The 66,004-nt window shown below is 46.0% G+C and overlaps 1 protein-coding gene across 5 annotated transcripts; it reads right to left on the reverse strand.

The window, feature by feature from the left end:
• Positions 1 to 15,183: 15,183 nt before the first annotated feature.
• Positions 15,184 to 39,178, reverse strand: SLC25A30 (solute carrier family 25 member 30). 5 transcript variants are annotated; one of them, XM_055336116.1, is made up of 10 exons: positions 38,991 to 39,178; positions 30,731 to 30,852; positions 28,930 to 29,077; positions 26,740 to 26,834; positions 25,007 to 25,092; positions 22,724 to 22,819; positions 21,932 to 22,056; positions 20,327 to 20,465; positions 18,865 to 18,945; positions 15,184 to 17,859 (listed from the first exon to the last, which is right to left on the reverse strand). In XM_055336116.1, the coding sequence occupies exons 2-10, from the start codon at positions 30,792 to 30,794 to the stop codon at positions 17,818 to 17,820; spliced, it is 876 nt and encodes a 291-aa protein (XP_055192091.1). In that variant the 5' UTR covers positions 30,795 to 30,852; positions 38,991 to 39,178; the 3' UTR covers positions 15,184 to 17,817. The 5 variants fall into 5 exon arrangements, with proteins under 5 accessions (XP_055192091.1, XP_055192089.1, XP_055192087.1 ...); XM_055336114.1 differs by having other exon boundaries at positions 38,949 to 39,177; XM_055336112.1 differs by lacking the exon at positions 38,991 to 39,178 and adding an exon at positions 35,977 to 36,046.
• Positions 39,179 to 66,004: the final 26,826 nt, after the last annotated feature.

The following is a 66,004-nucleotide window of genomic DNA, read 5'->3' on the forward strand; positions in this document are numbered from 1 at the left end:
TTCTCCAACTTGAGTGATGTACACAGCCTTTAAAAAAAAAATTAGACTGTGACGCCTGGGTGGCTCAACCGGTCTGCCTTCGGTTCAGGGTGTAATCCTGGGGTCGTGGGTTCAAGTCCCACTGGGCTCCTTGCAGGGAGCCTGCATCTCCCTCCGCTTGTGTCTCTGCCTCTCTCTGTGTGTCTCTCATGAATAAATAAAATCTTTAAAAATACATATATATATATACATATACACATATGTATATGTGCATAAACAAAGAGGGTGGAAGCAGAAATCACATGGCAACCCTTAGCTTTAAGGCAGTCATGGTGACGACCCAGAATATATATATATATATATATATTTGTTTAAATACATGAGATGAAAACACACATTTTACAATGTTGTTCACAGGCTCTAGTTTGAGAAACGCTGCACCATGTCCTGCTGCCCTAAAGGCATGCACAGGGGTGAAACTTCCCTGTCACCTGCTACAAGTATCTGGGACTTCACATTCTAGGGCCTCTGGTAATGGAAAAATGTCTAAGGGACAAGCAGCAGGATTGTTCCAGGTCAGGGAAGGGGTAAGAAAGCAGAAGAGATGGACATAGGGATCCAAAGACCGCCTTAAGTGGGTACTGCAGAGGTCCACATTGGGTGGTCAGCCCCACTTGGTTATCAAATTCTGAACACTGGGAAGGACCCCTGCTCATAATGCAACATTGCAAAATGAGCCAATGTTATAGTCACAAAGTACCTCGCATCTGCTTCTCACTTTAACGCTAGGAGAAAGTTGGTGGATATTATCTCCAATTAGTGAGTGAAGAACTGAACCCCTGGGAGGTTTGTGACCTACTTAAACTAACGATTGGTAGAGAGCAGACCTATCACTGGAACCAGGATGCCTGATGAGATATTCTTTCCCCTCGGGGATCCCTGGGTGGCTCAGTGGTTTGGCGCCTGCCTTTGGCCCAGGGCGCGGTCCTGGAGTCCCAGGATCGAGTCCCGTGTCAGGCTCCCGGCCTGGAGCCTGCTTCTCTGCTTCTCCCTCCTCCTGTGTCTCTGCCTCTCTCTCTCTCTCTCTAGTCTATCATGAATAAATAAATAAATCTTTAAAAAAAAAAAAAGATCTTCTTTCCCCTCAACGCTAACATTATGACAGTGAGTGACCTGAGGACATGCATGGAACCATTAGTACCTTTCTGTAATAGGACGTTGTAGCAAGGATGAGTCTCAAGCATGAGCATTACAAGTTCAAAGAAATACCTCCAAGAGGAAAAGGCGTGAAGCTTTGGTATGTTCTGTTCTACTATGAAGCAGGAGTAGTAGTTCAAGTAGTTCATAAATCATGGCATTGAAGAGGAGGAAGGCTTCTGAGATCCCTTTCCATTTGACTTGTTCACTTGCAATAAAGTTGCAAAATGGAATAATTTAAAAGAAAATATTCTTATGCACACCTCCACCTTCTTGAATTTTCAGGGCATGTGAATTTGGCATGGTTGGCACGGCTGAATTTCTTCATGCCTAATCCTCCAGCCTACTAGAACCACTTCTCTTGGGATGGCATTTATAGCTTTACCAAGTATCTGAAGATCTATTTGCTTTTTCAAGTTATTTCCTTGCTTACTCATTTTATCAATTTCTCATTTACGTCTCAGTGAACTGTTAAATCACCTTAAACTTTGACAATTTATTTAAACAGTAGCAAAGGCTTTATTTCATATTAAAAGAAGAATTGCTGCCTGGGATCAGACAACCAGTCTCTCAGCTTAGAATTCAGAATCAATATTTAGAGTCAAGTCATATTTGAAGACAGACATAATTACCTTCCAATATTTCAACTTCAAAAACCTGTGAGCTGTGACTTTGCTAGCCATAAAATTAAAACAAGTGCAATAAAATCATTATCACCCCTTTGTGAGAATAAACATTGGTAGAACATCTTTGAAAATATCTATCGGGAGTCTTTAAACTTTTTTTAACCTCTGGGCTTTTTTAAAAAATTGGTAATCAAATATTTAAAAACATCTTTATGTGCATAGATGTTCATCACAGGATACCAACAAACATTTGGAAGCAACTTAAGTCTACAACTATGGTAAACTTGTTTGATGGTCTATTAGTCATTTAAATTGTTTCAACTTTACTTATATTTTGTTTTTTATATTGTTAAATGAATATGTATTATTTATCACCATGTGTATTTATTAATTACTCCTATGTATTTTCATTATGTATGTTTGTGTGTGTGTGTGTGTTATAGTGTTAAGGATCTCAAAACCTTGGGACGCCTGGGTAGCTCAGTGGTTGAGTGTATGCCTTTGGCTCAGGGTGTGATCCCAGTTCAAGGATCGAGTCCCATATCAGGCTCCCTGTGAGGAGCCTGCTTCTCTCTCTGCCTGTGTCTCTGCCTCTCTGTGTCTCTCATGAATAAATAAATAAAATAAAATATTTTTTAAAAAGAAAAAAAAAGGATCTCGAAACCTAACCAGCTCATTCATGAACTGATCCACCTATTAAGCATTTCGTGTGTACCTACTATGTGCCAGCTGGCATGCTAGCTAGTCTGAAAAAGAACATTCCCTGCCTTCCAGGACCTTACAATTCAGTGAGAGAGACAGAGAAGTATTGGTTGTATAGATCATATATGTTATTCCAATATATCACTGGAGTAAGCATGAGATAGTACAGAAAGCATCGGAAGAAAGGCATCTCATCCATTCTTGGAAGATAAGGTTTGTTTCCTGGAGGAAAGAACACCTAAGCACTGTGCTTTGCATGCAGTAGATGCTCAATAAATGTATTTTGAATGAATTGGTATCAGAAGGGCAATGGGAAGCAGCCCCGGTGGCCCAGCGGTTTAGCGCTGCCTTCAGCCCAGGGTGTGATCCTAGAGACCCAGGATCGAGTCCCACGTCGGGCTCCCTGCATGGAGCCTGCTTCTCCCTCTGCCTGTGTCTCTGTCTCTGTCTCTGTCTCTCTCTCTCTCTCTCTCTGTCTCTCATGAATAAATAAATTCTTAAAAAAAAAAGGGCAAAGGGCAAATAAAGGAGAAAGAAACCCTTTCAAGACAAAGGAAAGATCCCGTGCTAATGCCTAGAAGGGAGAATACAGAACACTTTCAGGAAGTCAAACATTTTCCAAGATGGCTGGAATTTGGAGTTCAGTTTAGAAAAGAACAAGAGATGAAGGCCAAGAAGTGCATCGAGACAAGAGTACGAAACCCTGGGTGCCATGCTGAGGAGGAGTTTGGCCTCTGTGCTGAGGAGAAGGAGCAGGGAGGACATTGCCATGCTGGCCATGCAGAAAGGTCCTGGACAGAATGACACATACAATGACAGGAGGCCAGTCGAGGGAGGTGGGGACACAGCAGAGGCTCTTTCAGCTGTCTAGGAGGCCTGCCCGCAAGAGAGCCCATGGAGAAAGGGGATGCATGGAAGAGATATTAGGATAAAATCCACAGGACTTGAGGATTTAACTGAGTGTGAAGTAAAAGGGCCAGAGAGGAGACAGGAGGCCTGGCGGTGGAGCACGGTATGTGGAAGTTCTGGGGTGTCAAGTGCAGGCAGCTGCCGAAGGCAAGAGGAGGTGGCTCCGACTCCCGGGCCATGTCGTTCTGCCGCACTGCTACCTCTCCTTCAAGCCACACCTGGCATCACTGGGATTTCCCTACGGGCAGAGGAAGGAAAGACTCAGGCCTAGTTATAGATGGTTTTGAACAATACCTAGGTACCGGCTAGATGTGAACAGCTGCAGTGTGACAGCCCCAATCAGGAGTGTCACTGGGAAAGAAAATCCTCTGACTGCTCAGACTTCCAATGGCACCTTGGTACTGCCAGTGCTGGAGGTCTGGAACCCATGACCACAGCCAATCTTTGTCCCCAGAAGCTTCCCATCTCCGTGTCTCATGCTATATGTGAAGAAATGTCTTTCAATCTGGTTTCCAGTTTACTAATTCTCTCTTCAACCATTTGCCTTCGATTTAACTTCCAGTAATATTTTTCCCATTTTACAGATTATGTTTTTAAAGATTTATTTTTCTTTATTTGAGAGAGAGAGAGAGCTCCCATGAGCAGGGGGGAGGGGCAGCGGGAGAGGGAGAGAGGATCTCAAGCAGACTCCACACTGAGCATAGAGTCTGATGCAGGGCTTGATCCCATAACCCCAAGACTGTGACCTGAGCTGAAATCAAGAGTCAAGTGCTTAACTGCCTGAGCCACCCAGGTGCCCCAAAGATTATATTTTTAAAATACTATCATTTTTTAAAACTCCAATTACTTTTATAATCTGCCTAGTTCATTTTTATAGTTTTTCTTTCCCTGTCTGGTACACTCCTTCCATCTCATTAATTTCTATCTGCACAAGAGATACTTTTAACTTTCCCTGAAAATTAGCCTTGAAGAAGGGGAAGTACAGGGTGCCACAGGAGCATGTGATGGCAAGCTGGACTTCACCCTGGGTGCAGAGAAGCCCTTCCCTGCAAAAGTATTATAGATGAGAACTGAGGGGTGCCCGGTCACTTGGAGCTGTAGCCAAATTGCCAGACACACTCCAGGCCCTACTGTAGCTCCACGGTGTCGTCTACCACAGTCAGATACAGAACTTCTGATTTCTCCCTACACCATGCTGGGGTTTCCCGTAAGTAGTAGAAGCTGCCTCCTAGATTTCGCAGCCATTTGTTTTTCTTTTTTTTTTAAGATTATTTATTTATTTATTCATGAGAGAGAGAGAAGCACGGACACAGGCAGAGGGAGAAGCAGGCTCCCTGTGGGGAGCCCGATGCGGGACTCGATCCTGGGACCCGGGATCATGTTCTGAGCCAAAGGGAGATGCTCAACCAGAGCCACCCAGATGCCCCTCACGGCTATTTCTACCCCATTGTCTAACTCTACTAGGGCTTGGGAGTACTCTAGGATTTTTCCATTTTCTCCCATCATACTTATAAAACAAAATTTTTCGCTCTGTTCTTAGAACTTTCATGAGCCATCCTCAATCCTGCCACTTCATGATGAGCAGTTGAAGCAACATTATCAAACATTTAGTTTCTGTCAGAGGCCAGTAACAATTTGAGCTATTTCACAAAGAAAAAATAGTTATTTGCAAAAAGGGTATGGCTTTGCCCCCAAACTCCAGGGGTGTGCACTGCAATTCTGCTAGTGGGGTTTCCTGAAGTCTCTGTACAGCATCCATCTGTCCTAGACACTTCAGGCATGTCCATGTGCTAGAACACCACGTACTACGGCCTGGACTTGCCACAGACCTTCTCTTGCTCTGGGCCTCACTCCAAACTGGCAGCCTAACAAGTTCCTTCCTAAATAGGTCACAGCAGTAAACTCAAATGTGCTGTATGTTGCCTCCAAAGAAGCCCATGGTAATGGCCATAGGTCTCTTGGGGATTGAGGAAAGATGTTGAGCATATACTCAGAGCAGTGTCAAAGAGGTCCAAGTCTGTGAACCAGCTCAGATCTTGGAACTGGGTGAAAGGCCATGATTCTAAGATAGTGACCCAAATTAGATCTCTGCTTACCTGGCACCTTCCAATTACGTAAATCAAATTATGTTTTAGCAGGCTGACCATCGACGTCATGGCCCGGGGCTCCATCAAAGATCCTCAGAAGTCAAAACATTCTATTTGCCACCGCGGGCCTGCTGCCAATTGCAGTAACCATGCCTACTGTCTCTGGTATGAAACACTGTCACTTGGCCTCTGAGATCAGGAAATCCACTTAAGTGGCAGCATTGCTCACCGCCATTCTCAGCCTGCAGGGGACACCTCCTGCAAAGTTTCTGAAGGAAGCAGCTGTTCCTATCAGCACATTTCATCATACCTCATTGTGTTTTCATCATACCTCATTGAAGGGAGTATCTTCTGGGCCCTCCTTGGGGCACACAGTCATGGGAAGTATTTTTTACAATCTTGTTGTAGAGGCTCACATAGGATGCAAGAGAATGAGAAGGGCTGCAGTAGGGAAATCCCTGGGTGGTTCAGTGGTTTAGCGCCTGCCTTTGGCCCAGGGTGCGATCCTGGAGTCCTGGGATCTAGTCCCATGTCGGGCTCCCGGCATGGAGCCTGCTTCTCCCTCTGCCTGTGTCTCTGCCTCTCTCTCTCTTTCTATCATGAATAAATAAATAAAATCTTAAAAAAAAAAAAAAGAGAAGGGCTGCAGTAGATTGCATAACTATCTCTTAAACATTCCAGTTTCCTTGCCTATGATGGCCTTGTTTGGATGTTCATGCCCCGGGAAGGAAAATACATGCTTATCTTGTTGAACTCAAGAGTAGCCATGTGACTTGCTTTGGCCAATAAGATGAGAAGCAATGTGTATTGCTTCCAAGTAGGTACTTTGAGCCAGGATGTGCTTCACCACAATCTCTTTTCTCTGTGCCACAGACCAACCATATACCAAAATAAGTTCCATCACCTTGGGTCCAAGGGAAGACAATGTAGAGCAGAGCTTTAGTTGATCTTTGATGCACATGTAGTGTGTTTAAAATATAAATCTTTGGAAAAAAGAATAAATAAAATAAAATATAAATCTTTGGGGCAGCCCAGGTGGCTCAGCGGTTTGCACCACCTTCGGCCCAGGGTGTGATCCTGGAGACCCGGGATCCAGTACCACGTCGTGCTCCCTGCATGGAGCCTGCTTCTCCCTCTGCCTGTGTCCCTGCCTTTCTCTGTGTTTCTCATGAATAAATAAAATCTTTAAAAAAAAAACTTTAAAAAAATATATAAATCTTTGTTACAAGCCACTGAGATGCTGGGGTTATTAGTTACTGCAGCATCACCTAATCTATGCTGACTGATACAACTGTAAACATTTATGTAGACTTTTTCCTATGTGCTCTACCACTTTACAAATGTTAACTCTTTTAATTCTCACAAGGACTCTATGAGTCAAGTCCTATTATTATCCCAGTTTCACAGAGGAGGAGACTGAAGCACAGAGAGATTAAGTAACTCGCCCAGAAACATACTGCTAGTAAGTGGCAGCCCTAAGATTTGAATCTGAGCACCTGCACTCCATAATTCATGTTCTTCATCCACTACATCACAAAAACAGAATAAAATTTTTTGATAAATTTGACTACATAAAACAAAGTTCTACATGGTTTTAAAAAAAAACTCTATACAAAATGAAAAATCAAATGACAAATTGAGAAAAAATACAAGTCACATCATGGACAGCAAGAAAAGGACCAATGACTAAAAAGAAATGTAAATATAAATAGAGAAATACAAATCCATAAAAATATAAAATGTAAATATAAATGTATTTTGCTAAGAAGTATATCTGCTAAGAAAATCTGCTTAATTTCACATATATAGGAGCATCTATCAAAATTGCAATTAGGGATGCCTGGATGGCTCAGTTGGTTAAGCATCTGCCTTTGGCTCAGGTTGTGATCCGGGGGTTTTAGGATTGAACTCCATGTTAGGATCCCTGCTCAGCATGGAGTTTGCTTCTCTCTCTCCCTCTGCCCCTCCCCTCTGCTCATGTTCTCTTTCTCTCTCTCAAATAAATAAATAAAATCTTTTTAAAAAATCACATGGCACCTGGGTGGTGCAGTTGGTTGAGTATCCAACTCTTGATTTAGGCTCTGGTGCTGATCTCAGGGTGGTGAGATTAATCCCCATGTGGGGCTCCACACTCCACAGGGTTCTGCTTGGGATTCTCTCTTCCTCTGCCCCACTGCCCTTCTGCCCTTCTCCCCCCTTATTTTCTTTCTTTCTCTCAAATAAAATAAATCTTTGAAAAGATTTGCAATTATTTTGACCCAGGACTTCATTCTTTGGAAATATTTGCAGATATGAAAAATGATAAATATATAAAGATTATTAATATACTGTTTTTGAAGTAGCAAAAGAATTGGAAACAATCTAAATATTCATCAATAGGGAAATAGCTAAATAAATATGATACAATCTCAGAGTGGTTTACAAATTAGTCTTTAAAAAAAGGTAGTTCTTAAAATATCAATATGGAAAAAATGTTGATATATTGTTAAATGGGAGCAAGGCTCACAACATTGTATGTTATTATTAGTTTTTAGAAATAATCTATTGCTCTGAAAGGACACACACACACACACACACACACGGTAACCAGTTACCTCTGCAGAAAAAAAAAATAATGAAGGGTGGGGAGCACAGGACAAAAGGATTTTTTATTGCATTACTTTTGGTATCTTTTGAACTTTATACCATCTATGTATATTACCAAAAATGATTTATTCTTACAAAGAATATTCTTTGCACCCTCACCCACTAGATAAATATCAGTTTTGCTCAATGTTATTACTTCAATTGTTGAGAATTAAAGACAAATTAACCTTGACAAGATTACCTTGTATTTAATCTTCTTTCTTATTTTCTAGGTAAAAATATTGATTTCTACCTGTATGGTATCTAGTATTGAACTATGATATCACACTAGTTGCCCTCCACATGAGAAATAAGTAAAGATATTTCCAGATAAACAAAAGCTGAGGGAGTCATGATCACAAGATCTGCACTGTAAGAAATGCTAAAGAGAGTTCTACAAGGTGGAATTAAAGGACACTAGACAGTAACTCAAAACCATACGGAAAAATAAAGATCTCAATAAAGGTAAATAGATGAGCAATAGTCAGTGTTATTATTTAAAGAAAAAGTTTAAATTCTTAGTGTAAGAGCTAGTATTACTGTAACTTTGGCTTATAATTCCATACCATGTTTTGTAAATGATTGAAGAGACTAATGCATTTTTAAATAGCGTTAGTTTTAGACATACAACGTATAAAGTAATTTGTGACATCAACAACCAAAAGGGCTAGGGACAGAGCTGTAAAGAAGCAGAGTTTTAGTACAGTATTGAAGTTAAGCTGGTACAAATTCAAATTAAAGAGTTATAATTTTACAATTTTAAATGTAATCCCCATGGTAACCACAAAGAAAATTTCTAGATATACATAAAAGGAATTGAGAAAAGAATTTGAACATTTTACTACAGAAAGTCAAGTAAACACAAAAGGCGGCAGCAATACAGGAAATAAGGGACAAAAAAAGGCATAAAGATAAGGCATAAAGAAGACAAATAACATAATGACAGGCGTCCTTCCTTATTAACAATTACTTTAAATATAAATGGATTAAACTCTCCACTCAAAAGACAAAAATCGGAAGAATGGATAAAAAATTACAAGATCCAAATATATGCCATATATAAGAGACTCATTTGAGATCCAAAGACCAAACAAGCTGAATATAAAAGGAAGAAGATATTCCCTACAAATAGTAACCAAAAGAGAGCAAGAATGGCTACATTAAAAAACAAAATAGACTTAAGTCAAAAGAGCTTACAGGAGAGAAAGAAGAACAGTATATACTAATAAAAGGTTCAATATAGCAAGTTGATATATAACAATTATAAACATCTACACACCTAATGACAAAACATCAAAAAAATTTAAGCAAAACTGACAGAATTGAAAGGAGAGACAATTCTACAATAATAGTTGGAGACTTCAATACCCCAATCACAATAATGGATAAAACAACTAAACAGAAGATAAAAAAGGAAATAAAGGACTTAACACAATAAAATAACTAGGTCTAACAGGCATATACAGAAAACTCTACCCAACAAGAGAATATACATTCTATTTAAGTACATATAAAAGTTTCCAAGATAACCATGTGCTGTGTCACAAAATCTCAACAGATTGAAAAAATAAATGTCACACGAAGTATTTTCTCTGGCCATGGTGGGATGAAATTAGAAACCAAAAACAAGGGGTGCTTGATTGGCTCAGTCAGTGGAACATGTGGGTCTTGATCTTGTAAGTTCAAGCTTCAGGCTGGGTGTAGAGATTATTTAAAATAAAATCTTTAAAAAAGAAAAGAAAAGAAACCAATAACAAAAGGAAAACTGAGGGATCCCTGGGTGGTGCACTGGTTTGGCGCCTGCCTTTGGCCCAGGGCACGATCCTGGAGACCCGGGATCGAATCCCACGTCGGGCTCCCGGTGCATGGAGCCTGCTTCTCCCTCTGCCTGTGTCTCTGCCTCTCTCTCTCTCTCTCTCTCTCTCTCTCTCTCTCTGTGCGACTATCATAAATAAATAAAAATTTTAAAAAAAAGGAAAACTGAAAATTTTACAAAATTATAGAAATTAACACATTTTTAAGCAATCAATGGATCTAAGAAATCAGAAGGGAAGTCAGAAGTACTTAGAGACAGGGGATCCCTGGGTGGCTCAGTGGTTTAGTGCCTGTCTTTGGCCCAGGGTGCAATCCTGGAGTCCTGGGATGGAGCCTGCTTATCCCTCTGCCTGTGTCTCTGCCTGTGTCTCTGCTCTCTCTCTCTCTCTCTCTCTCTCTCTCTCTCATAAATAAATAAATCTTAAAAAAAATACTTAGAGACAAATAAGGGACCTCAGTCAGTTAAGCAATTGACTCTTGTCTTCCGCTCAGATCATGATCTCATAGTCCTGAGATCAAGCCTCATGTTGGGATCCCTGCTGAGCATGGAGTCTACTTGGGATTCTCTCTTGTAGTCTCTCTTTGCCCCTCTCCCCCGTTCACACACATGTGCACTCTCTCTCTCTAAAAGAAGAAAAAGATAGAATGAAAGAAAGAACAGACTTAGAGACAAATTAAAGTGAAAACACAACTTGCCAAAACATATGGGATGCTGTGAAAGCAGTGAAAAAGGAAAATGTCTAGTTATAAACACATTTAAAAAGAAAAATCTCAAACCAACAACCTAACTTTATAACTTAAAGAACTATAAAAAGAAGAAAGAACTCAAAAGCTAGCAGAATAAAGGAAATAATAAGGACTAGAGCAGAGATAAATGAAATTGAGACTAGAAAAACAATAGAGAAAATCAATGAAACCAAAAGTTGGGTCTTTGAAAAGATCAGCAAAATTTAGCTAGATAGACTAAGACAAAAAGAGAAGATAAAATTTCTAAAACCAGAAATGAAAGTAAGGCTATTTCTGATTCTATAGAAATAAAAAGGAGTCTAAAACTATACCATTTACACTAACAAATTCGGTAGCCTAAATGAAATGGACAAACTCCTAGCAACACAAAATATACCAAGACTAAATCACGAACAGAAAATCTAAATAGACCTATAATTATAATTATAATTATTAATTATACTAGTATTAATTATATTAGTATTAATACTAATTATACTAATTATAATTAGTAAGGAAATTGAGTCAGTAATCAAAAAAATCTCCTAACAAAGAAAAGCCTTGGATCTCATGGTTCCCCTGGTGAATTCCACCAAATATTTACCAATCCTCAAACTTTTCCAAAAAATTGAAGAAGAGGTAACACTTCTTAACTCATTCTATGAGGCCAGCATTACCCTGATACCAAAGCCAGACATTATAATGGAAAATTACAGACCAAAATCCACTATGATTATTGATAAAATCTTCAAGATACTAGCAAACTGAATTCAGCAACATATTGCCAAGTGGGACCTATTCCTGTAACACGACGATGGATCAATGTAAATACGCCACATCAACGGAGTGATGGCAAAAACATATGATCATCTCAACCCATGCAGAAAAAGCATTTAACAAAAGTCAACACCCCTCTCTGGCAAAAAATACGCAACAAACTAGGAAATAGAAGGAAACTACCTCAAAGGAATAAAAGCCATATATGAAAATTCGACAAAGAATATCATACTCACCAGTGAAAAACTGAAAGCTTTCCAAGACAAGGAATGAGGCAAACAGACCCACTTTCGTAACTTCTATCCAACATAGTACTAGAAGTTCTAGCCAGAGCAATTAGGAAACAATGAGAAATAAAAGACACCCAAATTGAAAAGGAAGATGTGAAATTATCTCCTTTTGCAGATGATATGATCTTATATGCAGAAAACCTTAAAGATTCCACATACACAGACCAAAACAAGACAAAACCTATTAGAACTAATAAGTGAATTCAGAAAAGTAGTAGCCCCACCCCAATTGTCACAGGATCTTTGGTGACCTTGAGATAACACCACGTAAGAATCCCAGAAGTCGTAAGCAAACGAACCTCAGAAGGTTGCTTCCATTTAACACAACAAGTATTCACCCCATTATCTACCATGTGCAAACACCAGGTTAAAAAAGTGCAAAGTAGGGCAAATTAAAGCAGGGATATAATTAAGGATGAAGTCCGCCAGTGGCCTTAAGCAGTTCTTGGGTGTTTGTAACTCTGGCTCTAACTGTACGACGCGGAATCCTTTTAAGTCTAGAGCAATCATAACTCACACACACACATTCAAGGGACACAGGCAATAATTTATATTCAGTTGGCTTCCCTTTCCATAAAGAATCGTGAAATGTTGGGGTGCCTGGGTGGCCTAGTCGGTTGAGCGGCTGACTCTTGGATCCGGCTCAGGTCATGATCTGGGGGTCCAGCCCCCAGTGGGGCTCAGCAGGGAGTCTGTGTAAGATTCTTTCTCTCCCCTTACCACTCCCTCAAAATCTTTCTCTCTCAACTAAAATAAATAGGGGCACCTGGGTGGTGCAGTCAGTTACGCAGATGACTCTTGGTTTTTGCTCGGGTCGTGATCTCAGGGTCATGGGAGCGAATCCTATGTCAGGCTCTGTGCTCAGCATAGGGTCTACTTAAGTTTCTCCCTCTCCCACTGCCTCTCCCTCTCCTCAAATGAATAAATAGATATTTTTAAAAGCAAAATAAAAAATATTTTAAAAAAGGAATTGTGGAGTGTTTCAGAAATATATTTGGAAGACTACAGCTAATGAAGTAAAATCTCTTAAGAACGTAGCTGTCTCTACCATACAGTCCAATGAAACAGTATAACTTGAAAGTCTGTATGGTCAGAGAATGACTAAGAATTATGTAAAATAACCCAGGAATTTAGAAGTTAAGTACACAGCCCACTTGATGCACTCTTTATAGAGGTGCCTCCCCCACTGTCAAAAAAAGAAAAAACAGGCTAAGCTGTTTTTTAATCATAGAGGTATTGTGAATAAAAAGTAGTTAAAAACTGAAATAAAGAGCAAAAATTTCCCATTATCCTTATCAGCTCAATTTTGACAGATATTTAATATACTTTTAGAAACATTATATACTTAAAATGTAAATCAAATATTATACATACTGCAACTCCCACTTCCTCCCATTTACCATACATAAGACATCTGTAACCCAACCTAGTCCTTTTTGGATTTTGGGTGAAGGTTTTGTTTTAAATTACAAAATGTAGGCTTTTGAAAAGCCAAAAACCATAATGCAGCTATGTATAAGGAAAAAACTTCTAATCCTTTCTACCCTATAATGATCAAATTTTGTGTCAACTTGGCTCGGCTATGGTGTTGTTGAATGGCAAATGCTAGCTGTCACTGTGAAGATAGTTTGTAGATGTGAACACCTTACATAATCCGTTAACTTTAAGATTACACTCCATGATATGGTGGGTCCCACCTAATCAGTTAAAGGCTTCGCGGGGCGGGGGTTTCCTAAAGAAGAAATTCTACTTCAAAACTGTAACAGAGGGATCCCTGGGGGGCGCAGCGGTTTGGCGCCTGCCTTTGGCCCAGGGCGCAATCCTGGAGACCCGGGATCGAATCCCACGTCGGGCTCCCGGTGCATGGAGACTGCTTCTGCCTCTGCCTATGTCTCTGCCTCTCCCTCTGTGTGTGTGACTATCATAAATAAATAAAAATTAAAAATAAATAAATAAATATCCTGAATTTAAAGCCAAATGTGTCTTTAACACGTGCCATGATGCACATGACAGTCTACTGTCCACAGGTATTTGAGAAACGCCAGGAGCCAGTGGTTCTCACTAACCCCCATATAAGGTCAATCACGTACGTCATTTCATCTCTCAGGTGAGAGAACAGAGAAAGCTCCCCTTTCTCCCAGCTCAATTTTTTTCAATAAACCACCATGTTTAATTCAAAATGTTTATATATATATAAACACACACACACACATATATATAAATGTATATATAAAACAATGTTGTATATGTGTGTGTATATGTATTTATGCTAATCTGTTATTTGTTTTTTGCTATTTATTTTTTAAGTAAGCTTTGTGCCCAATGTGAGACCTGAACTCATGACCCCGAGATAAAGAGTCACATGCTCCACCAACTGAGCCAGCCAGGCACCCCGAAAATTTATTTTTTGGTAGACAGCAAAGCAAGATTTATTACACAATAGCAAAGTGAGAGTACAAAGCTCCAGAGGAGGGTGTAACAGCCGCCTCAAAAATATTTTTAAGTGAAAGAATTAATGAATCTGTGTCTCATCCCCTGGTTCTTCCATGCCAACCAGAGGTGCCCCTGCCTGGTCCACAGTTAACAAAACATCATAGCTCCCATCCCTAGCCAACAGCACACGCTGTAAGGACTGAGGGAACCCGAAAGTGCGAGGCATTGGTGTCATCACCCTGGCGCTCTGCATCTCCAAGCTACCTTGCCAAGCCGGTCCATGAATCAAAGTCACTGGCCTCTAAGAGGTCACACAGGTGTCCAGGCAATGAAGACGATGCTGGGGCGCCTGGCTGGCTCAGGCCGTAGAGCATGTGACTCTTGACCTCAGAGGCTGTAAGTATGAGTCCCATGCAGGGTGTAGATATTACTTAAAAATAAAATTAGAGGGTGCCCGGGTGGCGCGATCGGTTAAGCTTCTGCCTTCAGCTCAGGTCACGATCCCAGGGTCCTGGGATCGAGCCCCACATCTGGCTCCCCACTTGGCAAGTGGGAGTCTGCTTCTCCCTCTACCCCTCCCCGCTGCTCATGCTCTCTTGCTCTTTCTCAAAATCTTTAATAAATAATTTTTTTAAACTACACTGAATTTAAAAAGGGGCACCTCAATGGCCCAGTTGGTTAAGCACCCAACTCTCAGTTTCGGTTCAGGTCATGATCTCAGATCCAGCCCCACATCGGGCTCTGTGCTGGGCGTGGAGCCTGCTTAAGATTCTCTCTCTCTCTCCTTATGCCCCTCCCCCTCCTCTCTAAATGAATGAATAAATTTAAATATATATATATATATATATATATATATATATATATATATATATATAGGATCCCAACAACTTCTCCCTGAGGAGAAATGTCTGTAGCCACTTTTACAAGCACCATGCGTGCGCCAGCCTCCTGGACTCTTTGGAGCTTATCTTTGCTTAAAGGTTTCTGTTTACCCAAAATAACCACAGATCATTTGGATTATTATGTATTAGTCCAGTTTATTAAATAATGAAACAAGGTTTATGCCACATATTCCAACAACGCTTAAATAAAGAGCTTGAAATATAAAGGCTCATGAAAAATGCATAGTCTTCATATAATATATACTATTTCTAGCTCATGAATAAATATGGAGGATAGGAGCCATTTTATTTCACAGATTAGCAATATTTGGCATCAATGATTGCAGAAATCCACAAGCAAACAAAAAACCCCATTATCTTCATTTTAGTTATAAAAGCTAAAAATCCTTTTGCCACATTTCAGCAATATCCAAGGGGGTCAGGGGACTTGTAATCACACCCCTGAAAATAAGGGGACCGAGGCTCCAAGTCCTTAAGTTCTTTCTTGGTTAGAAGCTTAACAATTCCATGAACTCCTTCAGGAAGCAGAAAAACCAGAACAGGTTACGATCCTGTTCTATATAACATGTTTCATATATCTACACTGGAGAAATACTCTCTTTTTGTCCTAAAAACAGGCTCAGGGTTTATAGTGAGGTTTGCGTTTCTTTTCATCCTGGTATGAACACGTACATAATTTGACTCAATTGTTAACAATGAACGTTGTGTGACGTCGACTCTTTAGGTGGTCTTCAAAATGAACTTGCTTCTACTGTTTCAGAAATTCTATGTACACTTAAAAAATACAGTGTTTTCTTCATTTTAAAAAAAAGTGGTTCTTAAAAAGTAATCCTTTAAACTCCAGGAACTCAAAAGTGAAAACCTTCCTGAGAACGCCCTGACCAGGTCAATGGAATGTTTTGGTGAGAAGAAAAATATCTGCCTAAAGATATGGTTCAGTACCAGGAGCGGGGCCCAGGGAGCTCAGCTCTGCACAGTCACATGGGGGGTCGGGGGTGGGGGGCGGGGGTGGGGTCTGGACTTGCATTTAAGTCTTAAACCAGTTAATACCTATCCGGCCACTCCGGCCACCCCTTCCCTTCCTTCCTTCCTCTTTTTAAGGATTTTGTCTGTTTTGGAAATACAACTCTGCCTCACAAAAGCTTTTTCAAAGTAAACATCCATAAAGAAGGCAAAGTGAAAGGGAAAGGCAGCAAAACCGCCTGATCCTCAAGAAAAACCTACCATGCCTTCTATTCTGGGTCAAAGGAAGTGGTGACCCAGGGCGGGAGAAACTGGGAACCTGCCCCCGCACACACCACGGGGGGGGGGGGGGGGTCCGCCTGGGAGCCCCGGGTCAGGGTGTATTTAACATTCTCGAACATACAACTGCAGGTCCCTTCCCTGGGGCTGTCTTCTAGAAGTTCCTAGGGATCTTGGAGTCACGTTTTATTTTTGAAAAGAACAAGATGAAGGCGAGAAAGCAGAATGATTTGTGTGTGTGTGTGTGTGTGTGTGTGTGTGTGTGGTCTTCAGAGAAAGAGAGGAAGATACGATAGGCCTCTTCGAGAAACTGGAAAACAGGTACAGTGCTAAAGGGAGAGTTTCTAAAATTTCAAGCAAGTGTTTTAGGAAGGACAGGAAGTGTTTTAGGACTTCAAGGAAGTCCGACATAGGACATATCTTCACAAACAGAACCTGAACGAAAGCAAAAAACTGAGAAACCTGGAAAGATCAACTCTTCGATTCACTCGCAACGTCCTGCCAAGGAAAACATAATGAAACTGTTCACTTATACTGTGTTCTTTGTCTCCACCAGGCCTTTGGCGAGGGGCTTTGCTCGGGATTCTTCTCCCACCATTCCGGCGGGCTGACAGCACAGCTGGGGTACAAGGCCCACCCTCCAGGCAGGTCTCAGCAGCCACCCTTGTCTTCCTTTGACCCCCAGCATCAATACGCATTATCCTCATTTTACAGACTGGGAAGTCATAGACTTGGCTAAAAATCGGAGCAAATTACTAACGTTACCTAAGACCGCCAACCCAAGCTGCCTCAAAGATCGTCCATCAACATGGACCTTGCCACGTTCAAAGCCAACACATCACACCGTCACGGGCTTAGATATGAACGCTTTGTAACAACTCCTCACGAAGGTCAGGCCATCAAAGGCTTAAAGTCACTTATTATAAGTGAAAGATCCTGCCGAAATAGGAAAGTATAAAGCAGTGCAAAATGCCAGGGATCTATTTGCTGCACTGTTTACACCCGGAGTTAAAAGGGCCAGGTCTCCACGTGTGACATTTCTCCCGCTGACGAGAAGCGACAGTCGTCAGAAGTTCAGGAACGAGAACACTGTCCTGGAGGCTCTATTCCGTGGTTCCGATGGGCTCCTCTAGAGCCGTCTGGCATCCCCAGGGGCGAGCTGAGCCACAGCAGGTGCTCCTGTCCCCTGAAGAAAACGACACCCGGTTCCCGATCTTCTTGCAAGCTTTAGTTAGCAAGAAACATGCGTTCCACGCGCTGTCTTTGACGTCAGAGGGCACTTCCACGGTACGGACTAGTGTTTGGATGTTAGTCTCTAGCATGAAACATCTGACGCAGAGCGGCCGCTGCCAACACCCGGCCATCTGGACTAGCCCCATCTTCATCTGTTGCTCACGCTTCAGCATCTGTGATGAGCCAAGCAGTGAGAAGCAGCGTGACACACGGGAAGCTTTATTGTTTCGGAAGTGAGCGTTTGCAGAGCGCCGTCTCATGCAGCCTTGACTTGTCACAAGTCCAATTTCTTCAACTGCTCGTAGGTCACGAAGAACTGCAGTGACTGGTTAAGGCTGACAAAGAAAATGCCATCTTACCTCCGACGCGTAAACACAGACTCACGGACAGCAGGTGTCACAGATACGTCTGGGCAGACCACGCGCCATGGACACATTGAACATGAGGGGTGCCATCCTCATCCACCCCAAACCATCTTCCCATCCGCCTTCCCAAGCTCTGCCTGGAACAGAACAATCACAGCGGAGACAAAGAAATCCCCTAGCATCGGCTCCAAGGGCCTCCCCGAAGAGGACGTCCACACTGCCTGGCCCTGGCGGCCGCTGTGATGGGCAGACTTTCCAGAATAGTCAACTCTGTGTGAAACAGAAAGCGAGCAAGTCCCGGGGAGCTCTCCTCACGGGTCACGGCTGGGCAGGCCTTCACCAGGACGGAGGCGCAGATAAAGAGAAACGGGGGATGGGGAAAAGCACATCCCCTTAGCATTCCGCCCCGGCACGTCTAATGAAGTGCCGCTCCCGTCCTGCCTCCCCTGTCGGCGTAGGGGCATTGGCGCTAACCAGCCAAACCACTCAGGAGCCAACTCCTGTTTATCCGCGGGGACCCTCTAAAATAAGCATTCTGGAACACTGCCGCCAAACCGGATCCTTCCCAAGGGTGGCTAGGGATGTGCAATCAAGCCGCGCCTTCCTGTAATCATAAATATTCCCAGCAACGTCTACTGCAGTCAAGTCCCGGTCAGGGACAGCATCACTAAACCAGATCCCGATAGCCCAGGACAGAGATCTTACACCCACTGAGATAGAAACTGAATCATAAAAAAAAAAAAAAAAGAAAGAAAGAAAGAAAGAAAGAAAGAAAGAAAGAAAGAAAGAAGAAAGAAAGAAAGAAAGAAAGAAACTGAATCATCATTTCCTAGAATCAGACGAACACAAAAGAATAAGAAGCCACTTCCAAATTATCATTCAAAACACGGGCTTATGCCAACAATCGTCTCGTAGCTACAGCTTTTGGCGGATGGAGAGCGACAGGAAAAGGATACGATGATGTTCCAAGGACCAAGTCTCAACCAATTTGGCCAAAACCCTTTATACAGAGCAAAAAACCCTTCATTCTTCCAGGTCTGTTATAAGAGGGAGAAAAAAAGAAGTTAGCTTCCAACTATCCAGTGATGTCAGTGCATTAATAATTAGGAGTCAGACCGAATGATTTTTTTTCTCAGAAATAAAATCCTGGGGCAGCCTGGGTGGCTCAGCAGTTTAGAGCTGCCTTCGGCCTGGGACCCGATCCTGGAGACCCGGGATCGAGTCCCACATCAGGCTCCCTGCATGGGGCCTGCTTCTCCCTCTGCCTGTGTCTCTGCCTCTCTCTCTCTCTGAATAAATAAATCTTAAAAAAACAAAAACATCTCGTGATGCTTTGCTGCTTTCCTTTAAAAAAAAAAAAGAGATTGAATCCCAACTGCAGGTGGGAAATAAACACGCTAGTCGATGGTGGTTAGGACCTAATTCAGACCACGGCCACCTCGGGTCACGAGGTGGATCCACACAAGCACCTGTGCGTCGTGAAAGCCAAATTTGAGGTCTAGGACTTGCCAGCATCGCACCAGACAGCAGGAGCACCCAAGCGGCCCCTGGTCCCCTGGCTGGTGGCAATCTAGTCAGGAACACAACAAACTCTCATCCCCTCCGGACCAGGAGGCCCCACTGCTTCAACTGAAAATTATAGGAAGATTGACGCATTCTCTGGAGAGATGTCGGAATGAGGGATATTCATTGCGGTCAGACGCAAGAGTGGGGAGGTGCATTTTGCAAGGAGACCGTTCTATTGCAATGGCAGAAATTCTGACCATTTTCTCTCCCTTTCCAGCTGAGCAGCGGTATAAAGAAAATGAACTTTCATTTCTAAACATTCATCCAGATTTTTGTCTTTGTAAGAGTTAGCCCAGCGTGGCCAGAACTGGGTACCATCTCGGGGCTTGAGAGCATCACTCGTGTTAGCTATAATAACCCTCAAAATTCAGTGACTTCTTAGGTCAAGTATCTGTATACAAATGTGTGTGTGTGTAAACACGTACGTATGTACTCACACACAACACACATGGGGGGGCAGTTTCAACTGAAACGAACCACTGGAATATTGGAGATTAAGTAAAATAAACTTGCTTATTTCTAAGTACCCCTTAATGTTAGTAGTTATACCAACAGGGCTCACTACACAGTAATCCAGGCACGGTGCCGTTTCGTAGGCGTTGTATCTCAATGATTTTTACCACAACCCTGTGACGTGGATGCGACTGTTGTCCCATTCCACTTATGAGGAAACTGGGGTAGGGAGTCTGTATCGACCGAAGTCACACAATTACAAGGGACAAATCCACAGGTTTGTCTTGCTCTGACCCCTGTGGTTTGTATCGTGACGAGAAGCTCTTCAGAGGGGAACAAGGAAGCCACTGGGCTGTGAAAGGACCTCACGACCCTGCCCAGGAGAGCGTTCACTCTCACCTGTAACAGGCAGTCCAGGGTACCTGTGTAGCCAGAGCACCTGCCATCCCGAAGGACTCTCTGGTTCATCATACGTGTTCTCACAACATCCACGGGATTTGAGGCCAGGGCCCCAGCCAGGCCACAGGTGAAGCTCGAGCTATGAAAAAAAGATACCGGGGCGGGGGGAGGGGGGGAGGGGGACAGAAAGTTCACCATCACTGAGCTGCAACCACCGCTATCAAAGGCAGGAAACAGCCTCCTCCTAAACCACACTAACGTGATGTGTAGCAAGAGGAAATGTTTCCAGGAGGAGGCCCGTCACTAAGGCACTGCGTGGACTTCTTAAACACAGCACTATTTATGGTGCCTTAGAAGTTCCCGCCTCGACGCAGAAAACCTTTGAGGGACAAGAATGTCAAAGGTTCATAGAAACACGAAAGAATGTCCTCCAACGATGATCTATTGCATCTCTTGGCTACAAGCAGGCGTCAGAGTAATTTTAGTCCCATCATAACCACACCATTCTTAGAGAGCAGAGAAAAAGACGTCCTCACGGTAATGCGCCCACAGGGTCTCAACAAGGCTACAGACCACACTTGGCATCAGGCAATTCAGGGCAGGGTTTCTCAACTCCCACACTCCTTGAACATCGTGGACAGGCAGGTCTCTGCTGTGGAGGGCTGTCCCGTGGCCGTAAGCTGTTCAGCAGCTCCCGGGCCTCTACCCAGCAGATGCCAACAGTACTCCCCCAGTTCTAACAGTCAGAACAGTCTCCAGAAATTGCCAAAAATTTGGAAGAAAGTGGATGAAACCATGATACATCCATCCTAACCTGCAGCTACTAAAAATACGTGACGTTGGTTTGAACTGACACAGAAAGATATTTGGAATATATTATTAAATTTTAAAAAGCAAGGGAGAACAGCAAATACTGCATGGTACCCCACGCGGGGATCTATATAAAAACAAAAAAACACAGAACCCATAGAAACCGAAAAGTGGTTGCCAGGGGCGAGGGCTAAGGGAAATAGGAAGAGGCTGGGAAAAAGGCATAAACTTTCAGCTATAAAATGAATAAGGTCTGAGGACCTAATATAGGACATGGTGACTACAGTTGGTAACACAGTCACATAACTGACATTTGCTAAAAAAGTTAAATGTTTTCATGCACGCACACGCACACACACGGAAAAATACGTGAAGTGATGGATATGTTAATGAACTCAGGGTCAGGTCTTTTCACGTAGTGTATGTGCATCAAATCATTATACCGTACATTCTTAAATAGCTCACAAGTTTGTCAATTATACCTCAATAAAGCTAAAAAATTAAAATAAAAAAGTAAGAGAATACTAAGCATGATCTTGCCTGTGCGCTAAGTACACAGAGTAGACTTTTATACATACTTCCATGTGCCTGAAAAACAAGCTGTTGACAACGGTCACCTGTGTAAGCAGATAAGGGCTTTTGCTTCTTCTCAGTTCACTTCTAAATTGTAATTTTTCAAATATAAGACTCTAATACTTTGATAATAAACCTTTAAATCTCTAATAAAGTCGTAGCAAACTGCTACCCTGACCTCATGCATACCTAAAATGTTATTTTTTAAATCTACAAACATACAGGAAGTGGGTATACACAGTGTCTCCCATCAGGCCCGAGAGAATCAGATGCTTCTTGGTGAGGTCGTAGACCGGTAGCTCCACACCGACAACGATGGCAGCCCTCTGCGCAGTAAGTGACACGCCCTGGGTAAAAATACGAATAACCAAGATTCAGAGAGCTCTCCATGAAACAGGCCTTGGGGAAAAAAAAAAAAAAAAAAAGCTATAGACTGACAGATCAGAAAAGACCAGAGGGTAAAGAAGTCAGACGCTCCCAAGTCTGCTCCTAATTCTGGCATTAACTATATGACCTTGGCCAGACCCTGGCCAGGCAGGACAAGCCGCCTCACAGAGGCTCTGGCTTCCTGGTACATACAGAGAGCACTACACTGGATGACCCTTAGGGCCTATTCTGTGAACTGATGGGCCACCAGAAAACCAGGAACAGCATCCCATACCAGCACCTGCCTAGTAAATCAGTCTTCACTTAGGGGAGTGGGAAACCGCACAGATCAAAAAAATCCAGCCTAACTATAACCTAGAAAACCCCTCTCCGTACGAATTTTTTAAAGTAAACAAAAATGTTCAATCTTCGTAGAATTTCTTATACATGAATTATTCAAAAGGCACTTTAAAACTATGACATATGCCTTGTATTTCCACTCTGCAGGGAATGAGATTAAGGAAGAAAGTAACTTTGAGGGCAGAGGCCACTCCTCTTCGTGTAGGTCAATCTGCCACTCAGATTAAAATGATGGAAATAGGAGAAATAAATTCAAAGAAGGAAAACGGCTCCGTTCCGTGGGCTCACCTTCCACAATCCTCTTGCTCCCTCTTGCTGGTAAATGTTAATGAAGTTGCCAATCATTCCGCCTTGAATGGTGCTGCTTTGTGCTTGCATCCGTATCTAGAGATTATTTTGAAGACAGACGTGAGAAGGAAAGCACATTTCTCCCCGAATGCAGACTTCGGAAAATCATTCAATCTGTTGTTTACTGACCATTACAAGAATTGCAGTATAAATACAACTGTAATGCTGAAATATATCCTTTGTAGGATTTATAATCATAAAGATTTAACATTCATGAGGACTGGAACTGAGGCACTTTGGAATCAACAAAATGCATCGAGGCCCGAGCTCATTAAGAGTCCAAAAAAGATGGATTTTTAAAACTGGTCTTCTGAAAAGGAAAGAGAATGGCATATTTCCTTATAAGTCACTGACCAGTTAAGAGAATGTGACGGTAGGCTGACTTCACATAACTGATAAGAGTGTCCAGCGTAGTTGGCAGTGCTGAGCATGGACGAGCATATTTCTTAAATTAGTTACTTCAAGCCACTACTATTTCCAACCAGCTGAACCAAAAGGTATGCAGGCGAGCTGAGCACAAGACGATCACATGATGCCCGTCATGCTCCATTACACTTGAACTTACAAATAAACTGGACAGCGGCCGTGGAGTTCATGGGACCGAGATTCCGACGTAGAGATAATGTTTGATGTAGCTCTCTACATTTTTTAAAATTAAAAGGGACTTCTCCCTAAAACTTGGTACCTTATTTTTTGTTTGGGGAGAAAATACATTACCTCTAGCTTCCCAAGGAAAATGTTACTGCCAAGCTAACGTGGGAAAATAAACCAAAATACAGGAACTGCCTTTCTATCAGCCCGGACATATGTTTAAGAGATTAAGAGGAGGGGATCCCTGGGTGGCTCAGCGGTTTAGCACCTGCCTTTGGCCCAGGGAGCGATCCTGGAGTCCCAGGATCGAGTCCCGCATCGGTTCCCGGCATGGAGCCTGCTTCTCCCTCCTCCTGTGTCTCTGCCTCCCTCTCTCTCTCTCTCTCTCTCTCTCCATCATAAATAAATAAAGAAAGAAACCTTAAAAAAAAAAGAGAGAGAGAGAGAGAAAGATTAAGAGTGGGGATATTTCTATTTCCCCCCCTCCCAAAAAATCCTGGCAAAAGGACCTTCACTGTGCAGAAGTGTAGTGTACTCAAAACACTGCTGCATAAAACTCTGATGTTTGTTGGGGCGCTGGGGTGGCTCAGTGGGTTAAGCGTCTACCTTAGGCTCAGGTAGCTGAGGTACCTTCTCCCTCTCCCTCTGCCTGCTGCTCCAGCTGCTTGAGCTCTCCCCTTGCCCCTCGCTCTCAAATACATAAATAAAATCTTAAAAAAAAAAAAAGAACTCTGATGTTTGCCAGACTCTCCTGTCAGAGTGAAGGCTCTGAGGGCAGGGTCCTTATCTTACTCGTTTGGGGATTCTAAGCACGCAGCACATCAACTGGCAGAGGGCAGCACAGCAAACGCTGGTCAACTAATAGGAACAAAAAAGGAGAGGGAGCGACAGAGGTGAACATCCTGAGAAGCACTGAAAAAAGTAAGTCCTGCCTGATTTCTCTTTTGTTTAATTAATTTACTTCTGGGATCCCTGGGTGGCTCAGTGGTTTAGCATCTGCCTTTGGTCCAGGGCCTGATCCTGGAGACCCGGGATCAAGTCCCACGTCGGGCTCCCTGCATGGAGCCTGCTTCTCCCTCTGCCTGTGTCTCTGCCTCTCTCTGTGTCTCTCATGAATAAATAAATAAAATCTTTAAGAAAAAAAAATTAATTTACTTCTTTGTCTTATTCCAGAAAGGATCTAAAAAAGTTCTATCGCCGGTATTGTCAACAAGGTCCGCCAATACATCATGTCAAACTGTGATCAGGAAACATTTCCATTCATATTCCCTGAAATCAAGTTAACGGAGGACATCACACGTTCAGAAACGGTCATTAGGTTTCTGAACAAATAAAACAAGGAAGATTTTCAAGGAAAAATGAAATTCAAATGTGTCCATGCCCGATTTTTTTCTTTTGCTGCTTAATCACCAAAAACCTTGTCTCTACAACGAGCTCTGCTTTGTGAGCTCCTCTGTATCCACGGGAAATCCACCCAGCGGATGTTTAGAAGCTAGAGGCTTCATGGTGCTTAAATTATAAACAAATTCACACATCCAGGGTGGGTTATATCCACAGCATTTCATTATCTGAATGTTGTTCTCAATAAGAAAATGTGGAGTGTGCCTATAAGATACGGATGGCACTGCTTACTTTCAAAACATCAGTCGGATTAGCGATGGTAGAGGATACGACTCCAGAGAGAATTCCACACACCACATTTATCAGCAGAGTCTCATCTACAAACAAACACATATTATTTGACTTTTCGTATACACAGAGCTCTTCACATCAGTAGGTGTAACTCATTGACATACCGCTTGTACATCTTCAGAGAATCGTAAAATTCCTGCTTTATGAATCAAGCAATTCTTTTAAAGATTTTATTTACTTATTTGACAGAGAGACCACAAGCAGGGGAAATAGCAGGCAGAGGGTGAAGGAGAAGCAGGAGCCCGAAGCAGGGCTTGATCCCGGGACCCAGGAATCATGCATGACCTGAGTGGAAGGCAAGAGGCTTAACCAACTGAGCTACCCAGCTGCCCCTCAAGCAATTTTTTTAAAACATTTTTTATTTGGGCAGCCCGGGTGGCTCAGCGGTTTAGCGCCGCCTTCAGCTCAGGGCATGATCCAGGAGACCTGGGATCGAATCCCACGTCGGGCTCCCGGTGCATGGAGCCTGCTTCTCCCTCTGCCTGTGTCTCTGCCTCTCTCTCTCTCTGTGTTCTCATGAGTAAATAAATAATATCTTTAAAAGAAAAAATAAATAAATAAATAACTTTAAAAAATAAATAAAGATTTTTTTATTCCTTTTAATAATCTCTATATCCAATATGGGTCTTAAACTTACGGCCCTGAGACCAAGAGTCACCATGTTCCACTGACTGAGCCAGCCAGGTGCCCCTGAAGCAAGCAATTTTTAAAATATTAGGAATTTTGCTGGCTGACCAGGATTTTGCCTAGCAAAATAACTTGATATCCAAAAAGGACTGTGAATTATCATGCAAAATGAACAACCATATACTAACTCACTTTTGTGTGTAAATATTGACCACCGCAGTAATTAAGATGAGGAATAGGTCATAGAAGAATAAGAAAGATATACTCCTGGGACGCCCAGGTGGCTCACTCATTTAAGCCTCCGACTCTTGATTTTGGCTCAGATCATGATCTCAGGGTCCTGGGATCTAGCCCCAACTCAGGGCCCATGCTTAGCAGAGAGTCCGCTTGAGATATTCTCTCTTTCTCTCTCTCTCTCTCTCTCCCCCTCTCTCTCTCCCTCTCTCCCTCCTCCCACTCATACATGTGTGCATTCTCTCTCAAGTAAATAAATAGGTCTTAAAAAAAAAAGGTACATTCCTAGGAGACGCTGAGAAGATAGTTTTAAAGCATGCTGTATAGATTTAATGTGAAGTATACTGAAGTGCTAAAACATCTTAGCTCGTGTTGACCACTCTCACCTAACAGTTGACTGGTGCCTGGTGCTTGTCTCATTGTAATAAGAAAGAAAAAAAGGAAAAAAAAAAGTTCTATGGGTTAAAGCAAAGTCATAAAGTCAACCAGCAATACATTATTAGAATTCAGTTCTTAAAAAAAAAAAAAAAGAATTCAGTTCTTAATACTAAGAAGGGTATTTACGGCTTTCCTGAAAAATAGATGATAATGCCTGTTAGAAAATTTTCAGTTGGCTAGAACTACAACACCACACCCTCTAGTCTAGGTGTTTCGGAGAGGAGGAAAACTAAAACATTTGTAGAGATTGCTCCTTTTAACTGCCACTCCCCTAAGTTCAGCAAAGAAAATCTGATCTTGTCTTGACTAAAAAAAAAAAGACACACAACCCGCCCAGCTCCTGTCCACAAGTGGAAGAAAGATTCCCCACTCACCTTCAGGGTGTTCGACAAACAGTCGCTTCAGGCTCTGGTAGGTGCCTATCTTGATGGTGCCGTAGGAAGCCTGGCGTAACATCGCAGGGGCAATCCTGTCAAGCCGACGTACGAGAGGACAGAGATGCTAAAAATCGCTTTAAATCCTCGAAGGGCACACGGACGCAACCACGTGTTTGCCTTCCACAATCAAACTATGCTACACCAGACTCCTCACGATTCAAGATCCAACAAAAATATAGTCGGGTTCAGTTAAATTTGTGCAAATCGTCAGTGCGCTAGGTGAAAGCTCAGCCCCCTGTAGTTACCCTTAATGAAAACCTGTAAGTGAACGTGCGGTTCTGGGTGCTCAGGTTCTGGGTGCTCATGGGCGTTCAAGGGAAAGGGCCCTCCTTTCTTGAGGCGAAGCCCCTGGTGACCTCTGCCCTCTGCAAGCATCTGCCATCCTTCCGCTGCGGCTCTGGAGCGCGTCCCCCATCCACTTGGGGGGTCCTGTTCCAGGTCCTTCCTCTCCGTCTCTCAGCCTTCCGGCGCCCAGAACCACCCTGGGGCAGTTATCCGCCCCAACTGTCTCGTGCTCCCACCTCCTCCGGTGCTCCCACCTCCTGGGGTGCTCCCCACCTCCTCGGGTGCTCCCCACCTCCTCCTCGAAATGCACTGTGCCTTCCTTCCCCCCTCCATCAAAGCTGCCTCCCCAAGGAGACCAGCTGACATCTGTGTTGCTGAACGAAGCGATGCCCTCCCTTAGCACCCTACACAGCCTCTCTGTGGTCCTCGCTAGTCTGTCCTCGGTCCTCCACACAGCCAGCCCCTCCGCCCCGAGCTCCGAAACACGCCCCTCTCCCCCAGGTTTCCTTTCCTCTACAGCCTCCCACCCCTGCCCTCTGGGGCTCCCCAGAATTCTGTCCTGTGCTCTCTTCCTTCCCCACTCTCCATGCTCCCTGGTGAGCTCATCGACTCCGACGGCGTCCACCACTGTCCGAGACTCGGGACGCCGGATTCCTGCTCCCAGCACTGACCCAACGATGCATTGCCAACTGCTCCATAAATCTCGCATCGCGCATGTGCTACACCCACCTCCGACCCAAGCTCCCACACTGAACTCATCATACTCCCGCTCCAACCAATCGGCTCTCCTCTCTGTTTCCCGGACCAGGGAATGGAAGCTCCATCTACACTCACTCTGGCCCAAACCAGAAATCAAGACATTAACCTTGTCCCCCGCTTCCTCCACACCCTAGGGCTGGTGGACATGTGCTGTCCCCACTAAACAACAGCCCCTTCATGTGTTGCTGCTAATCCCCCTCCAACCTCCTAGATCCAGGCTCACCCTTCTCTGTGATGCTCTGCGCCCTGAGAGGGTGGCACCCACATTTTGAATCATGCAGGCTTCCTGCCAGCTGGCTTCCAGGTGAACTCCACCAGTAGACAATGGGATGGATGGATGGATGGATGGATGGATGGATGGATGGATGGGGAGGGGGAGGTATATTCCTCTCCTGGGCACTACCAAAGCATCCCTCCTCCCCACCACCACAGCTACTGTTTGCTCCTTCAAGGCTCCGGTCCTAATAGGCTCTGCTAACACCATTCCTGTCCTTGCCCTTTTGGTCCTAGGGTTGGTAACAACCCCCCACTTTGATAGTTTCTGGGAACCTCAATATCTTACCTCTAGTCTTTTAGTAGCCCCTTCATTAAAGTCTCCTGACTGAAGCCACCCAAGCGAATTCTGTTTTCTGCAGGGACTCAGGCTGACGCAGGCACCTGGCTTACTCACTTTCCTATCTCATGCCTTCAGCACACCGTTCGCTAAATACTAGATTAAAGAAAAGCTGTTCACAACTCCTACCCACATCCGATACGCTATCATTTTCCTTATAGCAAAAACCTCGTAATTCAGAATGGCCAACGGGAAGGGCTTTTTTCAGAGTGAAACGCTGAATCACTGAATGTTTTCTGAAACAAACGTAATTTTTACATTATCATCTGTATTTGAATGTAATAAAGACATACTTTCACCACAAAGTTCACTACATAAAAGATACACAGAAACTAAAGGTGAAATGAGAAAGCTGCCCAACTACTTGCTCTTTTCAAATATACCGCGGATTTCTACTTTTTCTCTATGAATCCTAGTTTTCCATCTATTCGTTTGAAAGGTCAAGTACAAATGCACAAAGGTCGACTTACCCTGAATACAGAGCTTTCAGCCCTTCTTCTCTGCCTATCCGCACCAACGCATGCAACATTCCTCGATACCGGATTTCTTTAAAGTTTGCATCATTTGTCTGGCCTTGAATCTGGAGCCGTGTCTTGGTTAAATCAATTGGAAAAGTACCTTAAATTTTTTTTAAAAAAAAAGAAATATTTCACTTGATTAAAAAAGAAATTCCACTAAATAAAGGCTACATGGTGACAGATTACTGAGGAAACACTGCAACTAAAAAAAGAAAAAACAAACACTGCAACTATAACATAAAGTAAGAAACAAAATTAAGAACTAGCAGATACTTTGCAATCTTTTCTCTATTAAAAAAGAATTAGGGGGGCAGCCCGAGTGGCTCGGTGGTTTAGCGCCGCCTTCAGCTCAGGGCCTGATTCTGGAGACCAGGGATTGGGTCCCATGTCGGGCTCCCTGCAGGGAGCCTGATTCTCTCTCTGCCTGTGTCTCTGCCTCTCTCTCTCCCTGTGTCTTTCATGAAAAAATAAAATCTTAAAAAAAAAAAAAAGGAACCAAAAGATTAACCCCCCTCCAAAATGCATAAATGTATTTTTCTTTCTTTCTTTCTTTCTTTCTTTCTTTCTTTCTTTCTTTCTTTCTTTCTTTCTTTCTTTCTTTTTTTTTTGTATTTTTCTTTCTTTACATGTTTATCTACTTCCCATCTTACCCTGCAGAGGATTTGAGAAGCTGCATGGCTGTAAGAGATGGGTACATGGAATAATTTACACAAAGGGGCAATTTTAAAATAAGTTACTATATTTTGCATATGTGAAAGCTACAGTCGGGTTCAACAGGGATGAAGAGAGAGAAGTTCACTTTCTGGGGGAGCTTCCCGCTCGCTCTGTGTTCTGTCATCTGAAAGTGCACCTGTTAACGCAGGTAAGAGTGTTTAATCCAGTGCCCTGCTGACAGGCCACCCAAATACGTGCCACTCGCTCAGCAACTCGACTCATCGTGGCCACGGGAGGGCCCACCCACACCGGCAACCAAGTGGGTGGGTGGTTAAGGCGCCTTAACCCCTCCACCCCGTCCTCACCGGCCCCTCAGGGGCAGCCTCTGGCCCAGGACAGCAGCGACTGAGCCCCAGAAGCAAACGACATGTCAGGCCCAGACATGTCAGGCCCAGCAACTGCCGAGTGTCAGCTGTATTTGTTGAGTCAATCATGCCAGGATATAGACCAAGATAAACAGGATCTGACGTGGAACTCCACTGATGCAAAGTCACAAACACAACACGGATACTGTGCACGACTGGAACCTGGGACCTCCTCGAGCCTCTCCACGGCCACAGGCGCAAAGTGGGTTAAAGGACAGGGACCCGGGGCCAGATGTAATCAGACAAAACTTCTGTTTGATTAACAGGTTCAACTTTTTCCACACTAAACTTTGAGCTCTGCACTGTGGGCGGCCAAAATGACTGTTTGAAAAACATGCCAACAGAAGGCAATTTTGAAATCTGAGATTAACGTTGCATATTCCCACAGGCCCTGCTTGAACTACAGTCCCGCCAAACACCAGACAGCGACCTTCACTCTTAATCAACATCCCATGTAGGAGCACCTGGGGGGCTTGGCGGTGCAGCATCTGCCTTCGGCCCAGGGTGTGACCCCGGGGTCCTGGGATCGAGTCCCACTCGGGCTCCCCGCAGGGAGCCTGCTTCTCCCTCTGCCTGTGTCTCTGCCTCTCTGTCTCTCTCTCATGAATAAATAGAATTAAAAAAAAAAATCCCATGTAGCAAGCAAGACCTGCGTGGCCCCTCGGGCCCCTTACCACATTCTGCCGTGATGGAGGCCAGCCCTCCATACACAAAGGGCTTCCAGTTGAGGGCTGACATCTTCACCACCGTCTCGTCTCCTTTGACCAGAGAAACATAGCCTCCAATAGGGTTTTCCCTGGACACAGAAGGAAGACATCTCAAAGTTATAACTTCGAGGACAAAGCAGTTTGTTTCTTCTTTAAACTTGGGTTCCATTTGGAGAATGCCAGGAGATGCTACCCATGAACCCCCCCCATCCCTCCCACAATTCCCCAGGGGAGCCTCACCTTAATAAAGCAAAGCCAGGTTATTTACTAAACCTCGCTTTATCAGTTGCTTTAAATCTCATTCAGGAATACAACACGCTGGTCCGGTAATACAGTGAGTGGACAGAGGCCACTTTCTGGGTAGTCTATTTGATCTGAAATCCATTCATTTTCATCCAACAAATGGTTGCCATTTGTTTGCTACCGTCTGAGCGAGTCCCTTGGGTGCACTAGAGCAAACAAATGTTGCAACCCAGTGTCCTCAGGTAAACTGACAATTATTTAAAAGTGCCAAAATGCACTTCTAGTTCATATTCTATAAATCTTCATTTCCTTTTCTCATCCACGTTGCGTTAATAGCTGGGAGGTAGCTTGGCACTAGGAAAGAGGTGGACTCTGGGGTCAGTGCCACACCACATCCTTCCTGGGGAAGTTCCTATCAACCTCTAGGCTTTTTCTTGGACAACATCATCACCATTGAAGCAACCAACACAACCAATTAGTGGCGGAGCCCATACTTTAATTGGTTATGCTAAATAAAATGCCTACCTTTTACTCCTATCGTGGGAATTAAATATATCCTTTTAAACTAGCACAAAAAAGACACTCAACAAATACTGCCTTTCATCTTCCTTTCACTTAAAAGGTGCTCGCAGGCTGCGACAGGTATTTGCACACTTCCATGCCAGGTCCCCCACATTCATTACCCATTCTGAATTTTATGCACTTTCACTTAGTGAAACCTGGCCTCGTGTCCATTAACAGGAGAAACATGCAAATAACACACTGTTGCGTATATATCAGCCATAATTATTGTTGGTTTAAAATAAAATTTCTAATTTATTATAGTCATAATTGGTGAACAATATACCCAGGGTCTTTACTCTGCACGTTTTCAGAGTTTCCCAAGGCTACGTTTTTCAAGAAAGAGTCACTATTGCCGAAAATGTCGGTTTGCAGCAAAACCAAGGGGCTTGCTTAAACTAAGAAAAAACACAAGGAACCCAGAGGAGACCCTAAACAGACCTATTTGTTCTCATTTACAGACATTAACCGAATTCAGACTGGTTCCAGGTGAGTGGGATAAAGGGCTTCATTAATAATAAATCCAATAATTCATTAACGGTCCACAAGTACCTTCCTTAATCCACTCTTGGATTCTGCTATTCAAGTTAAAAAAAAAAAAACCCAAGCAATAATTACGGAACAGTGACATGTGGAAGTACTGTAATTTGCCATTAGAAAAGTGTGTGATGGAAGTGATTTCAGTGGATCTCTCAATACCTTTGGGACGGGACAGAAAAATAGGCTAGGAAATCGGGTCTCGGCAAGTGCCTTGCTCACGGCCACACAGCTGATGGGGCAGCTGGGCCTCCAACCCGAGTGTTCGGATTCCAAGTACAGTGTCCTTTCTGCTACCATCTGAGGCTGTAAAGGAGTGATGGGGTTTTAATTAAGGAGAAAATATTACCAAGCAGCTTCGAAAAGGCACCGCTTACACAGTACATCTTATAGATGCATTTTATAAACAATAAAAATGTGCTTAATTTAAGAGAAAAGTCTTAAGAGAGGATATGCAGAAGGTAGAGACAGTCCTTCTAAATAGCAGTAATTTATTTTTCCAATACACAGCATACGGAGAGTGTGTTCGAGTAAACTCCTGGAGTTTTTCCCGACGGTGAAATTCACATACTATAAAATAAACCATTCTAGTGAACACTTCAGTGGCAGTTCATACACTCAGGATGTGGGATGACCACCACTTCTATCTAGTTTCAAAATATTTCATCACCAGGAAAGGAAACCAGTTCCCAGTTGTTTCCCATTCTCCTCTCCCTATGGCTTCCATACGGTTCGGTTCGTATTTCCTTGGCCGTGATCCTGTCTACGCATTAGGCATGGGTGTGGCGCAGGACTCCGTAGTGGTTCCTAACCAGACTACAGAGCTCCTTGAACTAAGAGGCATTAAGGCCCCACATACGGAATGAGGTTCTCCGGGACCCCCCAAGCATGTGTGTTGTTACTGGAAAACCAGTGAGTTAAATATGTGGCGGCCAATTCACAACTTCAAATACTTTCCACTTAAATTCCCATTTTAAGTGGTTAATTCCCGGTGATGATGTTACAGTTGATGCTTCCATTTAGTAGCGATTTTTTTTAATGTAGGATTTTTTAAGATTTTTAAAATTTATCTATTCATTCATGAAACACAGAGAGAGAGAAAGAGAGAGGCAGAGACACAGGCAGAGGGAGAAGCAGGCTCCCTGCAGGGAGCCCGACGTGGGACTCGATCTCGGGTCTCCAGGATCGCACCCTGGGCCAAAGGCGGGCACTAAACCGCTGAGCCACCTGGGATCCCCGGGATTTTTTTTTTCCACACATACATATGTGTGTGTCTGTATAGGGAAAAATATAAATGCGTCTACATATGTAAAGACACACACACAAGCTATCCTCCAAAATGCCAGCAAAACTTTACGGGAAATGAAATCGTAACTGACCTCTAATTTAAAAATAAAACAAAATATTTTTTAGGACTATTTCATATGGCTTCATGCCATCTCACTGATTAACTTTCTGGTTTCCTGCCATACTTATTTTACTAGCTTGGTTTTAATGGCTACTTTTGGCTACTTTGTCCTTTTTAAAATATTTTATTTATTTATTTGAGAGAGGGGGGAGGAGGGACAGAGGGAAGAGAAGGAGCAGGCTCCCCAACAGGCAGACGCCACCCCCTAACAAGACCCTGAGATCATGACGTGAGCCCAAGGCAGATGCTTAACCAACTGAGCCACCAGGCAGCCCAGTCTTCTCATGCCTTCTGTCAGTTTTGACACTAAGTTTTCGGTTAGATCAAACCCCGAAGGCTCTGGGTTAGACTCAAATGCAAACAAACACTCAACCAGAGCTCAAAACTGTTGTGGAATTGCCCCCCCCCCCCAGGTGGAGGGAGCACACACCCGTTTGCTCCTATTTAGGTGTCCCACCACCATAAACTTCTCTTGCACACGAGTGTCCATTCCTGTAACCCGGTTAAACTGTAAGAAAGCGCTCTCTATTCGATCACCTTTGGGCTCGTCTCCCTTCTCCCATCACTAGGGCTAGATTACTGAGCAGCGAAGACTACCGCCCGCATTCCCAGGTTTCTGTTTGCTGTGTCAAAGGAGGAGCCCTTTAGCTTAGAAAACCACCAGGGAGTATCAGTAGCTGGTCTAACGTCCAAACAAAGAAAAGGTTCTAGCTAAGACTGGAATGGGAGACATTCCGCCCAGTAAGCTGAGACCGGGCTCCAGATATCTCAAGCTGAAATCTCTGGTCAGTAAACGGAACCATTTCTTTGCTTTAGAGCTCTCTTTGGAGGGGGTTTCCCCCCTCACACGTGTTGCTTTACTTCCTAGCACAATTTTTTTTGGGGGGGCGGAATCCCAACTCTACTCAAGTCCCCAAACGGACAGGCCAACGCAGTCGGGGGACTGGTGTCCTAGGCAATCACTAGTGTGTGGATGACCTCTCAGCCTGAGGCCTAAGGATTCCAACTTTGCAAAAACTCCAGTGTCAGGCACAGCAGTGCTTATGGCTCACTTCCCACTTTGCACTCCTCCCTCGGCCATACCCTCTAGCCAACCTACAGCCGGTGACCACTCCTCTGCCGCATTATAAGACACGAAGCTAAGAACAGCCATCACTATTGAATATCTTGCATCTTACGTGTCGGGGACTGCTATACATTTTCTACATAAGAGATCTTATTTAATCCTTACAACCCTATTAAGTAGGTACCATTAGCCGCATTTCACAATTGAGGAAAGACAGCCTCGGAGAGGAAAAAGTGACTTTCCCTAGTCACACAGCTACAAAGCGGGCAAACTAAGGTCTCCCTAAAGGGGCAAAGGGCCTTTCCCCTGTGGACTACAAAGACAGAGGCTGTGAAAATATGTAAGCACATGGGAGTGGACGACATTCTGCACGTTTGGAATAAATGTAGGATTTTCCTGCAAAGGAAATAGAAACTTTCCACCTATGTGTGTGTGTTTCCTGAGTGGAAAGGTCTCCACGAATTAAGGATTCTCCCTTAGGATACGTACTAAGTTAGCATCCTCCCTCCCACGTGGACTTAGTCCTGACTTACTCCTCACCCCGTCTGCACAGCCGCAAAGGGAGGTAAAACTACAGTTGCAGTACAGTACTTGCTTCTGGAACCTGTGAAAGCCTTCCAAGTTTCCCTTATACAATTAATTCTGGATAAGCTCTTCCCAACTAACGTGTGCCTGTTTCTCGGCCTGCAGTCTTAAGCCGGAATCCCAGTGTCTAAACCTCTGTGCCCTCTTACGTCTCTGTTCCCTGCTCGCCTCCCTTCACAGACTCGCCCTCGGTCCCATTCTCTTTACAGGCACATCCTGGAAAACAGGCTCATCACAGTCTCAGGATGCACGCGATTTAAAAGGAATCTTGGAGAAGTCCCGGCTCACTTCATAGGGACTGACCGAGCCCCACGATCGCAAAACTCGGCAGAAGGCAGAGCCAAGGCCCGCGTTCGTGCGCCTCAACTTTTTTCACCACCTGAGGAAGACGAATGCAGACCCGCAGGGCCGACCCGGCGCCGGCCGCTCCCCACGCGGGCCAAGCTGGGGTGTCCCGGGAGCAGGTCGGGGCGCGGGGTGCCCTCTCCGAGTGGGGGCCCCGCGGGCGCCGGCTGCAGCCTGAGCCAGAGGGGTGCAGGCGCAGGGGCGACAGCCCGGGGGCCGGGGGCACGCGCCGGGGGCACGCGGGGCTCCCCGGGGCCTGCGACGCCGGGACGGCAGTCAGCCCGCGCCGCCCAGTGGCGAGGCCCGGGAGCCGGGCTCTGCCCGCGACCCCGGGGCGCAGCCGCAGCCGCAGCCCCCGAGCACGCCCCGCCGCGCCGCGCCCGCCGCAGTCCCAGCCCCGCGCCGAGGCCGACCGGCGGAGGGCGACCCGGGGCAGGCACGGAGTGGCCCGCGCGGCTCGACACTTACCGGCGGCGGCGGCCCCCGAGGCCTCCCCGCGGCGCCCAGCGGAGCGCGGAGCCCGCCGACCTGCAGCCGAGAAAATGCTGCGGAGCCGCGGGGGCGGCCCGAGAGCCGGCGCGCGGCCACGCCCACCACGCGCGGCCACGCCCTCCGCCTCGGCTTCTATTGGCCGCTCCGGCGCGCGGCCCCGCCCACCCCGCGCGGCCCCCCTCCCCCTCCCTCCGCCTCGGCTCCCATTGGCCGCCCCGGCGCGCGGCCCCGCCCACCAGCTGCCGGTGACTGGCAGGCGGCCGAGGGCCCCGGGCCCGGAGTCGCAGGCTCGCCGCCCTCCCCCCCGGGTGCGAGCCGTGGGAACCCGCCGACCCCTCTCGCCGCCGCGGGTCCCGACTCTGCTGCGAAAAGAGAAACTTTCGACAACGCACCGAGGGCCGCGGGACGGGAGGCTTCTCTGGGTGCTGGTTCTCTGCGTCCGCGTGAACCTCTGCAGAGGAAGGAAACTCGCACTTCTTTTTTTTTTTTTTAAACCCAGCCTTTTAGTTTGCAAATTTACGAACCCGCTGAAGAGTTGCAAGCATAGGAACGCTGTGAACGCTACACCCTCCGCCCAGGGCTCCCGTTTCACAGTTGCTATATTTGCTGTTACTAAAGAAGTCCCCCCACCTCCACCCTCCACCTTTGGAAAGTTGCACACAGCGCTGCAGCCTCACCCCTACCTACCTCGCCATTATCACCTGCAAGAAATTCCATGCCATTGGTCACAGCATTCAACATTCTGTCTATATTTAAGTCTCCTTTGTTGTCCCGAAATGCCATCCACCTGCACACGTGCGCACACACGTTGTGAAAATTCAGGATCTACCCACATCGTCCTGGTTAACATCAAGCCTCTAGAAACTCCTTTTGTCTACTAGTTGCCTCCACTTTTTGCAAAATCTTTCATAACTTTGACACATTTGGAAAGCCCAGGACAACTGTCTCGTAGTCGGCATCAATTTGGATTTATGGAAGTGTTTCCTTATGATCAGATTCGGGTTAAACGTGTTAGTAAGAAAGTAGCAGGTGATGCTATTTCCATGAGAAGGCGCAGTGTTCCTTTGTCCCGGCAGCCGTGGTGCCGATCTGGATGACTTGGTCAGGGCACCGGTTGGCAGATCTCTCTCACAAAGGTATTGTCAGAAGCCCGGAAATGACAGAAGTATAAAACCAATGAATCTCCAAGCTGGTAATCAGTAAAAGTGTACTGTGCCCGCATCGGAAGGATGGTTTGCAAACTGAGGGCACCCAACCCAAAACATAGAACAAGGCGCAGGAGTGTGTGATAAATCAGCTCACAGAGCCAGGAAGCATTGACTGCTCTTCACAGCAATTGGCTATAATGTTTAGGATTCTCTTAAATGACAGGAAACTGGTCAGTGGTTACCTCATATCAACCTTAAGAAACAGTCCAAGCCTTGCTTAGGATGGCCAGAAGCCTACGCAAGAAATTGCCCAGGTCAGGTTAGCCCTGCAGATGAAGCTCTGTATGATTAAACTGGTTTTTGTCTGATTAGAGAAATTTCAAGGCTGGTCTCCATTTCTTTTCTATTTTAACTGTACCTCTCTCCCACTGCAGCGGAGACTCTCCGCAGTGACAGGCTGGACGGGTGAATATTTTTGCCCAAGGGGTATCACACTGATGAACGCTCATCAAATTGGTTATACAGTGGTGATTTTCTGATGCTTTTCTAATTCCTTCTACATGTCTAAAGAAGAGTACTCCTCTTTTTTCCCCCTGCTTCTCATCCTTCTTCCCTTCCCAGCTCCCCTCCCCACCTCCCCCTTTTTGAGTGGGGGGACTCAAAGTGTGGACTCCTGCATTTTTTTAGTTCAATTTAATTCAGTTACTATAAAAAAAATACTTCATTTATTTTATTATCGATGCTCAAATTGTCCATATTTGGCCAATGGAAGCCTCCTGACCTTTATTCTTTATTCATATATATGTATACATATGTTTATGTATATACTTATACATTTATATAAATATATAATATGCCTATATTTATTCATATATATATATATATATATATATATATAATATCCTGTCAATCTTTGAACACTTCCTTATTTTCTGATCCAAGACCTACTAATTCTTCACCGAATCTTCTCTGCCCTAGGCAGGAAAACTCTAGTTGCTTCTAGTAGGAAATGGCACTTAGGAAATTGGATCTGAGTCCTTGTGCTCATTGCTACTGGGCTGTCATTCTAGGTCCTTACAGTGGACAGAGCATATATATTTTTTCATGGAGATATAGATACAACACAGTAAACACTATCCTCTTCACCCAGATATGGTTTTGAGTCATGAGTTCATGCCTCCAAGTCAAAATCCAACACCATAGGATTCATTCTAGCCTTCCTCTTTCTGTATTTATATCTTCTTCCCCCCCTCAATGAAAACCCTAGTTCTCAACAGCATCAATATATTTGCTCATTTATTCTTCGATATACAGAAACTAGTTGAGACTCACATACCAGTACTACCACCAGCAACAATCGTTTTAAGCTCCAGATTTCTTGGCAGTTCTTTGTATCTTTATAATACATCCTTCTAAATGCTGTGCAGGTAGAGAGAGTACTGCGTTCAAAGTTTACTTGAATTAATTGCTTTTTGATATGGTTATGTCCTCTATTTGATACATTGTTAAGTTTGTTATTTTTATTTGCATCAATTTGAGAGTTTGCTTTTTTTCATCTTTTTATTCAATTTCATTTTTTGGTTCAAAATAAAATCTTGCAAAGGTTGAACTCCCTCCTCATTCCTTGCACTCTGGCCTCACTCACCTCCTAGCAGTAACCACTTTCCTTAGTTTCTAGCTTATTCTTTCATCATCCCCATGTTAAAAATATGTATAACTGTATGTAGATATACTTGTTAGTTATCTATTGCTATATTACTAAGCTTACTAGCTTAAAACGACAAACATGTATTAGCTCACAGTTTTGGTAGGTCAAAAACCCAGAGGGGCTCCGGTAGGCACCTGTAGCTCCCAAGGCCTCCTGGGCCTCCCAAGAATGCAGTCGAGGTGGCACCCGGGGCTGCAGGCACATCAGGGCTGGAGTGGGGGGAGAATCTGCTCCCAAGCGCACTCAGCCTGACTGTTGGCAGGCTTTAGAAGATCCTCTTTCAAGCTCACTCACATGGCTATTGGCAGGCCTCAGGTCCTCCTCACTGGCCACTGGCCAGTGTATTCGATTCCTGGGACTGCCATAACAAATTACCACAAACTGGATGGCTTTGAAAAACAAGATTTCATTCTCTTGAAGTTCCGAAGGCCAGAAGTCCAAAATTGAGATGTCAGCAGGGCCATGTTCTCTTTGCAGGCTCTAAAAGAAAGTCCTTCCTTGTGTTTCTCCTAGCTTTGAGCCATTGCCAGCCACCCTTGGCATTCCCTGGCTTGCAACTGCATGACTTCAATTTCTGCCTCTGCCTTTACATGATGTTCTTCCCTTGGTGCATGTGTCTCTGTGTCCCCATTTCCTTCAGGGGAGCAGGATCTGCCCTGATCTAGTACGACCTCACCTTAATTTGAGTAGGTCTGCGAAGGCCCTATTTCCAATATGGTCATACTCATAGGTACCAGGTGAGCTAGAACTTCAACATGTCTTTCTGGTGGGCACAATTCAACCCACAAGAGTCAGAATTAGGTTTCTTGCATTGTGGCTCCTCCGTGTAACTACTCACAACATAGCAGCTTGCTTTGCCCTGGAGAGAGAGAGAGAGCGCGCTCAGGGAGAGACAGGGACGTTGATTCCAAGATGGAAGCCAATCATCCCTTCGTAACCTAATTTAACACTTCTGCTATATTCTATTGGCTGGAACCAGTTGATAAGTCCAGCCCAGACTCAAAGGAAAAGGATTATGTAAGCTTACATGTAAAAGGCAAGGATCATTGGGGCCCATCTCCAAGGCTGCCTGCCATAATATATGTGTTTTTCTTAACTTCCCCTTCTTTCTTACAGGAAAGGAAGCACACTTTATTCCACCTGGCTTTTTGCATGTGATAATGTATAACACATCCTGGAAGTCATGCTAGAGCAGTCCACAGAGGCCTCTCTCATCGCTTCTCACTATAGCATAGTTCTTCATCATGTGCCTGGACCCAGCAGACGTATTCAGCTGCCTATGTGTGATGGGCAGGGTCCTAAGATGGGCCCCAGGATTCTTGGCCACTGGTGCACACATGCTTCTCCCAGCCATTCAATCAAACACTCATCTAGGTATGGCTGTGAAAGGATTTTGCATGCATGTAGTCAAGTCCCCAATCAGTTGATCCCCTGAGAGCGAGACTGTCCAGGGGCTGACCTAATCACGCAGGCCCTTTAAAAGCAGAGTGTTTTCTAGCCGCCCTCAGAAGGGAAGTCAGAGCTTCAAATCACAAGAAGGATTGGATGTGCTGGTTTGACGGCGAAGAGGTGCGGGGAGCCTCGGGGAGCTGAGAGGGTCACCCAGCAAGGAAACGGGATCCTTGGTCCTGGCGCCATAAGAAACACCTTGATTGACCCTGAGCAGAGAACTCAGCCACGACGTCAGACTTCCAATGGGCAGGGCTAGGAGCCAACAAGTTGATGTTGCTCTCAGCTAAATCTTGTGGTCATGGATTAGGCAGCAAGAGAAAACTAAAACACGGCATGCAGGTTGTTTGCAATACTTTGCTATGGCAAATAGTGGCATAGTGAATAAGCTTTTGCTCGTATTCCTTTTATTGGAGGAGAGACAGTTTTAGGGTAAACTTCCGGGAGAATCACTGGGTCAGAGAGTAAACACACTTGTAGAGAACCTGCAGCTGTTGATGCCAAGAGTCACGGCGGCGATCTTTACATTCATGGGTTTATTCAGACCAAAGAGGTGTCACTTCCATTCACAGTTGAGGGACTGAGGTCCCTGGAGGTAAGTGGCCTATACCAGGACCCAGGATTACCCTCTCTCATTCCCCTTTCCTGCTTCTCCAGCAGTCTCGGCCTTGGGCTTACACAGTGTTTTCTTTTCTCTCCAACTTGAACTCTAAATGAATCCTTCAAGTTTTGTCTACATGCTGTTTTGTTAATGATACAGTTTGGGCGTGATTGGGGTATCCCTAGAATTGACCTAAAAATAAATGCAATCCCCAGTCTGGGGGGTGGGGGAGTCATTGACCTGCTTCCTTTTCTAGGGCAGGGAACAAAATACATGATGTTTACTGCCCCCATGCTCATCTCACCAAGGGGACTTTCCCCTTTCCTATCCATCCTTTACACGCCCAAACCCCACTGTTCCCATGTCCTACCACCCTCTGCCAATATACGTATAATCCTTAGTAACACACACATATCTAGTAATTTATATTTAGTATTTAGTAATTCACAATTCCAACTGTTCAAGTATGAGGATCTCTTTGTAACATAAACTAAAATTTTAAAACCTTTGGAGTCCCTATAAAATCGATGGTGGTATTCTCAGCTCCCATTAAGAAAATGTGCACTGAACCTGAAACCCCTCTGAATAGTCGTGGATTCCCCCCAAAAGGCCTTCATCCACAGGTTGGAAATCACTGCCCTGGGGAACAGTAACTTGGTTACATCATCATAATTAGTTTAGGAACAAGTGCACGGCGCTGACAACACTGACCCCATCTTTGGCCTTCCATCTTGTTCGTGTCCGTGTGAGGACCTCCCTTGGGGCTTCATGTTCTTGGAGGATAATATATGCCCTGGCCTGGAATGTAGGAAGGCTTGTTCTGGTCTTCCCTAAGGTTGTTTAGATAACTAATGGAGATAATATAGTTCACCCCCCACCACCACCCCATGCCCAGGTCATACCATGAGGTCTGTTAAATGCTAATTATCAATTATGTATATGCAGACCCCTTGACCCCATCAAAGTGCCCTCTGTACCTCCCATCTCCCTATACAATCTGTAGACAAAGGTTGGTCTTAGTTGAGAATACCTGCATAGCGTCAGGATTGTCACCTGATTCTCCGGAATAAAACTCTCTACAAACTGTCTGGAGTCACCTGCTTTGTTAATTCAGTCTCGGTGCCTTCTCAATTTGGAAGATACTTTATTGTCCCTCCTCCACCTTCTAAAAACAAGAATAGCAAAAGAGCAGTAGCAAGCCTCAAAACAAAATCTACTAACTACTCAGCGTGGATCCCTGGTGGGCACGACTACTTTTCTTATAATTCTTTGCCTCCACTTCCCCTTACCAGCTCTTCGTGTATAGTTTTTATCTGACTACAATAAACACACCCGGAATGGCTGTGCAGAAATGAAGACCTAGGTTCCACTCAGTCCTGGCCACAACTTTATTAGCGCTCTGACCTTGATTAATGAATAATGTCTCGAAGTCTTTGCTTGCCAAATGGAAACAATACCTACCCTACAGGAGGTTAAATGAGGTGACGCTTGCACAAATACACTTTGTAAAAATGGAAGTCCTCTAAAAATACCTTCCAAGCTCATCTGGCTCTGTCGCTGATCAGCTTAAAACTCTTCATCGGCTCCCCAGAGTCTTCAGGGTTAAGGACAAGCCCTGAGTGTGGCACAGAAGCCCGTCACTGTGTTGTCCTCCCGGCTCCGCAGTCCAGGAATCTGGTTCCCCGTCCTCCTCACTGATTCACTTATCTCGTAACAGGTCATCTTAAGGAGCTGGGCTTTTATCCTTATTTCCAATTAGGTTTGCCGCTGTGAGATCCTCAGAGTCACAAGGCAGCACTCCATGAGTGGACTGTCGCAGTCCACATGACGAGCTGGGCAGGAGGGACCGTCACCCGCATCGTGTCTCTCATCACCTTGGCCATTGAGTCTGCATTGTGTCCTAATGAGGAACAAATGCCGTGAAATCAGCTAGAGTTTAGCAAATGTGTGTACGACTGCATTAAATTACAAGAACAACGCTGAGGGAGGCCTGGGGGGCTCAGGGGTTGAGCCTCTGCCTTTCGCTCAGGTCGTGACCCCAAGGTCCCAGGATCGAGTCCCGCGTCGGGCTCCCCTGCATGGAGCCTGCTTCTCCCTCTGCCTGTGTCTCTGCCTCTCTCTCTCTCTCTCTCTCTCTCTCTGTCTCTCATGAATAAATAAATAAAATATTTTTTAAAACAAAGAAGGAACAATGCTGATACATTGTTCTGTGGCCCTAGATCTTGACAGGAAAGAGTCTGTATGCTTGGTGCCAAGCAGCGAAAGGCCTGAATCAAACCACTTTTAGGGATAGTCTTCAGTGGCTTGGGAGGGTGGGGGTGGGGGTGGGGAAGAGAGGGCGGGGTGGGGGGGGGGGGCTGCAGGTTGCCTCTGAGGCATCCAGCTACCTTCCCCTCCCCTTGCCAAAGAGGAGCAGCAATGAGCCATCGCTACTCCTAACAGGAACACCTGGCTAGGCGAGGATTCCCCGCTGGGCTACGGGGAATGAGCCAGTAAAATCCTGTATCATTATATCTCACAGCAGTGGTTCTCAGCCAGATTTTGCCTCCTCAGGGGATGTTTGGCAATGTCCGGAGGCATTTTCGGTTGTTACGACTGGACCGTGGCTACTGGCACCTGTCGCGGAGGGGCCAGAGATCCCTGCCAAACATCCCGCGATGCCCCGGAAAGGCCTCTCCCAACAAAGAATTATCAAAATGGCAATGGTGCTGAGGTTTGAGACATTCTGTTTCATGGGACTGTCACTTTGGGCATAGGTTTCTCTCAGTTACAGGTGCCTTTCTGAGCACACATCTTCTGGGGGAGCCAGGGAGTGTTTCTCTGAGACACCTGCAGCTCCGCAAACGTGCCCAGTGCTCCCTGTCACTCCTGGGACCTTGTGCGAGCTAAACTCTTGCTCTTGCTAATTCTCTCTCATCGTTCAGGGCTCAGTTTGGAAGTAATGTCCTCCAAGAAATCTCTCCTAATCCCTCCTTTATCCAAGAGTCCGCTGTGGTGGGCAGAACAATGACCCCCCAAAAGGCCTATGAATGTGTTAGGTTATAAGGCGGGGGAATTAAGGTTGCGAACCATACTAACCAGCTGACTTGTAGGGGGGCGGGTTATCTTGGATTATCCAGAAGGCCCAATGTAATCACTGGGCCCTGCTTCATGGATAAAGGAGACAGCAAAGTCATAGAAGGAGATAGGACTATGGAGACAGGGCAGGTGATTTGATGTAAGAACTCAACCCTCGGGGATCCCTGGGTGACTCAGCAGTTTAGCGCCGCCTTTAGCCCAGGGCGTGATCCTGGAGACCGGGGATCGAGTCCCACTTCGGGCTCCCTGCATGGAGCCTGCTTCTGCCTGTGTCTCTGCCTCTCTCTCTCTCTCTCTCTCTCTCTCTCTCTCTCTCTCTCTGTGTGTGTCTCTCAGGAATAAATAAATAAAATCTTAAAAAAAAAAAAAAAAAAAGAACTCAACCCTCCATTGTTGGCTTTGAAGGTGGAAGGAGCCAAAAGCCAAGGAGGCGGGCAGCCTCCAGAAGCTGGGAAAGCACCAGAAACGGATTCTCTCCTAGAGCCTCCAGAAAGGAGCACAGCCCTGCCCAGCACCTTACTTTGGCACAGCGAGGCCAGGCTCAGACTTCTGACCTCTAGAGCTACAAGCTAATAAATGTGTCCTGCTTTATGCCACCGAGGCCGCGGTCATTGGTTCTAGCAGTGACAGGATGTTAATGCGCCCTCCCCGGCCCCCGGCTGTCCCACCCCCCTGCCCCCCTAATTGGGTCTGCCCTGAACCTTCCCTCACCCAAGCCCCCGTGCCCCCCTTGCAGCCCCATGCCTGGGCGCTCTGGGGCACGCTCCTGGGAACCTGACCTTCACTTCCCCTGGTCCCCCTGTCAACACTCAGGAACAGCTTGGGTTTGCACACACACACACACACACACACACACACACACACACACACCCCGCAGTTATTTGGGGACCTGGCATCTCACTAGTGAGAACTGAAAAAGTTACATATCTTCTTTATAGTTCTCAGTGTCCTTAAAGGTGAAATCAGTGTCATACTTTCTTCAGAGGGTGTTTGTAATAATTAAAGGAAATAAGTGAAATAATGAATAGGGCACCCTGCATATAATATGCCTCGCAATCGTCGCTGTCCTTATCATCGTCATCGTGAGTGTTCTGAACATCATGAGTTCTGAACATCTCTCTCAGCTTATACCCAAAAGGCCCACTGCCTTTAGGTAAAACCAGTATTACTAGATAGTTAAGAATCTAAAAGTTAAGCCCTTACCATTTCTTAGTGGTTTGGTCCTGAGGCTTGTACCCAATACTTTTAATGAACTTTTATTTAATAATAGTTTCAAATAGGAACATGGGAACATGGGGCAATGGGCTGGCTCAGTCAGAAGAGCCGGTGACTCTCAATCTCGAGGTCATTGGTTTAAGCCCTACATCGGCAACTAGAGAAGATTACTTTTTAAAAAGTTAAAAATATGGCAGAAAAAGAAACCAAAATGGCTAGTTAAATCTATGGGTCGCTAAGAAAATTAAGTATTCAACAGGAAAAAAAAATCAAGCTGAGCTTTGACTGGAATTGTCTGCATTTTTTTTTATAGCTATTCATTTGACAAAATATTTTACCTCTAATTTTCGGGGTTGCCTTCATGTAGACACTGCCTAAGAAAAAGTACGACCTCCAACAAATGGAGGAGCACGTGGGTGGCACAGTCGGTTAAGTATCCGACTCTTGGTTTCGGCTCAGGTCCTGATCTGAGTCATGATCTCAGGGTTAGGTGATCTCTGAGACCTGAGATTGGGTCTCGCGTCAGGCCCTGGGCTCAGCGTGGGTTTCACTCTCCCTTTCCCTCTGCCTCTCCTCCCACTCTCTCTCTAAAATAAATAAATAAATCTTTAAAAAAAAACCCTCCAACAGATGGAATAATGGCTTTTTCCATGAAAAAGAATTTGGGACAAGTGATCTGGGACATCTAATGCTGAGAGGCACAAGTATAAAAGGAACGAAACAGGTGGCTTCAGAGGGATAATTTTAGCCAGAGCCAGAGCACTCTGCAGCAGGCTTCTTCCGAGTGTAAGGGAGGTCAGTGCCCTGGCCTGTGGCTCTGGAAATGCACTAGAATGTTCAACTACCTTCACAAAATTATCGGGGGTACAACAAAGCCAGGACTGACACTTTTTACAGTTGAAAAGTCATACAACCCTACAAGGGCTGTGTTTTCCGTTCTTGGAACTTGCCCTCAGTGCAGACTGTCATGTTCAATTTTTGCCTCTGGTAGAGTGTCCATGAGCTTGGCACGAGGACTCTGAACACGCCCATTATCATCCTGCTAATATTTGAAGGGTCAGGGCAGTAGGCAAGGCCTGAGGCTGGCGATGTCCAAATCTGAGCAGACCTGACCGGACCATAGTCATTTATGTCCATAGCTTTCAAACTTTGTTAAACTATAACCTACATTGGGAAACACATTTTACTTCATGCCCCAGTACACACACTTACACACCCGTGCATGTGCGCACACACTCTACTGAAGCAAACATTCCAGGAGAAAATACCTACTATGAGCACAGTGACTCTGATATTCATTATTCTGTTCTCTCTCACTTGATGTTCACACTGTTCATAGCCCCCTAAATTGAAAAACATCAATTTAAAAACACTGGTGTTAAAGGTCAAATCTGAGCACATTCCTTCCAAGCTAGTCTATAATTGGAGGGGCCTATGTGGCTCTTCCATTTATCCTTGTAGGGTTAGAGGGTGTGGGTGGTCAAGAGAGAGGCAGACAATGCTCTCAGAGTCTCTGGTCTTTTTTTTTTTTTTTAAGATTTTATTTATTTATTCATGAGAGACACACAGAGAGAGAGAGAGGCAGAGACACAGGCAGAGGGAGAAGCTCCCTTGCAGGGAGCCCCATGGGTGACTCGATCCCAGGACCCCAGGGTTATGACCTGAGCCGAAGTCAGACTCTCAACCACTGAGCCACCCAGGTGCCCAGAATCTCTGGTCTTATAAGATGACAATACCTGGTGCACCTGGCTGGCTCAGTTGCAAAAATGTTTGCCTTTAGCTCGAGTCATGATCTCAGGGTCCTAAGATGTAGCCCTGTGTCAGACTCCCTGCTCAGAGGGGAGCCTACTTCTCCCTCTCCTCCCCACTTGTGTGCCCTCTCTCTCTCGCTATCTCTCTCTCACTATCTCTGTCTCTTCTTTCTCTTAAATAAATGAATAAAAAAAAAAGAGAGACAGAGAAATGACAATACTTGCCCTGCCTCCTTCATAGGCCCATTATGAGGATCCAATGAGCTGATTCTGTGGCAGCACCAAGGAAGGGGAGAGGGCTTTGCCACAAAACTTGCTGTTGAGGTTAGTAGTGGCCTGGCCCTCTGAGAATCCATCGTGAGGCCTTAATTTGGAAGATTCCTCCCCCAGTGAGTGAATGGGAGGAGGGATTCTATTTTCATGTCAGAACCAAACAACCCACGGCCTTGTACCTAACTCCGTTTGGTCATCATTTGTTTGCTCTTGTGTGAGTTTAACTGCTATCTAAGGCACCATAAAATGATTAAACAATAAATCCTCAGCCAACAAACAGCTTCTCAGTGTGTCTTCTGCAGTTAAGGGATATTTGGGAGGACAAGCAGGCTTCTGAGGACTGGGAGAGCTGCTGGTGACATAGGTCAGGAGGGTATCTTTTTCTTATGCGAAGTCTATAAAGAAGCAGAGGTCCATAAACAGATAGCTCCTGGGGTCAGTCCTTCTATCCAGCACCAAGGACCGGGTCATTCCCGACACTCACACACACTTTTTCAAAAATCTACCATCTGGGTCTGGACAGAGGTGATCGTTACACGGCATTGCAAACATACTAAGTATACTTTAAAACGGTCGGTGTACTAATGCCCTAAATATAACTTCAAAAGACTCAGTTTTAGGTGAATTTTACCTCAATTTCTAAAAAACAAAAACAAAAGCAAAAAACAGCATATAGGAGCACATACTGTCAGAACAATAAAAATGCAGGGGTTTTGTGTTTTTATTCCAGTTTTCGGACACTCGGGTAGAGCAGAAAACTTTTAGGGCTTTAACTTTGAGCAAATGAGAGACAACTCTTGATAAAGATGAAAACAGCTGAACCACCTCCCCCCAAAAAATGGCCAGTTTGACACAGCGCAGCAGAGAGCCTGAGGATCCAGACTGGACACTGTTTCATTACCTCCTCTGTCGCCTCAGGGAGCCTACCTCATCCACTCTCCCCTTCTGTTCAAGAGTGACAAGAGTGGTAGTCCCTGACCCGTCCCCCTGCTCACACTCATTGGCCAAGGAAGTCATTGCCAGGCCAGCCAGAGGGTGGGGTGGCTGTGAGCCAGCGCCCCGCCCCACAAGGGCACCTCCTCCAGTGGACAATGCAGGTGGTCCAACAGATGCTCTCTCAGGACATTTGGTAGAAGCCACAAGGAGAAAGTCTGCTGGTAAAGGCAGGAGCAGAGGCTTAGAAACCAAATATTTGAGTCATGGGGTCTACAGGTGCCGATTCTGAAGAGCCACCTACCAGGTACTGTTGTCACAGTGTCGCCAGAGCTGCCGTTGAAGAAATGGAGCAATGACCACATCCAGATTGTCCCACCTGGCCTGACCACAGAGGTCTGACCATGTGGCCTGAGTTAACCTCCTGTCTCCTTTATTTCCCTACGTAGCCCTCCCAATAGTGGAAGAACCAGAGCAGGTGTCTGCATCCTGAAGCTGAGGAGAGTGTGACTCACACAGAAGTGTCGCAAAAGGAAGCAATTAAATGGACTCCGATCACTCCTTGCTTCCCTAAAGGAGGACTGGTAGCTACTCTTTTGTTACTGGTTGGGGGGCTTATTCCTCTTTCTTTTCTGCTTTGCAGCCTCCTCTACAGAAGCTGAGAAAGCCCAACACCTCTGGCCCAGTCCCTCTGTACCTGGGCATGATGACCACGTGACAAGTTCTGGCCAATGAGACATAGGTGGAACTCTTGGGGGGCACGAGGGGCCGGTCTGGGGAAGCTTTTACTTCTATGTAAGAGGACCAGGTCCAGGAGCAGTGGCCCTCTGGCCCTGCCCCTTCCCACCCTCCTACCTATAGTAGAGATGCGGTGCCAGTGCTGTGTCGGCCCTCTTACCGTCCCAAAGTGACAAGCATGATGACAGAAGACCCCCATGCTAAGAAGGGCGGTACGAAAAGACAAAGACAGAAAGGGTCCTCCAGATATTGTGGGGCTGAACCAGGGCCAGCAGCTTCCTGCCTCCAGACTTCTCATTCCATGAAACAAAATACCGCTTTGACTGAGTATTGTCATGTGCAGTTTTCCTAACTGATAACACTGTACCTGTAATACAACAAAATAAGTCTTACAGATCCATGATCTCCTTAAGTACACTTTCTAGTGAGCCTCACCATATTCATTCCACAGTTGAATCCTGTCATTCCAACTACTTCTCATAAGATCTCCAGCTTGGCGGGGGGGGGGGGGGGGGGCACTCCTGGGCAGCTCAGTTGGTTAAACGTCTGCCTTTGGCTCAGGTCATAATCACTGGGTCCTGGTATCCAGTCCGGCACTGGGCCCCCTGCTCAGGGGGGAGTCTGCTTCATCCTCCCCCTCTACCTCCTTGTGCTCTCTCTCTCTCTGTCAAATAAATAAAATCGTTTTTCTTTTTTTTTTTTTAAGTGAAGTTGTATTTTTTTTATTTATTTATGATAGTCATACAGAGAGAGAGAGAGAGGCAGAGACATAGGCAGAGGGAGAAGCAGGCTCCATGCACCGGGAGCCCGACGTGGGATTCGATCCCGGGTCTCCAGGATCGCGCCCTGGGCCAAAGGCAGGCGCCAAACCGCTGCGCCACCCAGGGATCCCTAAAATCGTTTTTCTTTAAAGATTTTATTTATTTATTCATGAGAGAATAAATAAAATCTTAAAGTTTAAGAAAAATCACTTTGGGGCAGCCCCGGTGACTCAGCGGTTTAGCACCACCTTCAGCCCAGGGTGTGATCTTAGAGACCAGGGATCGAGTCCCACGTCAGGTTCCCTGCATGGAGCCTGCTTCTCCCTCTGCCTGTGTCTCTGCCTCTCTTTCTCTCTGTGTCTCTCATGAATAAATAAATAAAATCTTTTTTAAAAAATCACTTTGGGTTTTGTTATGGAGAGAAAGAAGGGGACACAACCTCCACACAGGTCATCACCTGGGCCCTTCAGCAGCACCTGAAAGAAGAGGATTCGTGTTTGAGCGTGCCTCCTCTCACACCCATGCTGCTGCTGAACATAGTTTCCTGCACGAAGGATGTGGAGACCTGAATGACATCCACTGAAGCAATACTTCATCACTGCTTCTGTGAAAGGGCCATGATAGAATGGCTGCAGCCCACCATAAAATGATCAGGGGATGGTTCTTAGAAGTATCCAGCCGTACACATATTAAACATCTGCCCCAAATGCTCAGTAAATTCCCGAGCGAGGGAGCCTGTGCTTAACTAGCTCACATGACACGAGCTCTAAGTTGGACACTCCACCAATTCAGGCTCCCTAAACAAATTCCTTGGCAGAAGGAAGAACAAGGAGCAGCTGTATTTTTCAACCCCGGTGCTTGGATTGGACCTGATTAGAATGTCATATCAGGTTTCTTTTATCACCACTGCCCTTCTTCGCAGGTCAAGGCCAGTTCTCACTTGAGGGCTTGAGTCACATGAGCACGCATTCCTCTTGGAGGGGATAAGTGCCAAGCTTGTTCAACCAACACCACAAAAGGGTTTTGAACTGACAGAGGTCTCTGTATGACCAGAAGCCCTGTCCTTAATTTGGATTTTCCAGCAGCCTGGGAAAAATTCTGCAGCCAGGGCCATAAAGACCCACATTGCCACCATCACCCTTTCCCCCACTTCCCCAAAAAGGGACATCTGGACTTTGGCTGGGGCACATTGATCTATTCCAGAGAATGCCCTCCACACTTTGACACGGTATCTCTCACAAATTAGGGGAAAAAAAAAAAGTCCTACATAAACAAACAGGATGACCTTTTCCCCAAATGCGTTTCCTTTAATCAGAGCTCACAGAAGAATTAAAACTGAGGATAATTTGACAAATGGGTTCACATGCGCTACTCCCTGTCCTCTTCCCATATAGGCTATAAATTAAAAAAAAAAAAATCTCGATGACAATGGCCAGATGGTTTTTCCGGTTGTGACTCTATCTCACACACACACACACACACACACACACACACACACACACACAGGGGATGTGAGCGCTTAATATTAGGTAATATTTTTAAATTGAAGTGTAATTGACATGCAACATTATATTAGTTTCCGGGGAACAACCTCGTGGTTCTACATGTGTGTACATTGGGAAACGATCTACACAATAATGTCTAGTCACCACCTGTCCCCCTACAAAGTCCCCCAATTTTTTTTTTTGACGTTCGGTACATTATAATCAGCAAAGACAATCTGGGAATTGGCAAGCCCAGGCGGAGAGTCGCCTCCTGTCCTCCACCCTCTGCGGGAATGCCATGCCGATGGCCCCACGCTGGCCCCTCTTTACCTGCTCTCCATCCCTAACGACGCTTTGCCTAAAATCGAGCCATAGCGGCCAACTCCCCGGGAGAACAGGAGCAAGGTAAGGTGTCCCACTGGTGTTCCCACCCACGGCCAGCCATGGGGGGCTGGAAAGTCACTCTCCCAGGCAGACCCATGGAATTGCTGCTTGCTAATTTTGTCTGACTGCAGTTTACAACCTTAACTTCCTTTGGAGATGCTTACTCACTTCATTTTCTGGTCCAGGAACCTGGGGTGGCATCTCTCGCCACTAGCGTGTATTCAGAGTTTTGAGTCTTGCTTCCACGTGTGTTTAGTAGAGAATGAAAGAGAACAAGAGAAAACATGCCCGGGAAAAACCTGATAAAATCTGTGGAACCTGGTAGGTTGAATGGAAACACCCATATTTGACCACAAATCCCACCTGTGGAAAATAAATATTAAGGGGATCCCTGGTGGCTCAGCGGTTTAGTGCCTGTCTTTGGCCCAGGATGTGGTCCTGGAGACCCGGGATTGAGTCCTGCATTGGGCTCCCTGCATGGGGCCTGCTTCTCCCTCTGCCTGTGTCTCTGCCTTTCTCTGTCTGTGTCTCTCAATAAATAAATTAAAAAAATTTTTTTTAAAAAGCATGAATTCCTTTGGGGATCCCTGGGTGGCTCAGCAGTTCGGGGCCTGCCTTCGGTCCAGGGCCTGATCCTGGAGACCCAGGATCGAGTCCCACGTCAGGCTCCCTGGATGGGGCCTGCTTCTCCCTCTGCCTATGTCTCTCTGCCTCTCTCTCTCTCTCTCTCTCTCTCTCTCATGAATAAATCAATCAATCAATCAATCAATCTTAAAAAAAAAAAAAGACCCTGCTTCACCCATTTGCACATTTACATGTTCGAGCAGTTGAGAATCACTGATGAAGTGCGTGCTGGGTACAAGGGGGGTGGGGGAGTGCCTTTGCAGAGACTTATGGTCCGATGGGAGAGGAAAAAAAGATAACCCAACAATTACATAATGGTCTGAGCAGACTTTGGAAGGCTTCCAGGGGGCGATGACACTTGAGCTGAGCAAATTTTGAAGCAGGGGTACAGGTTCTCAGTCGAAGAGCTAAATTAAGCCGGTGACAGGGGGAGTGGGGAGAAGCCAGAGAGACAAGGACGGAGAACCCGGAGAACCTGACTCACCTGGCAAGTGGTTGAGGCAGGACCTGGGCTCCTGGCTGAGACCACAGGCCGTCTGGTGGTGCCAAGCACAGCACGGTGACCTTGGAAAGGGGGCGGGTTAGACACAAAGGTGCCGGCTCTGCGGGGGGCTGGTTGCAAGCTGGTTGCAAGGGTCCTGAGAGCCTGTGCTCTGTGGGTGCAGAGCCCCAGGCCCAGGTAGGAGCTGGAGATGAACGCAGCATCACTGAAGCCCCGCAAGCAGGAGGCCCGGCCACAGGTCTGGGTGAGGTCTGGGGGAGCAGACAGAGGGGCAGCGGGACCCCTCTCAGGAGGGGCCAGCTTGGAGGCAGGAGCCGGAGGGCCCGAGAGGGGTAGTGGCTGACATGTCACTTGCCAAAGGGGATGAATGAGACACACATGGGGGTGCGGGATGCTGCGTTTTCTTCTTAGAAAGAAGCACGGGACCAAAGGAGGCAGGACCTGAAGAGGAAGAGAAAGGCAAATCTTCGCATCAGAGACGCAGGGAGGGTGAGACCACCTAGAACAGTCCGGGCACACCTGGCTTAGGAGCTGAACAGCATCACACTTCCATAAAAGGCGAAGAGTTGGTAGAGAGCTGGGCTGACTCCGTCACTAATAAGCCGGCTGATCTTATGCATTCCAGCATCATCTAGCAAAGAGGTGAAGCTGGGGAGCCCCTAGGTTTCCTTCCTCCCCGAGGACAGGCGCCCTTAACTCAAATGGTCCCGGCCCCGTCTCCGGGCCCTGCTCAGAGACCCCTCCTGAGCCCCGGGGAACCGAGTCATACAGGCGTTGGGGCAGCAGGTGCAGAGAGTGTTCCCAGGGCCTCCCGGCCCTAGCGAGAGCTGGAGCTCCGGGCATCCTGGTCAGGACGGGAAGGCCAGCGCGCAGGGCCACCGCAGCTCGGAGCGTGACACGTCCCTAGCACAGGCCCCGTGCCCGTGGGGCCGCACAGCTGCAGAGGGGGCTTGTTCAAGCAGGGCCACATCTGTTCCCACAGTCCTCTCGGCTTTTTGTAACAGCGCCAAGCTTGTCCCAGACCTTTGACCCCCAGTGTCATGCCAGGATCCAGCACAACAGGGGCCTTTCCCATCAGAAAGTGAAAGGGACAGGCCTCATTTTGGAGAGCAAAGAGCTGCTCTATCAGAAAGCAAGCCTTGGGGCGCCTGGGTGGCTCAGTCGGTTGAGTGGCCAACTCTTGATTTCAGCTCAGGTCAAGATCTCGGGGTCGTGGGATCAAGCCCCATGTGGAGCTCCACACCCAGCAGGGAGTCTGCGTGAGATTCTCTCCATCTCCCTCCCCCAAGCCTCCCCCCTCAAATAAATAAATAAATCTTAAAAAAATATTAAGCCTCTTAACTTCCTCTCAAGGCAGCTGTTGAAGGGATCCAGGTCCAGCTGATCACTATGGAAGACGTCCTTCCAACGATTTACTCACGGCCCCATAAATCTCTCCTGGATTTCAGCATCTTGGTCCAAACCATCGTGTTGTCTTTCCCCTCTTGAGTTAGAATTGAAAGCCAGGTCCTCTAGGAAGCCTGACAAGTGACTTGCTCAGCGCCACATCCCAGTGGCGAGGACCACACACCGAATGACTCTTGACTTCATTAAAGGTTCTGTCGATGCTATTACTTCACTACTTAAGAGCATCAACAATCAACCTATCTTGCTATTTCTCCTGTATTGCGTGACTTTTCATAAGTTCGTAGCTCATCTCCCAAACCTAGTGTTAATATTGTGTCTTCGTGCTTCTCCTTAGCATCAGCGTGCACAGCATTTTGTACCTAGAGCTGCTCAGTAATAGTTTGAGAATCTAGATTTTTCGCCAAAGGGCTTCCTTCCCCTCAACTCCCTCTGGGCTCATCCTCACTCCGCACCTATTTATCCTCTGACTTTAGACACTGCCCTCTAGTACAATTTCTCCTCTCCAGAAAAAACCAGAACAGTCAAGAGAAAAACAGCAAGACTCATGGAAGACAATTAAATGGAGTTAGGGTCCCTGGGAAAACATTCTGTAAGGCTGAAGAAAACATGCTGAGAGTAATTCTTCCAAGCCAAAAAAAAATCCTGAGGCCAAATTACTACTTTGTACTATGAACTGAATCATGAGGCTCTATTAACAGGGAGGTGACCTTGACATAGGACATAGTTAGAGCTGACAAAGGCAGTAACATGCAAAAGCTGCAGCGGGATCCATCTAATCAAGCTATTCTTTTAAAGACTCGCAGGGAATTACCAGAAAACAAAGTAAGACCAAGAATACAAACACCACACCAAGTCAAGATAGTACCTGGAGGCGGACTTTACGGGACAGCTTTGGCTGACAGCACTTACCACCCTGCATCTTATGTGTGACCTTTATCAGATACCGCAGAACTCACCTGGGTAAGTGTCTCGCCAGTCTGGGCTGCTGTCACAAAATGCCAGAGACGGGGTGGCTTACAAGAGAAATCCATTTCTCACAGTTCCGGAGGCTGGAAGGCCAAGATCAGGGAGCTGGCGAAGCCATCTTCTTGCTGAGTCTTCACATGGCTGAAGGAGGGCAGGAGAGCTCTGCGGGGTCCCTTTTTTAAGGACACTAATCTTAGTCATGAGGCCTCCATCCTCACGCCCTGGTCGCCCCGCGAGGGCCTGCGCAGATGACCTCATCTATCCTCCCTGTCCCAGTCACTAGGGCTTTCAAAACAGAAAGCCTGCCCATCTCCATCTCCTTCATGGTTCTCTGCCGCCTTCAGAACAAAACCCAAATGGCTGGGTATGGCACCCAAAGCCCTTCTTGATCCGGCTCTTAGCTTCAGCCCCTCTGACATGCTGAGCTTCGGCTCTGGTAAAGGACAAGAGGTTTGCCCACTGTACAGTACTCGTGCCTCCCCGTCTGTGTGCTCAGTGCCCCTTCTGCTTATTTGCAAAGACCGCCCCAATCGTTCCCCTCTCAACACCCAGTTCCCTCGCAAGATACCCTTGCTACTCTCTCATCAAGAGATGGCATCTCTTTCCACAACCACTGAAGCTGATCTGGCCTGTGACTCGCTTTGACCGTTAGAATGTTCTGGAAGTACATACTCTGTGGTTTCTGAGCCTGAAGCTCAAGAGGCCTCCAGCTTGTGTTCACTCCCTTGAATCCTAACCCAACCAGTGAACTTCATTTTTCGTTGTAAATGAAACACCACAATCTGAAGCTTTGGAGTATGATTTCTCAAGCCACTTCTGAGGAACTGGATCAAAAAAACTAGAAGTTTAGGGCATTAACCCCCGACCCTGGATGAACCTCAACCAGTTAGAAATGAGCAACAGGAAGGAACCAGACAGGTGCATCCTCCCTCCTTTCCCTCTCCGTGGCCTACGCAGGGGTATGGCCCCTCTTGCAACCCTCTACACGAGCGGATGTGTCATTGAGCAGTGTCCTCACAGCTCACCGCAGTAACATCTCTCAGAGCAAATCCGTGCATCTTTCTTTGCTTCCTGTCCCTTTTGGTTCACCTTCCTTGCCCCAGGCTTGCACACCTAAAGAAAGGGTGAGCATCCTAACCTGTGTCTCAGGTTCTGTTTTCTAGAAGGTAAGGCGTAGGCAGCAATGTACACATGTCACAGCTAGGAGGTCTGTTCCTAATTCAGATGCTCTGGGCATGAGGTCAAGAAATCCCAGAAAGCACAGGTAATAGTTTCCTGTCGCTGCTGTAACAAGTCATCACCAGCTTAGTGGCTTAGAGTGACACAGAATTCTTCTCTGAATGTTCCCCAGGTCATAAGACTGAAATCTGTCACTGAGCTGAAATCGAGTTGTTTGTGGGGCTGGTTCCTTTTGGAGGCTCTGAGAGCTGAATCTGCTCCCCTGCCTCTTTCAGCTTCTATTGGTGGCCTCTGTTCTTTGGCCTATGACCCCTCCTTCATCTTTGAAACCCCTCACTCCATCTCTGCTTCCATGATCATATCGCCTTCAAATCTCCCTCGGCCTCCCTCTTACAAGGGCCCCGTGATTACCTTGAGGGCGTATCCAGATAACCCGGGATATCTGGATATCAAAAGTCTCTTTCCTGCCATCTGTGTTCACATCACAAGTTCTGGGGATTGGGACCTGGATATCTGTGGGGCCACTATTCAGCCTCGCACAGTACATAGACCTCACTGCCCCCATATATTCACCCCCGAGTATGACAAAGCACTTGCCTCCCGGAGTCCTCAGGCAAGTGTCTACTGACGTATCAGGGCCCCAGGTTTTAAATGAAAGGCCAGGTTTATAACATAATTCATCACTAATCTGGACAGATACTCTATCTCTTTTTCTCACAGCTTAAATAAATGATGCCTTGGAGAGTTTAATTGCATTTGGTTGTCACAACGTGTACCAGACACTTGGCAATTACCTAAATAATCTGGCCAATTTGCATGTCAGATGCCCCTTAATTGTATCTGAATAGGTAGGCGGTCAATCTCTACCTCCCTGTGTGCTGGCTGGACCCAACTCTAATGAGAAATTGGAACTTATTACATCAAGTGACATCACATTTAGTCTCTTTCATGGCCTGTTTCTATGACTTATAGGAAATCCACTAGACACCAAGACAAGAAATGGATGTAGGTGAGTAGATCACCCAATTGTCCAGGTCTCATTTCCTTAATGTTTTATGCCCCTAAAACCCTCTTCTTGGTTTAAACCAATTTATATTTTATATATATTTATATTCATTTATTTATATACATATAAATATATCTTTATGTATATTTATATATTTATACTTTATATATATTTAAATGTGTAGAATGGGAAAAAATTGTGATGACAGCCTGTTTTAAGACATTCATTTGGCTGTGTTTTAAGAACTATATTTTTTCAAACAGATGATGTGTTTGTCCATTCTGTCAATAAATACTAATTTCATTGATATGCTAACGCTTGCAGCAAGGAGCAAATCAAAGTCCCTACCCCATAGGCCTTACACTATGTTTAGAGGGGACAGATAATAAACACACAGACAAGTACACAAAATCAGGTGAGACATCTTATAAAGAAAAATAAAGCAGGGCAAAGAGAGAGTGTTGGCATCATGTCAAATGAAGTGGCCATGTCTGAGAGGAGACAATGAAATGAGGCCATAAGCTTGCACACGTCTGGCATAAAAACAGAAGAAACAATCCATGTAAGAATCTGAGACACGGACAGCAGGAAAGGCAGTGGTCCCGAGGTCAGTGTGACTGGCTTGTTTGAGGACCAGCATGGGCTCTGGGGTGGCTGGAAATGGAGTGATGGTAGATGTTTGAAGGGTTGTGTCCCCTAAATTCACACAATGAAACCTCATCCCCAAGATGATGGTAGTATGAAGTAGGGCCTTTGGGAGGCTCTATGAATGGGACAAGAAAAGAAACCCCAGACTAATGCAACATTGTGTGTCAAGTATACTCAGATAGAAAAATTTAATGGAAAAAAAAGAAAAGAAACACCAGAAAGCCCCCTCGCTCCTTCTGCTACGTTAAGACACAGTGAGAAGACATCTATGAACCAGGAGGTGGGCTCTCCTTTAGACACTGGGGCTTATCTTAGACTTTCCAGCCTCCAGAATTGTAAGAAATAAGTTTCTGTTGTCTACAGGCCACCCAGTCTGTGCTCTTCTCCGTAGCAGCTCAGGGGAACTAACTGGAGACAAGATCAGATAGCTAAGCCAGGGGAAGCGCAGGGAGGCACTCTCACCTCTAGCCTAATACCATCCCATGCCTTCTGGTTTTCAATTCTTTTACTTTCTTAAGATTTCCTTGATCACACTCCATGGGTTCAACAGCAGTGTAAGACCCATAGTTGGGCACTGGTCAACCATGTATAGGAATATGGGTAGGAACCATGGTTGGTCACTGGTCACCATCTGGCTCCTATAAGCTTTGGATCTATCTTCATCACATGTCTCACCACCTTGTTACTGCGGTGCCCTGCAGTTATGTGCATGTGCGCCACCTCTGCTCAGCTGGCTGGGACTGGCGGCTCCTTCGGGCAGGGCCACGTCTGCTAAGGTGCACCTCCTCCCCATCCAGGACCAGGCCTGCCCATGTTAAGCCTCCATAAAATTGGCCACCTAAAAGGTGAAAGAGGCTGCTCAGTTTCTCCAAGTTGTGTACCATCATGAACCAAATGGCAACTCAGAGACAGCATGTTCACTGTCTCAGTTGGTATTGTGGCCTGAGGGCAATGCAGGGCACACTTTTCCCATCAGGCCCTTGACTGGCGAGGGAGAAGAGGGTGCACAAGGGGCCTCTTCAAAAGATGCTTCCAGCAGCCTCCACCAGGGTAGGCTGGGAAAGTCCGGTCCACCAGGAAGGTCCAGTGTGATGGTTAATTTTGTGGGTCAATCTGACTGAGCTAAGGGATACCCACATAGCTGGTAGGATGTTATCTCTGGTTGTCTCTGGAAGGTGTTTCTGGAAGAGATGATACTTGAATCAGTCTGCTTGGTAAAGAAGTTCGTCCTCACCAACGCAGGTGGACATCATCTAACTCAGGGTGTGAATAGAGCAAAAAGGCAGAGGAAGACTGAATCTGCCCTCTTTTTTGAGCTGAGACATCCACCCTCTCCTGCTCTCAGACATCGGTGTTCCTGGTTCTCTGGCCTTCCGGCTGGGACTAAATTACACCGGCTTTCCTGGTTCTCCAGCTTATAGAAGACAGACCGTAGAACTCCTCGCCCTCCTTTTTTTTTTTAATTTTTATTTATTTATGATAGTCACAGAGAGAGAGAGAGAGAGAGAGAGAGAGAGAGAGAGAGGCAGAGACATAGGCAGAGGGAGAAGCAGGCTCCATGCACCGGGAGCCCAACGTGGGATTCGATCCCGGGTCTCCAGGATCACGCCCTGGGCAAAAGGCAGGTGCTAAACCGCTGTGCCACCCAGGGATCCCAACTCCTCGCCCTCCTTAATCACATGAGCCAATTCCTATAATAAATCTCAATTTTATATATATCTACATATATATCCTATTGGTTCTGCTTCTCTGGAGAACCCTGGCTAATGCGTCCATATATGACTACTTCTACCTTGATCTTCTAGACAGCTGTCCATCTGACTGCCTCTAATCTAATAGGCTTCTGGGCTCCTCTCTGGCCTTTTGGTCTCTGGATGGGAAATTATATCCTCAATTCTAAATTACTACTTTCAGAGACTAATAACCAGAATTAAGTGTCACACACATGTCTGGCTACAGAAAACATTAGAATTCTCTTTGGATCCTACAATTAAAGGGCTGAACTCAAGTTGGGTTTTTACATTATTAGAAAACCATGACTGAATAATGTAGCTTTTGTATGTTCATGCCAAAAGGGGGAGAGGGGGTTGAACTGAATTTATGAGCCTTTTTTTTAGAGAGAGAACTTTATTTTTTTATTTTTTAAAGATGTTTATTTATTTATTCATGAGAGAGGCAGAGACAGAGGCAGAGGGAGAAGCAGGCTCCATGCAGGGAGCCCGATGTGGGACTCGATCCCAGGACCCTAGGATCACGCCCCAAGCTGAAGTCAGACACTCAACCACTGAGCTCCCCAGGTTCCTCTGAATTTCTGAGCTTTATTTATCACTTTTAAATTTACCTCACATTGCACATCGAATCAGGAGGAACATTCTATCAAATCTATTTGCATTACTATTTCAGATATATACCAATATTCAACTGTGAGTCTCCAAACATAAGAAGAAGATTACAACTCAAGTTTAGCTTTGACAGAAGTGAAAGGGAGGTCCCACACCACGAGCATCACCCCCATCTCCTCCCTCCTGGGCACATGTGGCTCGGTCAGGTCCAATCTCCCTGAGTCGGCAGGTGCCAGAGCTGTCTTTGGATCATTGCTTCTCTGTGATAGTCTCTGCTGGCCCGCAGCCTTCCTTTCAGATGGATTATTGACCACTGTGGCGGGGGACAGTCTGGGCCCAGTGGGAACTCCATGGGTGTGGGGCCCCCAAGCCCAGAGAGAGCTGAGCTTCAGGCACAGGGGTTGGATTTCTCAGCTGCCACAAGTTAAAAAGCATCACTTCTATTTTTGTTTGGTATTTTTGTGAAACTGGATTTGTGACAATGGGTGATAAAAACAAGCAAAATAACTGAGCAAATAATCACCCATCGTGATTGTCATATAGACTCCCAAATTGACCAGTGTGCATTAAGCCTGTGCTTTTCAGTAGTGAAATCGTTTTTGTTGTTCTCATTGGTGTGTGTGTGTTTGTGTGTGTGTGTGTGTGTGTGTGTGTGTGTGTGTGAGAGAGAGAGAGAGAGAGAGAGAGAGAGAGAAAATAAAGCATTTTTCACCTCCTGGGCCAATTTCCACCCCAGGCCTTGCCACAAATTTCCAGGAAGTGGGCTGGGGATCCAGGACCCAGGGATCAAGATATGAACAACATAGCTACAATCTCACTCAAAACTGCATCTACCAGCTGACACCCAACCAGGGTCTGTTCTGTACCAGGGCACCCAGGTCTCTACTCTGTGGGTGAGCATCCTGCCCATGCAGCAGACTGCTGAGGATGCTTCCCCTCACCCACACACTCGCCATGCTGGGTGCTCTTCATGCCTTTCTGGGGATCCAAGCTCCTGTCTGACGTCACCTTCCTTCAGCCTGAAGAACTTCCGTGAGCACGTCTTGGAGCGCAGGCCTGCCAGTGACAGATACTGTTTTCTTTTCTCTGAAAATGTCTTTATTCCACTTTTATTCTGGAACGCTAGTTTCTCTGGATATAAAATCCTGGGTTGATGAGGGTTTTTTTTTTCTTTCTCCCCCCACCCCCTTTCAGTACTTGAAAGATGTTCTACTGTTTCATGGTCTCCATTGTTTCAATGAGAAGTCAGAGAACTTTTGAATCATTGTTTTCTTGTATATAAAGAGTGACATTTTGCTCTGGCTGCTTGATTTTTTTGTCTTTGGTGCTTCACAGTTTGACTATCATGTGCCCGGGCATGGTTTACTTTATATTCATTTTGTTTCATTGATTTTTCTGGTATCTATAAATGGCTTTCACCAAATGTGGGGAAATTTAGCCATGATTATTTTTAAAGATTTTATTTATTTATTCTTAAGAGACACATAGAGGCAGAAACAGAGGCAGAGAGAGAAGCAGGCTCTCTGCAGGAAGCCTGATGTGGGACTCGATCCCGAGACTCTGGGGTCATGCCCTGAGCCAAAGGATGGGCCTCAACCACTGAGGCACCCAGGCATCCCCTCTGTCTGCTTTCGACCACATTCCACACCTCAGGCAGTTTTCCTGGCCCCAGGGTTCACAGTGTTAGTCTATGGGAGGGACAGTCCTTGGCTACTCCCAGAAGTGGACCTCTGTTCAGGATGCTGACAGGAAATCATCTGACAGTCCAGCTCACTCCCCCTCTCGCCCTTCTGACCTCCCAGGAAGTTCACCGGGTCAGTGTGAAAACAAAACTCCTCTACCTGAAAAGTCCTAGTGCCAGCAGTGGTACAGAACAGGATTCCTTCTGTTATTCTCATGCAAACATGATTTTTAAAATTAATCAGTTTCTAAAATAACCCAGTCCTGAATTCATCCATTCTAAGTCAAAAGGATTATGAGTCCAGAGGAATAAATACTGAGTGAAAAGGCCTGGGTGAGGCCCAGATCTCTTCTACACCCCAGCTATGTGACCCCGACAGGTGACTTGCCCTCTCCAACCAGCTACATACCAGGAGACCATTGCACCCCCTTGCCCCCTCACCGCCTCACAGGCTGATCATGAAGATCAAATGATGCAACACACAGAAACATTATTATAGACTATAGCTGACATGAATATTCTACTGTGACTCCCTGAAGTCCCAAAACTAACTTCTAATCCCTGGGCCATGGCATATAGAAGGGCTTGTGTAAATGTGTGAACAAAGGGTATAGATAGGATCCCATTCTTCCACAGGCAGTGCCTAAGGGGCAATGGGGTGGGGGTGGGGATTACCCTTCAACTAAGTCCCAAAGAGAGGAGGGCCAGCTTTTCTTTTCTTGAAAATGCAAAGCTGAAGTCATTTATTTGTAAACTCCAGAAGAGATGCAACCTTAATTGCCCAGTGTTACTAGATATGCTGCCGACCAGCTCCTCGGGAAGCCTTGGAGGGGAAGCAGAAGCCCGGAGACCACTGGCCAGGAAACTAGATGGTATCACTTAATAAATAGGAAGGAGAGGGACGCCTGGGTGGCTCAGTGGTTGAGCGTCTGCCTTCAGCTCAGGGCGTGGTCCTGGGATCAAGTCCTGCTTCGGGGTCCCTGCATGGAGCCTGCTTCTCCCTCTGCCTGTGTCTCTGCCTCTGTGTGTCTCTCATGAATGAATAAATAAGATATTTTTTAAAAAATAGGGAGGATGGGCAGCCCCGGTGGCTCAGTGGTTTAGTGCCACCTTCATCCAGGTGTGTGATTCTGGAGACCTGGGATCGAGTCCCACATTGAGCTCCCTGCTTGGAGCCTGCTTCTCTCTCTGCCTGTGTCTCTGCCTCTCTCTCTCTCTCTCTGTGTGTGTGTGTCTCATGAATAAAATAAAATCTTCAATAAAATAAAATAATAAAATAAAATAAAATAAAATAAAATAAATAAAAATAGGGAGGAGAAAGGGACCCTGATCATACTATGAGAGCCTTTCACACGAAAGGAAACTGGTTTTTAATTTTGATCAGAGGAGGGACCTGAGAATTAGAGATGATACTGGAGCCCCACTGCGAGCCCAGCACCGAGCTAGGAGAGGCTGCTGGGAGACACCCGGGGAAGCAGCGTTGGCCCGGGGAAGGAGAGTCGCAGCTGTAAGTAAAGGCACAAATGCAGGAAAAGGGGAAGCATGGTTTGGAAGAAAATGAGACCGAAGCCACCATTCAGTCTCCCTGGGCTCAGTGCCTTGTGTCTGAAATGAGTGAAATATACCCACTTCTTAGAGTCGTGCAACTATTTTCCAAAAGTCTTCCAATGTCCCCCCTGCATCCATGACATTTTGCCCAAGAGAAGGGAAAAGTGGATATGGGGTTGAAGGAAGTCACAGAGTAGGAGCTGGATGGGCAGCTTCCCGAACGGCCTTCCCCACCTTCTCCGGATGCATCCCTCCCAGCTGTGGCCACCTTTGTCCCTGCTCACCTTGCCTCCTTCGGGGTCTTTGAATGCACTGAGCTCCCGCGCCTTGCTCCCTGGTGGGCTCTTTCTCACCATCCAGGTCTCTGCTAGAACTTCACCTCCTGGGAGAGGCCTCTCTGGGCCCCGGGCCTCGGGTCCCTTGTGGGGGCCAGTCACTTCCTATCACTCCGTCAGTCCCAGTCCGTTGTTCTCAAAGCCCGTGATGCTATCTGAAATTATCTTGTTTACTTGTGTGATTGTCATTGTCAGTCTGCAGTTCTCAGCAGGATGCAGGCTGCCTGAGAGCAGGGGGCCTGTTTGCCCATTGCAGCATCCACAGTGCTCGGAATCCTTTGAAGTCCTGACAAATATTTGATGAAAGAATGAATAGGATGAGTTGAGGATTCCACATGATGATGATGACGTGACTGAACACTTGGAGAATGCCCACTGGCTTAACGATGGTATGTAGTAGTAGTAGTAGGAGCGTCACTATTTTTCCTCTTTTGTTCAAGTCTGTTTTGTTGGATAAGGCAGTAATAACGACCCTGAAATGGGAGAGCAAGAAACCCTGATGTTTCAAACAAAACAAAACAAAACACCGTCCTTTTTTCTGGAAGACAAGGGCAAGACCCGAATATTCTGACCACTAACCTTCCAGAGGCAGCTGTGAGCAGAGCTCACGGCCCGCGGCCTAATGCTAATCAGCTGTGTGTCCTTGGGTAAGCGGCAACCTCTCCGAACCTGTTTCCCCACCTGAGAAACAAAAGGGATCGACCAGATGCTGCACAATCCCTTCTAACTAGAACCTAGAACTCTCTCATCTCCTTAAACTGTTCTTGATTGCCTCCTGGAAGAAAAGCAAATGAACTAAAGACAAGTGTAGGCAGAGGTTCTAGAACTAAACATGGTAGACAACTCTCAAATGGTTGGATGGGACAGTTTCCTTTCTAGGGAGAGAGACGGGGAGACCCAGGAGAGGTCTCAGAACGCCTTCACCTTCGATTCAGGTTAGAGACTAACTTGGCTTTGAACACTTACCATCAACTCCTTTATACCTGGATGTCCTTTCACCCTTAACATTAGGAGGTAGGCATGGCCATCCGGTCTCCAGGGTGGGGGTGGGGGTGGAGGGGGTGCTGCAAAAGGCCACACAGCTGCAAAGCACAAGCCTGGGAGTGAAAACCAGGTTTGTCTTCCCACTCTTTCGGCCCCCTAGGAGGTGGGTGTTCCCACCAATGGGTCCCAAACCTCCTGATCATCAAAATCACAGGGAACACCTTCCAAGGGGCCCCACGACACCAGAACCTTCAGGGGCGCTGCTGGGAAATCTGTGCTTATCAAAAGCTCTCCGTGTCCCAGAGACCCAGGCCGACGAGGAGCCCCCTGTGTTAGGCTGGGCTGGGAGCCACCTCGCTGCTGGGCACTGTCCCAGACCGTCCCTCTCCTCTCCCGGCCCCTCCCTGTGGGGCTGCACCTGGGCCCACCCCCCACCCCCGCCGCGGGATGTCCCACAGCGCCTTCTGCTGGACACCCCATCGCACCTCAACTGCCACCCAGGGTGTCCAGCGGCACTCCCCACCCCTTAGTAGCATCGAGAAATGGAATACACTGTCGTCCCCGCCCCCCATGAAGGTTAGCCCTGCTGACACCCGCTGACTGAGAACATGCACACTGGTCATACACTATTAATGGACAAATGGGTTAAGAATTTGTTTTTTTTTTAATTTTTTTTTAATTTATTTATGATAGTCACAGAGAGAGAGGCAGAGACACAGGCAGAGGGAGAAGCAGGCTCCATGCACCGGAAGCCCGATGTGGGATTCGATCCCGGGTCTCCAGGATCGCGCCCTGGGCCAAAGGCAGGCGCCAAACCACTGCGCCACCCAGGGATCCCTTTTTTTTTTTTTAATAATAAATTTATTTTTTATTGTTGTTCAATTTGCCAACATACAGAATAACACCCAGTGCTCATCCCGTCAAGTGCCCCCCTCAGAGCCCGTCACCCATTCACCCCCACCCCCGCCCTCCTCCCCCTCCACCACCCCTAGTTCGTTTCCCAGAGTTAGAAGTCTTTATGTTCTGTCTCCCTTTCTGATATCTCCCACACATTTCTTCTCCCTTCCCTTATATTCCCTTTCACTATTATTTATATTCCCCAAATGAATGAGAACATACAATGTTTGTCCTTCTCCGATTGACTTACTTCACTCAGCATAATAGGGGCACCTGGGGGGCTCAGTGGTTGAGCGTGTCCACCTGGGGCTAAGGTCGTGACCCCCGGGTCCTGGGCACCTGCTTCTCCCTCTGCCTGTGTC

This window comes from Nyctereutes procyonoides, unplaced genomic scaffold, assembly GCF_905146905.1.
Source record: "Nyctereutes procyonoides isolate TBG_1078 unplaced genomic scaffold, NYPRO_anot_genome, whole genome shotgun sequence".
Lineage (NCBI taxonomy): Eukaryota > Metazoa > Chordata > Mammalia > Carnivora > Canidae > Nyctereutes > Nyctereutes procyonoides.

Excerpts from the sequence above, each read along its gene's own strand:
- SLC25A30 (XM_055336116.1), bottom strand. The coding sequence starts at position 30,794 with ATGTCAGCCCTCAACTGGAAGCCCTTTGTGTATGGAGGGCTGGCCTCC. Across the intron at positions 18,946-20,326 it reads CCCTGGACTGCCTGTTACAG|ACCTGGAAGAATGAAGGGTT; the intron begins GTGAGAGTGAAC and ends CTCTTATAACAG. Across the intron at positions 17,860-18,864 it reads TTGGTCCTTGGAACATCATC|TTCTTCGTGACCTACGAGCA; the intron begins GTATCCTTTTCC and ends CAGTCACTGCAG.